Genomic DNA, 72,089 nt, shown 5'->3' with positions numbered 1-72,089 from the left:
CTTCCAGGAAAAACTCTGAGCTTATTTCACGTTGACTTTTATTCCCACTTGAATTAAGTTCCTTATGTTACACCAACTCATTTGAATTTTTTGAATTGGTTTTGCATAGTATCATTTACCGATGTACTATCTTTAATTACATAACACACATACACTCTCCAACTGCATTATTAATGAAAGTGTTTTTAATTAAATGGCTCTCAGCATAATATTCAGTCATTAATTTCACATGCTCAGGGTGTGGAGAGATTCTGTTCCGATGGTCTGGGGAAACTTTGTACTTTAGATGAGGGATACTTCCAAAGTGATAGTTTTAGAGTGAAGTTGGAAATCATTATGAGCACTGAATTACCCTCTCAGCAGCTGGTACCGCAGTTCTGCTCTGCTGGGTATTATCTATTCTCCAGCTCAAGTGCTCCTTTCGCTCTGCCGTGCTTCGCCACCGCTAATTTTCAAATGCCTCTCGCTGGATTCGCAGATATTCCACAGTGAATAATATCAGAGTTATCTTTTAGGAACACTTTATACTTAGACAACGGCACTAAGGCTGCACCCTCTACAATAAAAAGCTCCGCACCCTCCTTTCTAATCACGTATCGCCCACCTGCCTCCACTCTAAAGCCTTCAGTGCCCTCAGAAGCGACAAAGAGCATTTGTGCTCTCGGGGACTGGGCTTTTTTCTGCCCATCCGCCAGGCGGAGGCACAGACACACACCAGTACATCACGCAGGCTTTGCTGGACGCATCCCCAGTATTCACCAGCTGCAAAGATTGCCAATTATGGCCGAGAGACAGAAGAACAGCATTAAAACTTCCCCCCCCCACCGAAAAAAAAATAGCACAAACTTAACATCGCCTTACTCAAAGATGGCAGTAGAGCTCTCCTCCAGCCCAGCTTGGGAAAGAAGCCCGCCCAAGCAGTCCCATACGGGCTTTTCCCCTCCAGAAAGGATTCATTTTCACCTCAGTTTATGCCTTCTATTTACTGATTAAAAAAAACAAACAAACAAAAAAAAACACTACTTTTTTTTTTTAAAAAAAAAAAAGTTCTAGGACAGCATTTTCCAAGACAACTTTGGAAGTCTTGGGAAGTAATTTTTCTGTCTTTCCAGAAATGTCCAAAGGAACTTGAGAGGAACAAGACTGCACGCTACTGTATGTGTTTGACTCGTGAATTTTGTGGTAAATTTGTCCATCTTCCCCAAAGGCAACTGCATATAAAACAATATTGTGGTAGGACCGTTCCTGGGACTCTTATCACCTACTTAGTCTCTAGGCAATTAAGTCCTAGCAACTCATAGTCCTGAACCTTTGCTTTTGAGCAATTAAGTCCTTCCTGAAAAACTGTCCTCTAATTTCTTAGGCTGCAAAGCCTTTTCCCCAGTACCAGTAGAGGGGCGTCTTTCACCCATCCCATTCTCTGGAAAGGACAGCAGCCTGGCGTACATCTAACCTGCTGGTCCCTCTCTGCTTCAGCTCGATGTCCTGCTGTAAGGCTCACGCTCGTGGATTCCTCTCCCTGCTACGCTGCCCTACAGCCACTGTCCTCTTTGAGCACGAGGTTGGCCCTTCCAGCTCTGCTCCAGTACCCTAACTGCGGCGAGATACCTGCCACGAGCTCTCCTGGTTTCCACCTCACTTCAGCCGAACAAAGGAAACCTCCTGAAGAAGGAGAGTGGACAAACAGAGAGGGCATAAATTAGAATAAACGCTCAGAAACCTTCTGGAAGATGAAATAGATCCCTTACTTCCTCAGGAACCAAAAGGACTTTAGGTAGTCAGCTCAAACCCTTGCTAAAAATCATTGTAAGGCTCATCCCAGGGTCACCAGGTTTTCGTGTGCTGACTGGAGAAAAGCCGCGGGGGCAGAGCACAGCTGGCTGCCAGGGGCTAGCGGCAGCAGCACCTCTATTTACAAAGCCACACCATTAAAGACGGTTGCTTCGCAGGGTTTTTAATGGAAAGAAAAACAAAAAAACAAAAAAAATTAGTAAAAAAATCTAGTATGTCAAAAAGATACTATACATGGACCTCCAGTACATTTAAAATTGATTTTGGAGATGAGAAATAACTCTAGTATTCTTACATGACAAGACTAATAATAATACATGCCCACATTCCCAGCATTGCATGTCTACATAAAACATTGCACCATAATGAAGATAATTGAAAGTATGACTTTCATCAATATTTAATTAGTATTTGGTGCTAACTCATTATTTCGGTACAATTAATTTGACATCTTGCTGTACGGCCTGCAGAGTTTTCCTTCTAGAGGGCTGTTTTATTGGTGGGACATAAGTAACACTAGACACGCGCCCCTTCCCCGAGGCTTCTAGAGGACTATGAAATATGGAGAATATGACTGACATTTTAATCTACTGCAGGATACAAAAGCATAATACTGAAGCTCAAAATATGCGTGTGTATTTGGCTAATGCATTTTTGTAATAAGGGAGATATTCTACTATAGTAACATCTGCAGAAAACGAATTGTACCGTCGTCACGCCTGCCTCTTCCTCACTGAACCCCCTGGTTTATGTACCCAGTGACAATTCGGCAAACCGCACCAGCAGCGCCTTATGCTAGCAATTTAAAACCTTCATAACAAACAACTTTACGATAATTTTCCATCAGTGTGTAGAACCCTCTGTACAAAAAACGCAGATCTTCAGGTGATCACAGAATATGAGATGACTGGGATATGCAAGAGCAGGCAGATGAAGGATGCTTCACAGCCATTTTGTCAGTCCAGCTTGTAAAATTACTTTCGAGAGATGTTAGTAACAGATATAACGTGAAGTGCAGAGTTTTCTTTCTACATCCCTAGAGAAGCGCTCCCCAGCCAGAGGGCACTACAGTTAGGAAATGGGGCGTTGCCAGCACGAAGGAGGAGATGGAAGGAAGCAAGCCGGCTACCGCTCTCGCTGAAGGAAGCTGGAAACTGCGTCTGTTCCCAGGTGTTGGCAAAATGTACGACTGGACTTTCAAAACCGTTGCAGCGCGGTCACAATCGTCACTCATTGGAAATCTGACCAATTTGAAGCATCTTAACAGTTGGCCGCAGCCCCCAAACTTGCGATTGCGCTCTAATCGTTCTTTTCCTCCACTTCAGACATTTGAACGAAGTGTTTAACAAAGCTTCGACGAGTGTGACGAATTCTGAACCCGTGCTAACAGCTGTAAGCGTGAAGGTTTAAGATCTGCTGTAAGAGCTCCTTTCCTTCACTTTGCATATGCTCACTTTTTATATTAAACATAATCCCCTGAAGCTGATTGAGTTTTGGAATTTTCCTTACTTCTACATTTTCAAACATGTACTACTGGCACATGGTTTTTTTGGTTTTGTTTTTTTTTTTTTTTTAAAGGAAAAATGGTTCTTTTTTATTGATTTTTCCAAGCAAAGGCAAATCTAAGGAATAGATTCTGTAACTGTTAGTTTTGAAAACTAGTAAGACAGTAATAGTCACGCCTAACATGTTTCTCAGTCACTTTGGCAAGCGTCACTTTTAAGACGTGGGCTCTTGCATGTGTTTTTGTTCAAGTCCCTTTACGGGGCTCCAGAAGGACCCACATCACATCAGCGCGGTCCCTGGGCAAGGACCAAAGGAAGAGCCCGTTCCCCTCCCAGCTCCTCCTGCAGACCTCCCCGGGCACAGGGAGGGCAGCTCTGCCATACGCCTACTCAGAACCAGGCTATCGACCACAACGCTCACAACAGAGACGGGATCTATTTCTTACCATCATTTCTCTTCGCCTGCTCCCTCGGCAGCTGTTACCCAGGAGTGGAAGAAAAAAAAAAAATAAAATTGCAAGGTGCAAATGGGAGAGTGTTAGCTTACGACGTGAAGAAGGTGTCAAGTCCCTCCAGCTCAAATTCACTGGAAATAAAAGCACTCCTCACCTATGCGCACTCTTATTTATCAATTATTTGATGAACCCTCCGTTTCAAATATTTGCTTAAGACACAAATGAAAAATTCCACAACATGAGCAAGCTGCAATTGCCCCTTTCTTTTCCTGGCTTGCAGAAGACATTCCCACCTGTGGCGGCTCATACACAAGAATTAAGCGTGAACGAGCTCCTAACAAATCCTAGTGGACATCTTTGCTGGGTGTGCATGCACATGGACTCAGAGTTAAATGTGCTACAGGGAAATTAATCCTAAATGCATGGAGCTCGGAATCAAGCCAACAGGATGTTCAGCGTCAAATTCCAATGATGCAGCATGCTCAAGTGCCTTTGTATTACAGTCAGAGAACTGGTTAGAAAAAATCCAAGCATTTCTACTGGTGGGAAAAAAAGTACTGATTTGACAGCTGAAGACCAGATACAAGCTGTACCCTCACCGCGAAAATAACCAGCGTCACCGGGGCTCAACTGCTAGTTCCCACTGCCCTGCTGGAGATGGAGAGCACTGGTGTGGACAATGCCCTCCCCCTCCCTTCATCCTCAACTTCACTATTTAGGGTAAAATTGCAGAATCAATAGCTTTGACAGAGCCACATACAAGGATATTAACTGTTAGCAGATGAGCGGTGATGCCTCAGCCCTGCCCTTCGCTTCCCTCCCAGGCAGCACAGTTTCTCCGGGGGAACTGGCGTCTCCTTTATAGATGTTTAAACCCCATCTATCTGCAGGAATAGAAGCCAGTTCTGATACTCAAGGTTTAGCCTTATGAGAAGCAAGTAAAGATTACAAAACTACGCCCGCACTATTGATGGTTCTGCGATAGGAATCTCTACGTACAGCTAAATAAGCCTCTCATTTTTATTACTGATGTGGTCTCAGTGGCACTGAACACTGCTGAGACAGGCCTGGGGTTTGTGTTTGTTTTTAAAAGAATGAAATAAGAAAAACATTCATACCAGGAAAAACTTCTTTCCACCTTTGTAATTCATGCTAAAACACAAACAAAGATTATTGTTAAGGACAGTCTCAGTGCAACAGCACCTTCCTCTACACATCTTTATTTGGAGGAATCGGGAGCAAGTGTTCAGTCTGCTCACTGCAAACAAGCAAGGAGGGAAGATGATGGACTTGCTGATAGCACTGGCTTAACGTAAATACAATGACTGTTCACAGAATAACTCTGACCAGTGATAGCGAGATGATTATTTACACAAAGTCAACCCAACTCAGAAATGCTCTTTGTTTTATACATGAAGTACCCTCAGCAGCTGATTATTTTACAAACTTTAAGAAAAAAAAACAACGAAACAGACCTTTAGCATTCCTCAACATTAAACTGAAACCTCCTCTTAACATGAAGTAGTCATAAAATACCCCCACTTTTTACATCTTTGTTTCTTTTTCTAACTGCCCAAAGTATCACCTTATTGGAAAAGTGCAGCCACCTGCGAAGTGCTACTTTAGTTGCTCAGCCCCCATCTCAACACCCCCTGAACATCCAAACTAAAGCATTTTTTAATCAGGATAATTCTTCCAGAGAGCCAGTCTCAATATTCTGCTTAAGTACCTTTGATTAAAATTTGTACAGAATATCGCGAGGTGACTATAACCAGGGCACACTGCCCCAGTAAACACCATGTAATTAACTAAACAAGTGGCAAGACAACTGGAATGAAATATTTGTTGATTTTAAAAAAAAGCAGTTGAAATTGCAAGCACTCCATTTCTTTGATAACGTCTGAACAAGGGGAGTTTTTGCAGTTATCCAAAGAGATGCTGATTTCAGACACACAGACCCTGTAACACTTGCAGACTCCCAGAGCTCGGACAGACCGATTCTTACGCTTCTGCCCGTTCCTGCCGTCACCTTCCCCAGCACCACAGAAACACCACCACTTTGGGCGTCCTGAACCAGTTACGAGCAGAACCCATCCTGGGATACGCAATGTAGAACCAAATGGCAGCTTGGGCAAGATCAAAAGCTGAATATAAACATTAAAGGGGAAATTCTAACTGTAAGTGCTCAGCAGAAACACTCCTCCTCAGACCGTAGCACGCTGCCTCAACGCTCACAACTCAGCCAGGCTGACTTGTTTGTTTCTGCAAGGTCCCATCTTGCCTGGTGTTCGTTATAGCCTCAAGGTACTTTTCTGCTTTAGCAGCTTTAAAGTATCTCCTTTGCACAAAATCTGTTTCAGCCGATTATCCCGGCAAATATTAAGTGCTGTTTCTTCAAGTTGAATCTTTATTTCCTGCCAATCTATCACAAAGTTTTATCCTACTGCCCTTTTTTCTACTACTGAGAAAATACTTTTGTTTGATCTCGGTTCTTCCCTCTGGATGAGCATTTGTATCAGAAGGGGCAAGACTAATTAAGCAGAAACTAAAATTATTATTTTTTTTTAAAGTCAAAAGTTAGATACCTGCAGAGCAGCATGGAAATCTTGAGCTCCAACGCAGACAAAAACCCCCAATGGCTACCCAAAAACCCCTCACACTGCTGATTTTAAACACAAAATTCATATGATGATATATTTGGATAAATCCCTCCATGTCTGCATGTTAGGAGCAGAACAAAACAGAATGACAATATGAAGGAGGCATATAGATACTCTAAAAATTAAAAAAACCCAAAAACCACACAACAAACCCAAACCAAAACCGAGAGCAGATGCCCTACATCAGGATTTACCCAGTTTTGCCATCGAATGGTTTGGGTTGGAATGGACCTTCCAATTTGGATCATCTTGTTCCAACACCATCTTGCAGATCCAATGTTTTCCAAAGCTGATGCAAACTCGAGGATGAGTTACGGCTCCCAACGATACAGATTTGCATCCCTACGTTCCCTACCTACCTAATAAAGAATAGGTGGGAAGATGGTGCTTTACAGAGAAGATCCAAGACCTGGGTTATGCACAAATTGTTTCTTATGGAAGTGGCACATGGAACTGCCTAATGCATCCACCATATTCTCCTCGTTCAACTGAAAATACAAAACTGGAAATCGACAAAAGCCGCTCACCCACATACACAATTCTACACTTTTTTTTGGAAACACTGCAGCCTGAATATGCAAATTATAAGAATGTATTAATTATCATTAATCATTCCTTCAAAGACTAGAGCTAATTGGAGAAATAATTTGAGAAAATTGAAGTACATGACAAAGAATTAAGATTCATTAAGTTTCAATTCTCTGGTCTGTCAGCTTGTCAAAAGTAGATGCCTGCTATTCTAGCATTACCAGTAAAACACTTCATATTTTCCTAATCTAGAATACAATTTAACTCTTATTATAGTTTGTTCTGAGATTAACTACATCTGACATGGTACATTTTTTGTTAAAAGGCACTGTTACAAAGAAAAGTTCTACCTCCGTTTCTTTAAATTGGGAGAACTGAACTTGTTGAAATTCCATTATAAAGCATTTGCAGGTTCACTAGACACTTTGTATTTACTTATATTATTTGAGAGGTGGGATAATCCCTCCCAGTTACATCGAACTGGTATAGACTCTTTCAATCCAGCATAATAAACAGTCCTGTGGTAAGGGAGAAATGAACTCTTGGTAGTGCAAGAACTCCCACATGAATGTCTGAAAGGAAGGGCCCATCTGCAAGATCTGTCAGGGACAAGATGCAAAATTTAATAGACTTTTTTTTTTTTCCTTTTTAAAACATATGGTGTGGGCTTTATGGAGAACATCACAGTTCTTAATCTGGGGACAGCGCAACTACCCTAGCAAGATTTAGTCTTTGCTAACCACAGTAAATAAACATTTTAGTTGCATACTTGAGTAGCAAGTAGGTGGTTTGTTTCCAAATTTCAAGACTTTATAAACACAGCTGGGTTAGAAAATTATGTGTACATAATACATAATATTAATTTTAAAGCTTACAGAAAGTTACCAGCCTAAAAAAAAAATCAAAAAATTAAAGTTTGCTTGGCAATTAAGGTTAAGATAGGAGGTTAACCTGCAGTTAAAGCTTCTGTGCTTTAGGAAGTCACCCCATTACAGTTTTTTTGCATATGCTTCAGAATTTACCTTTATTAACTGAAATGCCTCAGTCACCTACCTAGCGAGAAATGGGGGAAGTCAAAAACCGTAACTGCTTAAAATGCAGCACAAATTGCCTCCGTTCTGATCAGCAGCGCAATGTTTGACATAGCACGATTTATTTTCTACATGACTATCACTACCAACACATGAAACATGCATAAGTTTGGCAAAGCACAGATTTTTCGCTCATTATATACATACCCTTGATTGAAATACAGTACCTGCACAAAAAGAGTGTTCTGCTCCAAACTCTACTCAGAATGCAAGACAAAACTGTTAGTGTCAGGTAATATCTTCAAAGGAAGTCAAATCCGCTCTCTGCTTTGCAGGATCATCACCGCATACAGCTACAGCTCTAAGTCTCCTTCAAAATACTTTAACCAAGAACTCAAAACACTCTTGGTAGTTTCTCTGTAAGCCAAGGCCAAACAAACTCTGCAAAATTATTTTTCCCCCCCCTCCAGAGTCTTGAATCACAGGCTCAATTCTGTTATTTATACTTCACTTATGAGAAACCCAATTTTACACTTAAAGCATCAATTTCACATACTGTTTAAAACGTAACTTATTTGACAACCAGCGGAATGCCAGCTCTATTCCAAAGCACTCATGAATTGTCAGAACTCAGTCTGGAGTTTTTTTCTGCCTAGATGCAGTGCTTGTAGTGGAAAAAGCACGTCCTTTCCATCATATACCTGAAATGTTTCATTCGACTTCTGCACTTGTATTTCTTCCAGCTTTCTCTAAGAGAACAAAGAGGGAATCTTCAAAACTGACGACAATAAAAACATGGTCCTCTTGTGGAAAATCACCAAGAAGTTTGCAGAAAAGTAAACTGTTCAAAACTACTCTAGTTTTAACAGCAATTAACAGCATTTTCTCTATTGCCATACTATCATAATGTTAAGCGCAAAGTTATTTGCGTATAATGGAAGCAGTTTGATCATTAATATAATTCACGTAAACATGGCAAGTAAAATTTGCAGTGGAATGGACAATACTCTCACTTAAATAGTAACTGTAACACAGTCATCTAAACCAGAAAAACATTAATACTAAAAGACTATATTCTTCCATGCAGAACATAGCTAAACTTACTGAATTCTTTATTAAATAAAACAGTAAGCTCGGTCAGATCCCAGAATAAATCAAGATTTCTCACGGTAAAGTGAAGATGCAAGTTGTCATGATTAGTCAGTAACAACTATGACGTGTGGGGAAGTGGCACAAAGACACGCTTTAACTGGCACTTCTCACTTGTGACTGCTCAGGCTGCACTTTGAAATACTTTTCTCTAGTGGCAGTAACGGGGACAGCTGAAGCTGGCACTACTCAGCAGGACACCCAACGGTGCCTTCCGCGTACGGCCGGGCTGGCAATTCTGCATAACGAGAGATGCTTTTCACTCCAATAGCATATCTTACCAACCGCGTTCATTAGGGGAGCTTTCCCCTTTTAAAGAAAGGGAAGGACACACATTGGACTTCCAACGAGAATCCTCGAAAAGCCACTAAAGAAAAAAGTTATACTAGTAATATTTTCGTTAAACCAAGATTCAGATAGATTGACACTGTATTTTACGTTTTTAACAGAAGCATTCAACTAAAATGAGGAAAAGTGAGGAAAAGCTTTATATGCCCAGTTTCCACACAAAAAAGGCTATTAGAATTCATTTTAGAAGGAAAATAGGTGCTTTTTTAACCAATGCTAATTGAACCTGTTTAGCTGAATAACAAAGACGACTTTTGTATGATGATGAGGTAAACTTCCCAGAAGAAAAATTACTTCAGAAAGACCAAGGATAAAAATATACCCTTCAAAAAAAAAAAAGAAATAGTGAAGTTTAATACTCTTTACCTAAAAATTGAAGCTCAGTTCAAAAATCAGGACTTGCACAAATAATTTTCATTACCATTCAGAGTGGTAACTAGTCACGTTTACCTTGGAGGTTACTGAAACCGCCTGCGCAGGTGTCAGTTATGCCAGGTGGTATAAGCCCCATGAGCAACTTTAAGGTGAATCACTGTGGTGTAACTTAAGGGATGTATGTTTTAAGCAAACATGGAGAATTTTGCACGTATAGACACAAAACAGTGATGTGCTACACTGAAACACCCAAGACAGCCCTGCGATGACAGCTCTGTATCCTCATTTGTCACCCAAGTCATCTTAGGAAGAACTGCAATGGTCGACTGTGCCACATCCTCCCCGTAGCCTAGATAACACAAGACAGGTAATTACAGTTGTTCAAAAGGCTTGTGTCACTTGTTATAAAGTAACTTACCTCGACGTCGTGGTTTTCTGGAGTTCAGTGCGTCCACAGTCAAATACATAGAGCAGCACATCAACAGTCCTACATATCTTTGCAAAATATCTATAAACATATTAAACCCCATGAACTACCTGTATATATTACTCTTACATACCGCTGCTCCCATAACACACACAAGCAACTTTCCTCTTGTATGTAGCCACTATAAGCCCATACTCCTTGATGAGAAAAAAAAGGATGGTTTTTGATGGTAGGTGGGAAAAGAAACCGAATCTCTTAGAAAACATGAAGCCCATCTTCATTACCACAGGATCAACTTTTCTTCCCACCAATTATCAGTTTTGACAGAGTCTGTGTGAAGGCAGTCATTTCTCAGGCAAGTTATATACTTGGAGCTCTAAGTTATTTGAAAATGTCAAAATCCAAAAATAACTAAGTTAGTACAAATCAGAGCAAGACTCATATGATCCTCCCAAAAAAAGGGTTTCCAGAAGGAGAGCAGTATATTTTACACTAGACTGATTGACAATGCTGGTAGAAAAAAACTATTCTCAAAGGACAGAAGCAAAGGCAGCTGTTGTGAACACATACATAAAAAAACAAATACAAGCCACACAGACACATTCTGTATAAGTAACAACTTTATTGTAACTTGATGTGCTGAAACGCAAAAATATTTTCAGCAACAAGGTACAAAAAGTATTTCACCATTAACATCAGCTGATAAAAAAAGGCTGGATGGTTTGATACAACTGTTTACATATCTGAATTCCTTAATCATTTCCACCCCAAAACAGGTCTAAGTCATTTCACTGGTCTGATTTCTAGAACAGGACTCATTGATCTCAAGCCTTCAAAAACCAGGTTACAAATACGGTGAAGTTCCTTGCAAAACCCTTGAAATAGTGAATTCCCTTTACAAACATAGTCCATTTACTGTAAGCAGAAGCCAAGTTATGAGACTAAGTCAGTGTCTCGCTAGCAAAGGAGCTAAACTCGGCACTAAATATGCTATCAACACTGGACAAAGAGGACAGTTAACATTCCATTTGTCAATTACAAAAAAAAATAATCAATTAAGCTTAGGAATTTTAACCAACTGTAAAATTCAGCAAAATTCAACAATGTTTCAGGTAGCAATACCTCACATTTGCAATTCACTGTCTTTTATGAAACACAGTTTCAAATACTGCACGTTATTTTATTCTCCCAAGGGAGAAACCTTTCCACGAGGATTTAAAAGGAACATAATCTCCATGTAGGTCTTCTACTGACTTTCTATGCAAAGGTGAATTTTATACTCAATGTTCAGAAAAACATCAGAACTAGAGCAACTGCTAAAACTAACTCTGTGTCCATGACTATCACATTTTAACATACACTTATCTTGTAACAGCAAATATTTTCACATTGTCACAAAAATATACCATTACTCAAATTGTACCTGTAATACTTATTCCACGCTTTTTGTGTTGTTTCTACCTCAGTGAAACTGAATTTAGGAAGCAAGAATCAACATGCAACAGAGCTCTAATGGGTAAATTTGTAACTTTTCCATCTCAAGCGTGTATCAAATAGCATTCTCCTTCACCTTCAAAAATACCTTTTAAAAAGATCTTGTATCCTGTTAAATCTTCCCTTCATTACGACAGTTTCCTAGAAAAGGCACAATGTGTTCGTACTTCTGCATGCAGTAAATGGACTAGGAAATAAGGATTATTTATTGAAGCATCTTCCACCCAAAGCATCTCCTTAGGAGAGGTTCAAATGGAGGAAAAAAAAAAATAATATATATAATACATAAAAGCATTTTGACAGCAAATTGAGTCCTTATTTTTAGAAAGTCATTCTTGACAAAAAACACCGCACAGTCATACACACACACGCACGCACACACAGGACACATGCAGGGTTCTCCCCAGAAAAGTATGGAAGCGGTGGTTCACATCTATCTGAGGGAGTAGTGTTGGCAAGCCAAAACATGGCACCTTCATACATTATATTCCTAATCTGTATAGAAAACTAAGAAAAAAAAAACAAAACTAAGATTTCAGCCTGAAAAAAAACCTGTCCGTTGTACTAGATAGTTTTATATCTGCTGCACTTAGAACTGACAATGAGGTTTTGAAGGGCAAGCTCTTGAGAGGTGGGCAATAAAAACAAGCCACTGAATTCAAAGGAGAAGGTTGTAATTACCAGCTATCCCGTTCCAGTGAGAACACTGCATGTAGTTAATTAAAGAATAGAAAAGGTGAATAATTAGTGCACTCACTTAAGAATACAGCAACTGTTTTACCTTTTTCTTAAGAGCTGACAAACCTTGAAAACATACATAATAAATAAAATCAAATCTAAACAGATCATTTATCGTGGTGGTATTTTTTTTTCCCCTCTTAGTGTAATGTACGGTATACACTGTCTGACTTGAGAAGTGGACACTCTACAATGTAGATAATATTATAGCACAGTGTCTGACATTTTTTGGTACAAAGTGTGCTATTAAGCTTCTAAAAAAAGAAAAAAGTTTTCCGAAAAGTCCTTAAGCTTTCCATTTGCTTACTGTATGTTGTTACTTTAGAACAGGCTGAACTGGACAATCATTACAGCATTAAATATTCAAGTCACTTTGTATGTTAGAGCTGCAAGTTTTACCAGTGATGAGGATGAGGATATATAGTCCTAACGCATTACGCAGTGCAGCAAAAACATCACTATTTTGGAGGGACCAATTACCTTTAAGTCCTATTGAGAAGAACGCTTATGAGACCTTATTTTAGATAAATATTTTAAAAATCACTAAAAGGATAAATCTCTGTAAATATATAATTTGATGCCTTACATACTATTAAAGTTTCTGATTTTACACTTTATCCATCATAAAGATTTAGTTAGAAGGTAAGATGAAAATGCAAGTTTAGACGTTATTTTATTCTTCAGAATCGGACTGGGCATTTTTTCCAATTTACCTTTGCTCATGGTTTACTAGACGCCAAAAACTATAAAACTATATACTCTTTCCTTTAAAAGTTTCGTTCAGAGCAATTCAGACGAATCGCAATGAAATGAGGATGGAGATAGATTTTAAGATAGTAAACAATCTGAAATTCTTCCTCTCTCCTCCCTGCAGAATTTTTTTTTTTTGTAATAGGCAAACTAAAACCCTTATGCAAACATGTTCATAAATTAGGTGAGATTTCCTCCCATTCCCCACTGCTAAACCCAAGTCTTCCCAAAAAAAGAAATATAGCATATTATCACTATTACAGTAAACTCAATGCAATACCTCAGGAAACATTTAAAGTGTGCACTACTGCAGACTTTTCCTCCCAATTGTAAACAAAGCTATCAAACACTGAGGATGTTGATATTAAAGCTAAGGTTCATATAATAAAGAACTGGCCCATGACAAGCAGGTTACAAATGTTTCATCCTTTTCACATTATGCAGAATTTCAATACCATCCACAATGCTAGTACAATAACTGAAATGCAAGACTGAGCAAGTCTCTGCTTGCAAATACCATCTGACATTTCAGGGAAATATTCCTCTTGATGTGTACATAACCTCCCTAGGTGTTACTGGAAGCTGTGCACATAAGTCAAGGTGGGAAAAATCCCTTCAAAGTTTTACCATTCACATGCCTTTTTTCAAATAAGCAAAAATATTCTGTTACTTAAATATGAAAGCTTGCAATAGCCACCTTCAATTGAGTCTTAAAAAGACATGCCTTTCTTTTCTAACAAAACTAAATCCCATGTGGCTGTGGGCATCTCAAAATGTATCTAAAAAGTTAAGCCACAATTACCTGTACCTCATTAATTCATCAAAAGCAAAATATATATGTACCACACAACATACAAAAGTTACACGTTAAAAGTGCATATTCGGAATCCATTTGGCCCATTTCTTCAATTTACATTTGGTCATTCTATGCATCCTTTACTCTTCTAGGTAACCATACATGCTGGATATATTTTTTCCATATACAATACTATTCTGTTTTCACATTGAAGGCTTTACCTCTCGTTCAGTTCTGCATTAAATGTAAACTAATGATGGACCATAAAGAAACACAAGCAAGAGGTTTATTCTGTGTTTCTTTTTACCGTTTGGACAGCTTTGACACACACACAATAAGCATTACAAACTGTAATGAAAATACATTTTTTTTGGGCCAAACCATTGCATATTTGCCCCCACAATGAAAAATAAATTATGTTCAAAGCAGTATATTGCCATAAATAGCCTGTAGGCATTTGCTGAAGGTAAACAGGCTCTCTCTATATTTAGCACTTGTCTAGGGTACATTGTGTGCCTCTGGTTCAAGCGCTTGTAATGAGAGGCTAGTTAAAACCTTCCAGTTAGCACAGGACCAAACTATAATCATTTTATTTTTTTTTCTTCTGAAAATAATGGAAGATCCCTTTCAAAAAATTAATCTTCAGTTATCAACTTTACTGCATTATGGAGCTAGTGCAATCCTGCAGAGCCTAGTCAAAAAGACAAGGCACATTAAAAAATAATAATAAAAAAATCAAGATACATTAGACTATATGGACTAGAGAGTCATTGAAGATAATTTAAGGCCTTTCAGTGAATTAGAGTAATCAGTCTAATTTAAAGCTGAGGATTAAACCATAAATTATCCATCTGAAAAGCAAACAATAGGCTTTTTCAGCTTCTGTTCTGTGGACAAGGATAACAAAAACTCTTGTTATGGTTTGTGAAAACACCTCTGGACATGGAGGAGTAGAGTCAATTCAATTTCTCTAAAGTTCATGGAAGATTTCATGACTGTTTTAGCCGTTTGCGTGGAATGCCAAACTGTGGACACTGTGCAGATGCTAGTGCGCGAAAGGCCTCTGCTACTAAGTGAGGGTGGGAGTGGATCATGGACTTCCAGCCTGCTGTTTCCATTATGTCTGTTGCTTGGCTGAAAACAGAAGTATTAAGAATAGTCACACAATTTTACAAACCAAATGCACAAATGCGCAGTGGAGAAGAGCAGGCAAGGCAGAACTACTGCAGAAGAGCAGTCGAGCATGATGAGACAACAGACTTCATGAATGCCAGTAAGGATGCCATTGGAAAGAAGCAGCAAATTGCAATTTGGGTATATTAATAACATCACATGTAGGATATAGGGTACTTATTCTGCTCTACTCAGTATCAGCAAGACCTCAGCTAGAGAACTGCATCCAATACTGGGCATCGTGTTAAATAACCGCCTTGAAATTGCTAGGAAAAACAATAAAAATGGTAAGAGGAAAACTAGAGGAAAATGAGGTCTAACGTAGAGAAGAAAAGCACGGGAAGACACGATAATCTCATTACATAGAAGGGCATGCTCAATTTGGGGAGAGAGAAGGATGACAAGATGAATCAACTGAAACTGCAGCAAAAAATGATGTAGTTCACGTATCAGAAAAAGCCATGAAGACAGATTAGCTGGCCGACTACAGAATTCTGCACTGGGAGCTCACAGTCTGAGTACCAGTGGAGCATACTTGAGAACATTCACTTTTTCTTCAGTACAAGACCATGGACTACATTCAGAATGGTTTTCTATAGCCACTGTTGATTTTTAACTAATAGAGAAGCAACAACAGATTTCAGCAAGTACCACACTGACATCCAGGAGATTAAAAACAATGTATTTACTCAATGTATATATTTACTCTTTTTGTGAAATAATATAAAACAAAAGCATAAAATTCACTCTGCACATGGAGAGTATTACACCAGTTGGGATGCAGGCCACATTGACACAGGATAAACCTGTAATTTGAAACCAACAGCTTATGCATCAACCTCAAGTTTGCGTTGCCTTGCATTTTCAAAAGCCTCTCATGAGCACCCTCTTACTGCTTCAGGAACGCTGTCAAGCTTAAAGTTAGCAGCTGACCTCTACACTACATGTTGTCTCAAAAACCTTTTGCAGGTTTCTAATGCAAGCCTTTAATCTTCTGCTGCAAGTCAGTAAAGGCAAGTGCCTTGAGAAACAATACCAAAGTTCAGACTCCTGGTGCCCAGAGTAGGTAAATTAAGCCGGGCCCTCTCACGTTATTTCCCTGACTTATCGTAGATGCTTTAGCTGCAGCAAAGATGACCAGCATCTTTACTAGCAATTATCCAAGCCAGAAGTCAGCTCAGTAAGTTCCAAATCACTTGAGAAGGAACACATCATCTAGTTTACATTGTTATGCATTCTGATGTCTTTTAGTTTTTCTACTGGCATTTTACTATTTCTCTTCTATCACCCCCTTCCTTTTCCACATTATGCGCAATCATTAGGCATGTGAAGACTTTTTTTTTTTTAAAGGAGAAACGCTTTAATTTTTAAGTAACTGGTACCACATAGCTTTTAACTTCTCAGGAGATTCTGATGGTAAGAAATAAACACTCTGCCGTCCTTTCCCTGTTTCAGCCTACCACTGGCTACTCTAAAGCTGGGTTCCGTGGTTCACTTGAGCTGCTCTAAGTATATGCTGTAATATGCTGAGCCACATTTTCTCAATCTACTTCCAGTGTTGGCGTGAGCATTTACAGACTCAGCCGGATCAAGAGGGACCTGACTGACTAGTTGTGTGGCCTCGACAATGCTAGTGCTGACATGTGGGAAGGTGCACAAACACATTGCCAAAGGCAAGAAGAGCAACTGCCCTCCTTTCTTTGGAAATACAGCAGGCTCAGATTGACCTAAGCAAGCCTTCAAACCACACTGGGGTTGCCACTCCTCCAGGCACAAATCTGGTTAGTCAAGAGAATGTTTTCCTTTCTCTTGTGGTGGCTGCTGCCACCATCTCATAGCACTGGCATCCCTAGGAGAGGAATGAAAACTAGCTGTTGTGATCTCAAACTGGAGGGCAGTTAACTCTCTCTATCATTGAAAGGGGAAGTCACAATCACAACTGCGGTAGCACCTGCTGAATCCTACTTTACTTACAGTCAGTGACTGGCTTCAGTAGTGTGGCAATGAAGCAACAGTTCTTAAGATCTGCAGTCTATTTAGCAGTGTTTGTACAGAACACCAGGAGGCAGGGAAACTTACTTGCTATTCCAGTTTTTCCCATCTTTACACCCAAGTTGTCTAAGAACACTGCACCTGTAAGAGAGAACTCTGCTAATATTGAAAAGGTACACAAACCATAAATACAAATATATTCAGAGTATCATAAATATTACTTGCCTGTTAATAAAGTCTATTGCTTGTGCTTTTAACTGTTCAGCGCTGTGCAAATCTGCGAGGATAAGAATGTCAGCAACATTTTCTACCGAGAGGTTACTACAGAGTGCTTCCTCACACATGACCTTCAGCCGTTCCAGTGCATACTGATAAAAGAAAAAAAACTACACTAATCGTTCTTCAAACTCATTCTTTCTACCAGCTCTCTACAGTTTTTAAGACAGTTTCAGTCATGCAAATGCCTGGTGCCTCCCAAGCTTAAGATCAAACCTCTTCCAAACAGGTAACTCAAAATTGATTATGCTGCATTGGAGAGTCCTCAAATGGTAAGACACACATTAGGTTTGACACAAACTGATCATGCTTTACTGGGAAAACTTTTATTAAAACAACAAAAATAACTCATTTAGAAGTTTTCTTTTTCTTTCAAGTTTGGTAAGGGAGGAAAAGCAAGGAACAGACATGGGCTCTTTATCCAAATCATCATTAGACAGGTTTACATCTCAAAGCGAGGGGCAAGAAATTATACAATGGAAAGTTTCATGAAATTGTCCAAGGTGAAATACATCAGCCTGTTTGAAACTAGGTTGTTCCAGGTTCACCCCCATCTCTGAATTTCTAAGTTTCTTACATACCTTTGACACAGCCTACCAGAAAACAGACGTAAAATAACTATATGCCCATATTATATTTTGCATGAATGAACTGAGCTGCTCTTTTGAAGGATGTCATAGTCTGAACAGGTTTCATTTGGCTGTATCCATTTCTACTGAGATCTTACCCATTCCATTTAGTTTAGCACCCTTCAGATACAGTTTTTGAGTTTGAAAATAATTTTAGATGTAGAAGTGGCATATATTCAAGGTGCCACTCATACATTTCTATTAACCGCTGTTCTATTCAACAAAAATGCCACTGCAGAAAAGTGAATTATTGGCTTAACTTCTATGTTTCAAGACCTATGTGTTTTTACTTCCATTTTATTACTATACTGCTCTCCGCAGAATACCTCTATTTAGGGTAAATAAGTATCAATTATAAGAAATCTGTACCTGCCAAGTAATACAGCAGTGTAAATGCCTTTGGTAATATGCAGAACACTCATTTTTAGATTATTTCACATTCACAAGGAACAGCAGAAAGTTTCTAGTAGTTTTTAACTGTTACAAAAAGCTACAGGGACGTCCTAGCTCACCATTTTTATTTCCTGCTATTGCAGACAATCATACAACTGCACCTCTACATTTATCAATTATGCCCGAACTAAAGGCCAGCATTCATAAAATAACACCTTTTCACCTTCCTGCCTGGGTGTACTGAAACTTGACAAAACGTCATCAGTTTTGGAAGATGAGATGCTGGCAATGAGCGGTGAAATGAATGAGAGGTAAGTCACCAAAGCCAGGGCAGTGCCAGGTCAAGAGACCTCAGAAAAACAGAACACATTCATCCGCCAGGAAAAAAATTATACTTGTTTCTTGAAATTAACTACTGAGATGACTTATCTTATAGAACTTATATTAGGATTGATCAGTGGTGAAAACTGCCTTCTCTCATTATGTTTTACAGATACGATTGCACAACCAATTCAGAAATTGCAAACTTTAAGAAGCTGCCATGCTCTCAGCTGAGAGTGAATAAGTCTCAGATTACACACACTGAAGTGACTATTTTCCGGATTCTGAACTACTTATGCCTCCTCAGGGAAAGACAACTGCATCTCCTGTGAGGATAGCTAACTAAAATTTCAAGCTGTAAAGCAGTGAAGAAAAAACAAGCTATTGGGTCAGGTTTTTAAGAAGTTAAGACAACTGTGAATTATGATGTGAAAGGGAATAATCTCACCTTAATTGCTGTGCTGATATAAATTCCCTCATCCCAAAAATCATAGAAGAAAAAGAGTATTTCACAGCGCAGCAATTTAAAGTGCAGACAAGATCCCGATATAGAAGAGATGAATGATTAGAACTATTAAATTTGTAGGGAAGACAAAAAGATTAAAGTTCTGAAGTAGTAGTTCCTTAAGGAGCACACTAAATTCAAAGACTTGTATAAATCCTCTTCAACAATACAAAGATCTAGGATACATTTTATTCAAGACCCATTTTCCAAATCATATTAATGGTCCCCACTTTCAAAATAATTTGGATAGTAAATATACTTAATATCTGAAACACTTCTGGTCAAGAAAGATTCATCAGCTTTCTGCTGATAAAAAACTTATTGTTTCCCATCTTTCTCCAGTTTTGATGAGATCTGTTTCTCATACTTAAAAAAAAGCAAAATGTATCAATCTGAAAAAAAAAAAAAATGTATTTTCTTTGTAGAAGAACATTCCACAAGCAAATATCAGCTCTGAGAACTTAGTGGTCAATTACTTACTTTGTCTGCAGCTGCCAACAAATTGTCAGCCATTTTTTCAAGGTTTGGTGCTTTTCCCGTGTAAATGAATCTCATCATTTCTTTAAAAACTTCAGGGTCTACATCATTTATTTCTACTCGATTCTGTTAAAGAAGAAGAATCAATAACAGCCTCTGGAATTTAGCTACAACATTAAAATGAACATTATCAAATACCATTTGCATGCATGCAACAAGTTTTTATTTGCCATCCATCACACAAAATCCTTACAAATTTAAGGTAACATTCAACAACATTACGCAGAAAGAAATCAAAATCAGTGGCTCCTAAAGTCAGCTGGAAATCATTGGAAAACCTTTGCCTATGAAAAGTAATTGCATCTTTTTCTAGGAATGTCTAAGTCCGGACTCTATGACACAGGCTCTACATAAAAATCAAGGCATAGTTTCAGGAATATTTAAAAATGTGCTGCTGAGTTTCCATCCTGGCAATGATGTGCTTGGAATATCAGAAGTCAGAGCAGCAAACAGAATGAAGTGAGCCACTTTTGGCTTAACTTAAATTGAGTTAACACAGCCTACGTTTTGTTCTCAGAATCCAAAAAGCAAACAAAGCAGCACGTCTAACTAACACCATGTAGCTAAAGGCCTTCCTAACAAATCTGTAGTATTGCATGCTTGACCCCATCCTCCGATAGTCTCCCCTATAAGCAATAAACAAAGTAGGAAATTATGTTAAAGATGTAGAAGCAAGCACCGGACTTTTGAATAGAGTACCAAAAAAAAATAAAAATCACAGGCTATCAAACACGCAAGATGTACATGTTCTGGTTTCCTATCCTCTGAACCACATACAGTATTTCAGAGGGCTGCACCGGAGATTTACTGCTAACATGAAGGCAAAGGTCCCCAGCACAGCACATTACTGAAGCCGGGACATCTCTGGGTTTCTTTCAGTCCAGAAATCCCAATAAAATGCTTCCAATATTCCAATTCTACCTGTGAAAGTTTCCAGATTGTAGAAGTACGGGGAAGAAAAATGCCATGGCTGTGAAACTCAATTGTACTACAGCACCATATTCATCTGATTTATTTGTTCACACAAGTGGCATCATTGCAGCCTCCAAGCCCAAGTGGTGATCATCTATTACAATCTTTTAGTGAGCTTATCAGTTCCTTGTCTTTTCATGGATTCTGCCTATAACCAAGCCATTTTAGATATTCTTCTTCATGAAAGACAGGAACAACTCCTCACTGAGGGAGATATCAAGTGCATAGAAGCAGCTCTCTGTGCTGATTAAGTAACTATCCATCCAAAACACTTTATAGGTCAAGTGCCTGCAGAAACTGTGAATGAAAAGGAGTGCTTCACTGCCTCAGAGCTTAATTTGAGTCATCATTCACCTGTTGTTTCGTTGTATCCCAGCTATCATATAAAATGTTTTAATACACCATAGCGAAGCCTTAATGAAGTCAATCAGCTTATGTGAGGGTATAAACTAAAGCGAAAAGGGGCAGAGGTTACTAGGCCAATTGCATCAGTAGCTAGTATTAAAAAAAAAAAAAACAAACAAAAAAAACAGAACACACACACACGCACCCCCCAATCTAGGGCAAAGGCAAGTACTTGAAAGTACAAATCCTCCAGAACCTTTCCCCATTTGTCCCTTTCTGCCCCGTCCGCACAAAGAAACTCCTGTAGAACTCACTGGGGAAGTGTCAGAAGTAGTACCTCCTCCAATTGTGCATCATCATGAAGTATTCATCTTCCTCAATTTGCAGCACTTCCAAGTTTTCTGCAACTTTTCTCTTTTTCACAATGTAAAAATATTGACATGTAAACTTTTCAGTAAGGCTTACCTTTTTGCTTTCCTCCATTTCGTGTTCAAACATTGCATTAAAAACTGGAGATCGTGCTGCAGCAAGAAAAGTAATATTAAATAAATATAATCAAATTTTAAACTTTTAGCAATTTTAATTACAAAATAATAGCAAAAGTAGAAAGTACCTGCAAGGACAGATTTATGAGCTTTGAATTCTTGTCCTCCTACATAAAAACTGCAATCTGTAAATCTTGTTGTTTCCCAGAGATTCCCTAAATCTTCTGCTAGTCGACATTCAGGTACCTTCAAAGTGTTTGTATTAGACTGTCCTGATATATTTACTGAGTCTTGGACCACGCTTACCTAACAGAAAATCACAGCAAGACAACTCCTTCATAACTGAATGCCAATAATAATTAAATTACAGTACCTATTGCTAGAATTTCAGCAATTCCAAAGCAAAGCAAAAAACAGTGGTATTTTTGGCATTAGGCTGGAACCATAAACCAATGCTTTACAGTTTACTTCTAAATAACATAAATAGGGCTTTACTTAGAGACTCTAACATTGTGTATTTATGCAACCCAAGAAAAAAAAAACAAAAAAAAAAAAAACAAAAAAGAGCATAATACCACATGCCACTTGACAGAAATGCCAAAGTAAATAAGTCAGGGACAGATACGGTTCTTGAGATGCTAGTGGGATTAAAATATGTTAATGCTACTTCAGAGAGAAATTAACAGTTCAATATTCCCCATACCTTTAAGTAAAATATAAAACATATACAATATAAAATTCTAAACAGATTATCGGCATCACAAGGCCACAGAAAAGTTTCATAAGAATAATCCATAAAAGTTTTGAATAGTATGATATTACTAATTTAATTACAGTAAATCCATACTTAACCTGCAATGTGATAACGCAAACTAAGTGCAAGTAACACAGCTCCTTCATTATTTCATTTTACTGTGCCCAGCCGAGGAGGGAATCACGAGTGATTGTCTTCCGAACAAGATTAAAAGCCATTATTTTAGAAATATAATTCAATACAGTATAAAATGTAGTAGGTAAGTAACTTCAGTAATTAAATGCATGCTCGCAGGATGTAATTTTTGTACAGAACTAGTTAAGAAAACTGTGAAATATGTGTATCTGAAGTGAATATATTGCCATTATTCACCATGTTTAAGTCTTCCACATAAGAAGTAAACAGGACAGTAACATTCTTACTTGCTTTTTTCAGATATCTTTACATACTAAGCCATTTTAATCAGTATGTTAGGAAAACAGAAGAGCTCAGCAGGTTTTACTTCTGTTGTCTGAGAGCACACGCCTGAGAATAAAACCTTCATAACGAGAGCCATGCTACAAGATCTTGATCACTGCATCTCCCAAATACAGAAAATGAGGATTTTGTATTAAGAGAAAACGCTGATACTGTTAAGATCAGTGCTTTGTTTGACTTCCAGAGGCACAGCATCTGGAATAAATCTGGCATAACGCAAAAATAGTACAGCTAAGCTTCACAGAAAGCGAGAGCACTGCAAACCAAACTCCAGATCAGAAGAGGAGGATGATCCAATTAAGACAGCAGCTTGGGGATTTGAATCATTGCCTAATTCCCTGTTTCATCCCATACCCTCTTGGGATTAGAAGAAATTCCTTTATATTCTTCCACCTTTTAAAAGGAAAAAAAATACCCCAGAGCACTGCAAAATTCCACTTTTGCAGTAAGACTATACATTCACAACACTGAAGTATCTATAGCGCTATTTGCGCTATATAGATTAGCATCAAAATTTAAATAATATTTCTCTCATGAAAATTCAGTATTTGTTAAATTATTCTTTTTTAAAAAAAAAAACAAACTTTGTCTCTAAAATTACATACTGACCTATTTCCAAACCAAAACACTATTTTTTAAGAGCTGTTCATTTACAAAGTATTCATTACAAGGAAAACTTAAAATGAGAAAACACTCAAAAGTATCTTTACAGAACCATAAAACACTTGTTACATCTGCTTTTATCACCCAAATAATTGTATTCATAACTAATTTATCATGCAGCTAATTTAACTTGTCTAAGTGAAAATAAGATGCGCTATATTTGCAATATCTAGTCTCAGGGGCCGTATTTCAATTATTCTTCCTACACAGCATAATGACATATAATTAAATTGTAATCTTGCCAAGACAATTTTACACATTTCCTGTAAATACACAGATCAAAGCAAACTTATTAGGAGTTAGAGCATCTATCATCCTCCTAAGCCACTAATCACTTTACAGTAGCAAAGATAACTGGCCAATGTATATTTAAGATACACTGTACTTACATTGCAACTTTCTCTATTTTCCATTTTTAACACTGAGTAAGCGTTTTACTCAATTTTAATATGACAATTTAGGTTACCAACATAACTGATATTATAAAAGTGACCCATAATACACCATGAAGTTAAATTTATACCACAACTGTCAATACTAATGCTCAGCATTAAGCAGCCCCACAGGATACATACATTTTGTTTTCTGAACAAGTGCAATAGTTACTATAAAAATAAAGTATTTCATTTACTTGAAAGACCCGTTCATTGGTTAAAGCCATCAATTACAATATTACAGGAATATAGATTCTGACCATTAGTTCACTTTTTGTATAATGCAAACCAGCATGCAGACATTTCCTTTTGCTTATCCAGAGAAAAACAATCCTATAACTCCTAAAACAACTTCTTTAAATAAAAGTGATCTTCATAAAATACTAATTCTACAGACAGCACGTATCAGGGACCTTTTGCATAAATAGTTCTATAGTCAATTCGACTGTCATCCTGGCAGATCCATGGAGAAGACCAACAGTTTCCAAGTGATCAACTCAGACTTATTCTACACTTCAGGATCCATGTAACAAAATACAATGCAGACAAAGCAAGTAAACGTGCATCTTACCATATTTATAGTTTACAGAAGACAACTTTTATAGCGTACAGCCATTTAAATCAACATAAACCTCTATTTATTAGAGCAGAAAACATTTTAAAAGCTAAGCACTTAAACTATACTCACCTCACAAAATAATGTAAGCTTGTCATCTGGTAGAAGACCATTAGCTTCATCTAGTAAAAAATCTCTTCGGATAAATTTCTTAAAACCCCAGTCCTTGCCTTGCACAAATCGATACGCTCTTTGGCTTTCTGATAAAAAACAGTTATGTACAAATAAAGCAAGTTAAATTAAAATATTAAGAAATAGTAAAAATTCTATATTAAGGCTAAGTGTTAATCCAAAAATGAACCAATTTAACACAATTGGATCACACGCGTCACATTTTTAGGAAACCCACAACTGATTAAAACTTTTTTTAATGTTGTAATAGCATTATTTTAGAAAACACTTGCTAGAACTTAGTAGAGCACAATTTGCAATTCAAACCATATCATCTCCTTAGATGTTATCTTAGGCACCAGTCAGCAAGAGAGGAGTTTTGCAGTTAATGTTTAACAATGCCGATGTGTCAAAACAGAAACTGTTCACAGGGAAGTACCATTACAATGAATTTGTCATCAACAAATGCATTCTGACAACGCTTCTGCAGTTGTCATAACAATCTGTTTTGACTTCTTCCTGAAATGAAAAATCTTGTTTCACAGGTTGAAATTATTTTGAAATACAGAAAAAGCATTAAAAAGGCAAAACAGAAATAAAAGCTTTCAAATAACAAACTATTTCTTTGGTCACAAGAAGATATTATTTCTATTTACCTTTTAGCCATAGCTATGAGTTATTTTTTTTAATCCATCAGATCTGCTAATTTTATATATATAGATAGCATTCTTCTACAACACCCAAAATAAAGACATCAGGAAAGTGACTTCTCTACACTACGGCTAACTTGGCACCTTTTAACTGTTATCAGCAAGAAACCGAGTTAACCCTCTGGAATTAAATGATCAGGAACAATTTAAAAGCAGTATAAAAGTATAAATGTATTTTTTTTCTTTCTAATAAAGTTAAAATGTTAGTTCATTACCTATTTTATGCACGGCTTCATCACTTGAAGCAGCAGTCTATGCATGAATTATCAATTTGCAAAGGACATCTACAGTCAGGCATCGTTATACTGTATAAATAAAAACAGAGCATCTCCAGAAGCAGATGGTAAATGGCTGGAAAGCCCAAGAAATAAGATTTCTGTTGGTAATTTTCCAAAATTAGAAGATGTTTATAATTCCTGTACTGCCAAATACAGGAAAGCTATTGCAGAAACTGAAGACACATGTACTCATAGGATTTTTGGGGTTTAGCACCCTGTGTTTATTGGCACTTACAGTACTGCTTGGCACATAATCTTCAGATTCTCAAAATCCTTCCATCCTACATTGCACGTCCCTCATTTAGGACAGCATTACCAAGAAAACTTTCTTACGTTTTCCGGGAAATCAGTACAACTGAGGCCCTCTCTGAAGCGCCTGTAAACTCATGTACCCAGCATGGGGAAGAAAGAGGAGGAATTAGGGGTCTGGGCTAAGATCTCCTTGGCCTCACAAGACACAGTGGGACAGCTCACACAACTGGAGTGGATGGGTACGGGATCTTTAGGGAGACCAAGCCAGGAAGGTGAGGCAAAAGAGCTACCCTTTACAGGAGAACTACAGGAACACGTGGAGCTCTGCCTTGCCATGGATGATGAGCCAGCTGAGAGTTCATGGGTCAGGATTAGAGGGCACGCCAATGTGAGCAATGTCGTGCTCAGAGCCTGCTACAAATCTACTGATCAGGAAGAAATAGCTGACTGGCGATAGGGGTCCTGGTGGACAACTAATGAACAAGAGCCAGCAATGAACCCCTAAGGCAAAAAAAGGACAAGCAACATCTAGTTAAACACTAGAACTGGTTGCCCAGGTAAGTTGTGAAGTCTCCATCCTTGGAGATATTCAAACCTCAACAGGTCCCAAGCAAACTGCTCTTAGTTGGCCCAGCTTTCAGGAGGAGGTTTGGACTAGACAACCTCCAGAGGCCCCTTGCAACCGCAAAAATTCTATGATCATCCAAAATATTTTTTGATGGTGTATCATACACTGCAGTTTAATTTAATTACACACACCAATCCACTACTGGTCTGGGAGATTGTCTAAAGCCAAAAGCCATGATCCACCAAATGTATAAAAGTATAGTTTTGTTCATACAAGCTCCAGAACCAGAAGGCTTGCAAGAGATTGAAGCAACCAGCTCCATCAGTGGAATAGGATAAACAGAGTGAAATATATATACTTACTTTCCTTCTAAAAAGTCTGACCATTTAATTTTTAGATTTGAACTCAGTTTTGCAGGTTTATTTTAAAGATTACAAGTGGGCCTAGTTACATAAGGAGAAAGTAGCATGAACTTTGGGTAGGAGTGCTGGAAAACTATAGATTTTTCCAAGAAATTCAGAACTTGCAACAGAACAGACCCAGCAAGATCTCTTAAGTCCCGCAGCAGGAGAAGGGAAGAAAAGTAGACAGATTCTTCATATACAGGATTAGCAACAGCAGAAACTCAGTGTAGACCAGCATTAAATTACACATTTTCATGAGAATTTCAGCTTTCCTAAAAAGTGTTTCCAATGAAGTTTGTGCTTATAAGTTTGAAACTAAGAGCCATGCATTTTTCATATCAAGAAGGCAATTAAATCAAATCACCAATTATTTCAAAGTCTTCTAATTCCTTGGGTACACAGCTCATGTTTTTAAACTGATTACAGTGTAAATCAGATGAAATAGACCAAAACATTGTAAAGGAGTTTCTGAAAGAACAACCATGCGTGTTTACCCTAATTAACTATGGAAATCAAACACCTCTTCCACTGTACCTAGAAACAAGCAAATACACCCTCACTAACAGGAAGCAAGAATAATCTGCTAGGAAACTTAAGTGACAAGAATCTGGAGTGACGGCAGTTAGTGACGCGCTGTGATTTATACTGCTCAAGATAGAATTAACACAGCTCAATGATCAGAAATGTAGGAAACATGAATAAGATTTTTAATTAAGGATATTAAAAAAAGATATTTTTAAAGTTTATCTCAGCGTGAAATTCTGTTCTCAACTGAAAAAAAAAAACAACAAAACTGACTTTCTTTGGTATGTTCTTGCAAATCCACATGCAGTACATTAAGAATCCCTTACCCATTGCTTTTGTTTCTTCTCTTTTAGCATTCAGCAGGGAAAATTTGAATTTTGCTCTGACTTCACTTTTTGGACAACTGACTAAAAGCAAATATAATGACAGGTAGTCTTTGCTTTCATCATCTAATCCCTTTGGATTCACTCTCAGGCACCTGAAAGAAACACAGAAACCATATGTTTTTAAATTGCACCCACAATAAATTCAAAAATATTTTTATAAGACACAATGATACATGCTACCAAAACAAAATGGTTCCCTCATGACTGTTGAAACTTTGAAATTAGAACAAATACGTACCTATAGCAAAATTTCAAGAGATGTCCGAGTTTTAATATTTATTTGCAATTTAAGTTTGCAACTTTTGTGAGTGGGGAAAAAAACAAAAAAACCCAAAGCAGTTGCTAGAATAAAGACCTTACCACTTCATTTTGTCATTTGGCCCTGACGAAAAGGTAGAACTCTTTAAGACTTCACCCATTTCTTCTCGGCAAAAACTGAAGTTATTAATGGTCCACATGTAGGAAAATTTTACTACTTTAACCTGAACAAAAGATGTAGAAAATTTCAATAAAATTTAACTTACATATCAAACATTAACTATGAGAACTAGTCAGACTGTCAGCACAACTCAATAGTTTTAGGTATTTTTTTAAAGGTTATGACTAGAAAATAAAGCCACTGGAATTCACGTAGATTACCTGTGTGTAACACCAGCTTTCAGCGACAGGTCCACTGGACATCTCCCCAGGAGGAGGTGGGGTGGGAACCCTTGACATTGCCACTTATTGCAGGTTTATAGTATCAAGATAGCAATTCAAACTTCAGTAATTCTCCTAAAAAAAGGAATTCATAGGTTTTGTTCACTCTAAGTGTGAAAAAAAATTCCATATTTTGACATCCATATTGCTGCATTTACTAAATGATGCATCTGAAAATTAAACTTGAGGACAACGGCTTTGCTAGTTAGACAAGCTAGGTGTCACACATTAATGACCCCTTGCGCTCAAAATCTACAGGCTGAATCCTCATGCAATACTATATAAAAGCTTGTGCATCATACAATACCACTAATGACATTATTTCAACATCACCTTTGCAAATTACTACCTTGATCACTCCAGTCATGTTAGAACTTTCTTCAGGATGTTTTCCTTTGATTTGGAGGGTAACTGGGGCCCTGTAAGCACTCAGTTATTAGCACCTATGTGTTAGCTGCCCACACAGGCATAATTCAGTTCTGAAAGAGCACCTCACCATCTGGGAGTAGAATAGGTTCTAACAACCCTGGGATTTCTCAAGGGAAGGTAAGAAATTAAAACTTCCATTTAAAAGTAGTATTTTCTTCACAACTTTCATGGTTGCCTTGTATCTTTAATACCAACAGATTTGAACAACCATGTGCTTGCTCCCCATGAAAGCACAAAGCTGAAGAACAGTTTAAGTCAACTCACCAATTCTGAAGAACTTTCTAATAGCAAATAAAGCAATTTTGTTATGGATTATCACCTAACAGAGCACTACAATTTCTCCTGCCTGAAATTGAGTCATATGCCCAGATTCATCACATCTAGCTTCAGACACGTAATTAGTCAGCCTACTTGCACTAGCCTTTGTGCATAGCTAATGAAAGAAGGCGGGTCTGGCAGAGGGTAGCTCTGGGTTACCGGGAGTTACTGGGCTGACTCTCCTTTAGATAGGGTTTGCTCTCATTTTGAGACAGATTCCTGCCAGAAGCACAGCTTCTCACTTAAGCAGCTCCATTAAGCTGCTAAAAAGAAGTGAAATGAACCCTGATCAAACCAGATGAAAGTCACACGGGTTTCTGCCACAAAACATTTCCTCTCTTCATACAGAAAGTTTCTTTAAACATATGCTGCTGTCGCTAAAGCAACATCAGAAGACTACAATCTTTCTGCAACATTTGAGCGCTTCACCATATAGGACTTTTTACTATATAAAACCGCGTTAATTGTCTTACTCAAAAGATGTGATTGCACATCACTAATGTTGGAACTCTTCTTTCAGGGGTGGGCAACGCTTAGAAACAAGGTTTTATGCAAGCATTGGTAAGACGACACTGCAAGACCGCATGGAATTCAGTCACAATGTGAACGAGTTTACTATTCCAACAGGAAGAAGAATTCTCTGCAAATCACTATGATCCTCGGTGGATGCTTTCCTTCCTGCCTTTCCAGCAGCTCTTCTCACTCATTTGTGATACAAATTAGCCCTTCCACATTAAAGCCTGCCGACATGGGAATCACTCTGAATCGCGAATATAAAACCTTGAAAACAAAACTAATTCTCAGGTTTTATCAGATGAGGAAGCAGATGCTATATAGTCAGATCCCCTAATGGATCTCTACTAAGAGATTTACTATGACAAGATGGAAAAAAAGAAATAATAATAATAAAAAAATCACTGAATAGCTCTCCTGCAAGATATGGATCACTGAGACCCTCCAGTGTAATCAAAAATACAACTCAGCTGCCTCTCATAAATGACTTTTCTTTCCAAATAAAACTTGTATTTATTTATGTCAATCTTAACTAGCACTTTCCATATTGACAAACAGCCACCATAAATTTAAAAATAATGGAACTTGTTTTCCCTGTGTTTTTTTTTTTAAGCAGGTACTGTGTTTCATGTACTGTGGAAGCTGTGTTTACGTAAGTTTTGTTTACAGGTTTACAGTTTGTTTTGTTTCTCTGTACAAAGCCACCCAGAGTAAAGTTCCTGGGAAGGACCCATGTGAACATACCTCTTTCATAAAGCAAATATTAGTACTTATATTACCATTATTTCAGGAAGTACATCCTATCCCATGGTAACAACCAAAGGTGTAACCCAAATGAATAATGGATTTTATACAGAACCATATCTTGAAAGTGTTGGAACAGCTTTCCTCACCCTTACTGAACCTGTTTGCTCTTCTTCAATTCTCCAAAACTAAAACCAAGAAGAAATACAGCCCGTTCCTTACTCTGTCATTTGCATGAGATGCACAGGACTGTCTCAGCTCTCATCTGTTCCTCAATTCTTCAGTCCATTAGACCAGTCAGCTCCTAGGAACCATGAAAGAGCAGCAGAACTGAGCCAAGTTTGCTCTGAAGGGGTCTCTCAATTGAAAAAGGCTGAAAACAACTGCTGGATAGTATCCTCTTTAGAAAGTGTTCAGTGACCTTATGCCAGCTACCAGTAGTTATCTGCCCCCTCCTGTCCCATGGCTAAATCAGCTTGATTCACTGAGAATTTAACTCTAAACTAAGGTGGTCATTTTCAGTTATTTTCAAGTCCATCTGTTGCCTTGTCTCTGTACCTGTTCTACCGCAGGCATCTGTACTTCAGAGGCTACTTCCACCTGCTGCGTGACTTTTATTATTTATTTCAGGTTCCGACAGAAGCCATGATTTTACATAAGTGCACTTTTCAGATCCTTCTGAATAGCTTCAGCTTTTTATAAAGTTTCCCATTACAGCATTAGGACCAAACAACGGATTTTCATGGGCTCCTGATACATCTTTGAGGAACAGATTTGCATGTCACTTTTTTTGATATGGATTTACTAAGCCAATCAAATTTTTAGATTGAAAAAATTGGGAGAAAGCAATAACTTTTAACAGTTTGATATCATACTGGGAGCCTGCGTTGAGGAGCAATCTTTTTCATTTTCTAATATGCCTGGGTGCACAAGTAAAAAAAAAAAATAAAGAAACCAACCCACAGCAAACTGAACCATGGAGAACAAACAGACCATCAGATGGTCTGTTAAGACATACCAAAAGACTGCCAGAGAACAGCAGGGGAACAGCTTAGCGGTACTGATCTGCCCCTCACTACTTAATCCATTAATCAGGATTTGGGTGGGGACATGGGGATATTTACCAAAACTACAAGGCAAAAGAGAATCAGAAGCTTCAGACATGTTATCGTGAAGTGTAGAGGTGTTTGGGGAAGGAAGGATTTTTCCAGTCCCCAGGCTGACATCAAGACAGAGTGGGCCACCACATGCCTCACCCTCCCTTACCTGGCCACTCATGGTTACCAGGGCGAAGCAGACCTTGCATGGGCAGACTGAAGGCAAGAAGAAAGATGTACCTACGCACTCATACTTTATGTACTGTATTCTGCTTGGGGAGAAGGCTAAATACTACTTTGAAGAAAGTGTTTATGAATAATTGATTAGGCACTGTCATCAGCTCCAACAAAAAGGTTTTTCAAGTACCAAACCCTCATCACAGCTTATTAGATCAAATGGTTGGGAACAGATGGAGCTTCAGTTCACAAAACCAGTCGGAGAATGACTGGGTGGAATTAAATCAATGAGGTGCAGGAAGACACGCCTGTTATCTGCAGGACAAAACAATTTAGAGGGACAATTTTCATGCTAGAACCTACATTTATTCCTCCCTGGGCTATCAAGAACAAAGCATCAGAGGTGACGGGGCATTATCAGGTAACACCCCTGAGAGTTTTGAGGCAGTTCCATGCCTGTCTGGACATGGCTTAACAAGCCAGTCAGTGTGGCCCTTCCACAGAGGCAGAAGTCTCTGACCGTCAGAGGAAACATGCACTGGGAACACCAAGTTTTAATGGGTGAGGGCAAAAGAAGTTTCTGGCTTCCAAAATGGAAATTAGAGATGTATTTTTAGAAAGCGTCAAGTACCTTTGTTATTTGTTTGGATTTTCTAACGAAGTGATAAAACCATGCTGAATGCAGTGCTGCGGATGTTGATGATTCTACACTGAGAGTTTATTTCATTGTCTTACTTCAAAAGAGGAAAGAAAAGCTCAAAAGTACTTTACTCAACCTGAATTCCCAGACCCCAAACATGATGGGCTTATCACTTCTACTCATCTCTTACGGTAGGCATTGGTTTCACCTGCTAATCACTCTGCCAAATAGATCAGTCTCTGTTAAATCAGGATCATCACGAAGACAAGTACTACTCCCAGAGCAGCAGGGCACAAGTGGGTAGAGAGAACATGAAAAAGTGATTTCTCAAAGCACATTTTATTCAGGAATTGACAGAAGTGCTTTCCCATTCAAACAAAAACTTGCGTTAAACTTCAAGCCTTCTGAAGCTGATTATCTCTAATTGATTACCTGCACATAGAGTGCAAAGAAAGCATGGGCTACCCTCCATAAAACATATTTACACTAAATTTCATCAAAAGCTGTATCAGCTATTTTCCTAACTTAAGAGATCTGAAGATTCAAAGCTACCTCATATACCAATATAACATTAATTTCAGACAAACACATTGTCTTGTTTCCCTTCCCAGAAACTGAATATTTGTCAATATTATTCTGGAAAAGGTTACTTTTCAACCTCTTAGAGCTAGACAAGAACACATTCCCAGTCTCTTACATCTTGCATTGGAATGATCTCAACAACTTTTTCACTGAAAAAATAACTAGCTCATTAAGTACCACATGCATATAAACACAAAGAGGAATTTCCTACTCATCCAATAATAAGCTTGCAAAACACTTTATAAACCTATTTGAAGAATTGCCTTAAGTGTTAACATGATCTTTTGCCAGCTCTCACATCCAAGAGCAGAAGCTCAGTATAACAACTATATCCTAACAGCTCTTCCATAGTAATAATGGTGTAACAGGTGCCTACACGCAGGTGTCCATGTTAACCAGTGACTATAGCAATGTTTTATCTTTGTATTCCAATAAGGTATTACAGTCAACAAGCTACTGGCAGGAACAGCTAGATAAACTGCCTTCTGCAGGGTATCCAACGCACCCCGAAAGTCAAACCCAGCCCGCCAGAGCCTAACCCGCAGATCAATTCAAGCAAATCAGTGACCTTGCCCTGCGACCTCTACAGCAAGGAGGAAAGCATCATGTGAAACGGATGATGACCTGCTGCTGACCCTCGTCTCTCTGCTCTCCTTTCTTTTTCCAGGGCTTCGGCCTCCAGGATCACTGTGCTTCCCTCCTGGGCTGGCATATTTTGGCACATCACAGGATTTCCAACATCTCATCACATGATATAACTGCACATGAGCGAGTCAGGCACAGTGTGCCCTAATGCTCAAGTCCTGTCCAGAAACTGAGTAACAAAGCAGCATTTAACAGCAATGTCATGGTGCACTTCCAAACCGCAATGGCACAGAATCTCCACAATCCCCCGGAGAGGCTATGGAGCCTGTCCTCACTCAAACATCTCTATCCAACAAACTACTGCAAGCATTTAACAGCCAATGTAAAAGTTAAAATAACTTACTGTCAAAGTGTGACCGGTATCAATACCATTTAGCAGTCTCTGATGGAAAGCCTAATAAATGACCATACCAACAAATCCCACATGCATGTATTGCATATTCCGTTTCAACGGTGACAGTCTTTTCCTGAACAGGGCTGAACATTTCAAGAAATACAAAGTTGTGGGGTTTTTTTTCCTTTGCTTTTTCATCACTGGCTGAAATAGATCGCCTTCTGAAGGTTAACTGGCAAACAACATCCTGTTCCTCCAACTTTTTATTCCTAGTAAATCCCTAATTCAGAAACTAAATACAATTTGTTTAATTGTACAGACAAAACTTTGGATTTTTAAAAAAAATCTAAAGTAATAATGGTTCAATAAAATCAGTTTCCAAAAACCCATTCAAAATAAACATGCTGTAGCTACACAGATACTGATTTCATTTCCTTTCATTAAACAACCACCATTGAATAAAGTATTAAATAGTATTATATATTACAAGTAATATCTAAGCATTATATTCTATATACAATACCATCTATCAGTATTTGTTATTCAAGATGTCAGCTTTGTTTTTTTAAACTACTGAGGAGGCAAATTATTGGGAAAAAATATGGAATTGTTTTGAAGTTCACTATCTTATCAGTTCTTGGGTGAGAGAAAATACATATATGCAGCTAAAGACAGAGGAAACAAACCAACCAGATTAAAATGGTTAAGTCTGCAGTGAAAGACATTTTCAGGCCCAAGGCTCAGTTACTTTTGCACTCCCCCCATCTGAAGCAATGCTCCAGTTGACTCACACAGTTCTAGGTAGCACCAGCTTACAAAGGGCAAACTGTTCAAAGCTGAGAAAGCCCTTTTTTCTCCTTGGTCTCAAGAAAGACTTGCGTAACAGCCACCCATCACCTGGGTCACACTTATCCAGTAGCATGAAACTCCTGTGGCTGATTTAACTGTCTTGAATGCTGCTCCAATCCACACAAGAGACATTATCTTTCTCACCAAATCTCAGAGACTTAAAAAAAATATCCAGTTGAAGAGAGAAATTTACCATTTTTTTCTGTTTATGAGTTTGTCTTGTAAGCTGATTATGCTTACAAAAATTCATAAGACATTACTAGTAGAAAAACAATCTGAACTTTGTAAAAGATAGGATTGTTTCTTAATTAGCAGGATTTGCATCTCTTCACAATTGATCTTTTTGAAAGAATTGCTGCGCATTTCCTATATAGCTAACTATTAAACTAAATTTTCTGCTGGATGATACACAACACAATAACAGACATTTGAAAGGTCTATTAAGCACAGGCAGTTTTCCAATTTGTTCAGTATCATCATTTGCTTCTCTGAAAACAGACTCAAGACATACCTAGAAAATTTAAGTACAGTGTTTAGTATTTATTGAATTTAAGCCCTATCTGTCACTGCAACATTTGGGTGAACAGTTATTATTAATACTTAAGCAGTTGCAGTTATATATATCCACCCCACTAAGCTAGAAAAGCTGTAAGTTGAGGATATACTACATTTTACATTATGTATAGTACTTCTAATATAAAAGAATGTTTCCTTTTCAGGGCAAGCGGAAGGGAATAGCAGTTGGGCTATGCACAGGAAAACCCTATGACACTTAATGAAGTGAGAGGTCTACAATAGCTAAAAGGTGGGGTTTTGGTGTTGGGTTTTTTTTAATGTAATATTAAAATTGCTTATTTAAGTATATGTTTGCTTTGGAACCACACAATAGCAACCAAGTTTACAGAAACCTAACCCAGGTTTGGGGCTTAGATCATAAGCTTTGGCTGCTCCTACGTGCTTCAAGCTTAAGATCTTACCCTTGCCATCCATCAGCTCTGCTGGAAGCTACTGCCCAGCCAGGAGAAGCACATACACCTCAGGATCCACACCACAAGCCAATTCAGAACCCTTTCTACAGTTCTCCAGCGAGAAAAGAAAAAATACTGCCCCTGGGCTGGACCATGACAGCTGAGAAACTATGTATACATCCCTTGTCACCCCTGCTCCAGAGACAGTAAACTCCAGTGGAGACAGGGCAGGCAGCTGGGGTCAGAAACATCTTAAAATAGCACCAACTAAGACTCCAGAATTTAAAAGCACATCCTCAAGGTGCTTCCAGCAGGAGAGCCCCAGCAAGGCAAAACCCAGCACATGGGAAGTGCCCAACTTTTCAGGAGGATGGTGGTGTAGCTATAACTGATAACACTGAAGTCAGCAGCTCAAAATTAGCAAGATTATACTATTAGTTGTAAAAACTGTACATTTGAATACATGTAGTTTTCAAGCTTTTTCTTTTCTATCTTAACCCTTTGAAAAATAAAGTTGAATTTTACCTCAGCTGAGAGAAGACCCTGTGCCCAGCAGAGCTTGAACCATAACTGTCTAGTTTACATAAACCAAGCTTATTAATAAAAATCCCTCAGCATTAGGCTTGCATTAATGTTCTGTAATACTAGAAACCCATTGCACTCCTTTATTAGACAATCTAGATCGTTCCCTACAGGAGTCATCTATGCACTTCCCTGGAGAAGAAATGCAAGCTTATTTCTTAGAGCATATTTCAATTTCATTGCCCAGTCTAGTTTTATGGGACTCAAAAGATGGGCACATCCACCAGGACTCCTCTTAGGAAGCTATTGTATTCAAATAATCTATTGCTATTGGGTTTTTTCCCGGTATACAGCCAGAGTGGTCTTTTCCCGGTATACAGCCAGAGTGGTCTTTTCCCCTCCTCAGTTTCACTCCATTACTCTTGCTCAAACAAGTCATTGGCATGTGAAAGTACATTAAATGAAGATATTTTTTCCCTAAATACTTCAGTTACACACAATCAAGAGTTAATCAAATGGAAAACGCTAATCTTGACTTTCATTTCTGCACATGAAAAAAATATCTGTATTAGCCAAAAGGGAGTTGACTTCAATTGTACCAAAAAAATATCTTTCTCCAGCAGATTCACACTTTGGGGTGTTTTCGTTTTCTTCTATTTTTAAATTTGTAAGATTTGTGAAAAGCACTGGACTATACTCTCTGGAGACAGGTGCTTTCATTTGCTGCAGAGAAGTTATACAGAGCAACAGCAGCATAATGCTCTCCTCATTAACCTCTGCAGATTGTTATCACCTGGAAAGTTCACATTGAAATGGTACAACTGCTTTCAGCAGCCAGAAGTTCATACTCACAGATGTTATCAGGAGAGGTTTTCATTCATTTGCTGTCTTATTACCTATCACAGCAAACAGTCGACAAATTTGGGCACACAGCTGCACCTTCATGGAAACATCGAGAGGTATAGCTCATCTCTGGCGTGTTCTATGTCTCTTACCAAACAAGTCACAGAGCATTACACTTTGTGCAAAAAAAACCCCAACTGATACTTATATGCTAGGAAACAGAAGAAAACCTACACATAATTTCCAAACCCCAAAACTCAATTCTGCCAGAGGACCAAACCACACTTGATGCTACTTCTCACAAACAGCCTTAAAACCGAACTAATTTCAATGGACTGGGTATTAAGTTTCACCCACAACAGTTGATTAGGCAGCATTCTAGAAAAGATGGGTAGGTCAAGAGGCAGAGATGCACGCTCACTGCTTTGGTGAATATAAAGTAGGAATCTCTGAATGCATAGCTATATGAAGACTTGGCAGAAGCCATCAAGACTAGCAAAACTTGACATCTCAGTCTTGGACTGCAACTAAACAGGTTCACACACATGCAGAAGTAAAAAAGAAAATCCTAGAAGTTCAGTCAAGTAGAGACTGGTTTATAGAAGCATACAAGTATAGAAACATTTAGGTTGGGAAAGACCTTTAAGATCATCAAGTCCAACTTCTGAAGTTCGAAGACAAGTACACAATTTCTCCCGCTCTATTGTTTCAAACACATCCAAATATTAGTTGTTTTGCTTATAATTTTGGATTTAAGAACAATTCAAAAATAATCTGCTTAAACTCCATTTTTCCACATCAGAAGTGATTCAAACCTCTACAGTTTCCTACAACTTTTCCCACTTAAAGCACAGTCCTACTTGCTCAAGACAGAACAAAATTTTCTAAGTATCTCTTAACTGTCTAGACAGACAAGTTGAGCAAACTCTGCAGCCATAAACTTTTAAATTATGGATTAGAAAGAGTAAATCCAAAGACCAAAAGTAGGATTCAATTTTTTTTTCTCACAAAGGTTATTTCTTCAAAATTAGTTTGAGCATTAAAGAATTTCTGCAGCTTTCAATTTCCATGGAACCATTTGATGCCTCATAAGAAAAGGCTACTGTGCAATAACCACTTCTTGCTTTGTGACACCAAGCCCTGCTGCTTCGCCAGCACCTGAGACTGAAGAACTCACAGTTCTGATTTGCAACCTTGGGTTGCTTAGCCGGGGCAAGAAAGAAAGGGAGCAGGGAATGGTGCAGTTCACTCCACATCAGGCTCCTCCGCTACAGGCCTTTCTCCAAACGGCTAACACGTCACCTGCTCACTTGACAAAACCCATGCAAACTCTTTGAGCATTACATTTAAATTTAAAAAAAATTTAAAATTAAATACGATTCTAAATTGAGGCCTAAGACAATACTCAAAACTATAGGAAAAATGCTGTCTTACAAAAAGCTCTAGCTTTTTGCACACCTAGCCAAGGTGTGAATGTGTAAAATCCTACTCACACCTTGGTGAACAGGATGTTTGCTCACTTCCCCTCCCTCGCCCCCCTGAGTACAGTCTCCTTATGCCATCAGTTTGTTTCACTAAAGTTTAACAGCAGCAGCAAGGTAAACACAACACAAACAGGCTGGTATTGGGGTGGCCCAGCTAATCAGGCACAGTTAAGCAGATTTCAGTTTGACAAAAGCAACAGCATTGAGAAAAGGCAGTAAATTCTACCAGACCAAACTCTCTTTTCATAAGCTGCTTCAGCTGCCTCTGAGAGGTTCTTGCTGGCAAGATACTCCACAAACCATCATGCTGTGAACTATGACTGCAACCAGCTGTCCTTTTACCAGAAGCCGTGCCTCCAGGAAGCGTGTTGCATGGGCTGCAGACCGCTCAGAAAATAGCCCACCACCATCTAGACTTGAATAAGCCAAATATCCCTCCTTGCTTTGCTGATATCCTACCACAGTTGGGCTTGCAAAGTCCTCCACTGGCTCTGGCAAGGAAATAGATTTGGTTTCCTCTTTGGTGCTGTCAAATACGGCAGACCAGAAGCAGATGCAAGTTTGATCCCTTTTCCCTCGGTCCACGTGAGACAGAGCCCCGCTGTGAATCGTCCTGACGAGGCTGCCTCGTTAAACACAGTGCAGTGCAATGCCTGCGGTACAGCCACAGAAAATTGCTTTCACAAAGAAAAACAAACAGAAAGAAAAAAATGCAATTTAATATCAGGAAATCAAGAAGTAGGCTAACACCAAGTGATGAGCCCATCTTTACAAGTGTCTCTGAAAGCCTCTGTGAAGACTTAGACACTGTAATTTATTAGTTACCCAGACTAACATTTGGTGATGCTACTGCCATGTATTTTTGCTCTCACCACTCAGAGAGAAGAGTCCCACAACTGCTGGAGAGGAAGGCACATTTCCAAACACAATTGGTATATAAGTTATTAAAAATGATGCCTAGCCTGTAAAACAGTATTCAGAACTACTGACTACAGAATAAAGGTTGATTTTGCTTGATAATCTTATTAATATAACTAATCATAGCAACTAACTCTGGATACAAAGGTTACCACATCCAATTTTTCAGTGGACTACTGCCTATGTAAGCTTTCCTTCCACTTCTACTTATATCATGCTTCCCCCCCCTTTTTTTATTTTAATGAGAATGACCACACTTTAGGAGAACATGATTGGTAAGACATCTTTTGCCATAAGCAAGACAGGAAACTCCCCTAATCAGAAGCCGCTCAAGGGATGTAATAGTATTAATTCAAGACTTTCAGATGTGTTTACTGCATTTTTTTTGCCTCAGATCAACCGTATGTCCACTGTATTTTGCAAAACTTGCCAAAATGTATTTATGCACACTTCTTCAGTATAAGAGGTTTCAGTTTCTTATAAACTGTATCACCCATTGCAACACAAATATTCTTCTGCTGCCATTTTTAATTTTAAAAGCTTGTTTGCTATATGCAGATAAGTAACAAGCAAAATCTACTTTGGCATGTTCTGCAGGGAGATAAAAAAAAATTGAAACTAGATTTCATACATTCTATTCCACCGAAACCACCATATGCCAAACATAGTACCAGACCTAAGAGTAAAATCGCACCGACTTTGGCAGTCAGTGCAGAAACGTATTCTATTAACCTACGATTATCCAAAGAAGCTAGAGATTTCAGACAACTTGGTTTCTCATACATTTCCAGAACTGAAGTAGTATGACTCAAGTCTTTAAATGAGTTCATACGGACTGTCAGCAGAACTTTCTGAATGCACAAAAAAACACCTAAAAATAGGTGTAAATCCAGATGTATGCAAATAATTGCTGCAATTAACTTCACACACACCACAGACACAACACATTAGTTGAAATTACTGTATTTTGTCTCTGTTACAAGAACAGTTATTCAATTTGATATGTAAATATCAGTGTGACCATTGGTACAAATGATGCTCATAAAAAGGAATTAAAGTTTAATATTTTCATTATATATTGCTCCATCCCAGAAGCTGAAGCAAACTATATTAAGCACTTGTTATCTAAATTCATTACAAAAGAGTTTGATTTTATCTTCAAGAGTTTCAATTACAAACAAGTGACTCTGAAACTAAGCTCAGTTAACAAGGAATTAATCTGTTTTAAAACTTAAGAAAAATCGCCAAAGAGTGCTGTTTTGTTGCTGAGATAGTGTCTAAAGATTAAGTACTTCAGAGTCCTATCGTATCAAACACTGCAGACAGTAAACAAGTGCCACCTCTAAAGGATTTTAAGAAAGTAGTATCTAACTAATCTGAATCATTAGATTAATACACCAAGTGCTCAAAGCAACAAATGACTTGTATTTAGATTTTATTTCAACTTAAACCAGTGATTTTTTTTTACTTAAACTCCATATATTGAAAACGGCTGTCCTTCACAGGCTACAGGCCATGCTGATGGAGAAAACAGATCCGTCAATTAGAAACTGAATATGAATAAAGCAAGCCAGGAAAATTAAAACTTTTGGGGAAAGTAGTTTTCCAAAGAAAAAGCCTGCATGGAACAGAGAACTAGAAAGTATGACACCAGAGGAGAAAGTTATACCAGCTATTCCTCAGGCCAGAATGAGTTCTGCACCTACATGTAATTTCAGTTATTCAGGAAGCAACAGCTGATGCAATGAACCCCAAACCCTTTTAGAGACACACAAGTCTAATTAATTTTCCAAACATAAAATACACAAGAAAACAAGCTATTTGAAAGAAGTCAAGTGCAAGTCATCGCTCACCACCATTCCCTTCATCCCCATTCGTAACCCTACTTATGAATGGATTTTGCAAGTGACTTGACCAACTGGTAAGTGAGCTCCTGGGAGGGGAAAAACATTAAAGGCACAATCAGGAAGGAGGTCAAGAGAAAAAGCTTGCTCCCAAGTTTCACCCAGTGATCCTCTCCGCTGCACAACAGAGGCAGGTACCACAATAAGAGGTTCCCACCCCATGAACTTTGGAATTTCCCAACTGCTGGAGGCATTTACTCCATCCATGAGCAGCAGCACTGCCTACATCAAGAGCTACCCTGTTGCATTCTCCCTGGCACTTAATTGCTTTTTCTTTCTATAAGGCAGCCAGTTAAATTACACATCAAATCACAGAATCAGTTATGGTAATACACCTTTGAACTACTTCAGAAGTCAAGACACAATACTGTGCAAAGAGCAAACATCACCCAAACGAAGGTGGATGGAACTGATACAGACTGTTCAGTACTCAATTGATAAAGTACCACTAATTAAAGGCTAAGCAGCTGTCTATTCTAAAGCAATCCTACAGCAAGAGTACAAACTAGAGCTTCAAATAATGCTTATCAGCTAAGTGAGCCGAGATCTAAAGTTGGGGTGTTTAGAGACTTTTTTTAATTAAACATTCACAGACACACAAGTAAACTACCATCTTGCAAGTGCTCACAAAATCCAGCAACTTCATTCCATATATTTAGCAAACAAAATCAAGGGAGAGCACACTAGACATTTCTAATGCTTAAAAAAAACAAAGGTTACAAGTACATACATCAGCCTTTTCACAGATGTGAGAACTCAACATAGAAATTCTTCTCCTCATTCACCTTGCATTCAATTTTACGTGGAGTCCACTCTGAAATCACTTAGTCCATCTTCAATGTCTGAACAAACTCCATGGAAAAGAAACTAGCTTTTTTCACTAAAGCAACTGTCAAATTCTGGAAATAACACATTACATTTGTTTTACGTCACTCAGTTTTGATGATTTCCATGGAAAGAAAGAGACAAGTAACCAAAGAAAGTGTAATATTTTTCACAAAAGTCAAATGATAAATGGCTTTTGGAAGATACCAGGCAGTATCAAGGATAAGTAATCTAATTCAGGGAATTTGTACAGTGAGCTCTCTAGATTATTCCACGCCAGTGAGCTTCTGAATCAGCTAAAAGAGTGTCTCACTTTCCACTACATTTCCTAGATGCTATTTGCAAACACTGATCACAAAAATGTTGACAGATACATGCATGCTTGCAAAGCGATTCCTTGTAAAGAACATCAAAAACCTTTATAGCTGACAAAGAATAATTTTAAACCAGGTTACCAAAAAACCACACCGGAAAGCTATTAAACTCAGGTGAAATGGGCTCATGAAAGTTGAGGTTCTTTCTGTTTAAGCTTGCTCCAATACTGAACACATACTCCTGCCAAAATTCAGCCCCACCACACAAATTGAACAATGAAAACATTACTAAAGAAATGAAACATTTACACAAAACAATAAACACTTTGTAACATAGTATACACACTACTTAAGAAACCTACTGAACTAGGGCAAGCGACCATCTTCTTTCAGTAACAGCTACTACATCATCTAAATTGCCACTATGAAAACACCTTCACCCCTAACACAGTTGCAACAATTCTCCCCTAAGTACTGAGCACAAACTGAAGGAGAGGTTTCCTACTTCCATATGAAGGGACAATTCCAATACGAGTCCTTTTGATAGGGGTGGCACAAGAATATATAGAAACAAAGTGCCATAGGGACATAAACTGGGAAGTTTCTCAAGGAATCAAAGCAAGGAAGAAGTTTCTTGTGAGCACGCACGCATTTTGCGGAGGGAGGAATGGGAGCTAAGATATGAAAGCCTCTTGGAGAGGACATCTCTGACACAATGGGGCAGGTATTAGATGATCACTGAGGCAAGGGCCTTCTATTCCGTCCTAAAAATGCAGTGCCCAAGACACACACAAGACACAGAGCCTGTTTGGCTACCCAACTGCTCTTCCTCCTCAGGCTGATGACCTTTGTGGATCCAGGAGACGGCTGGGTGTCCCTCCGACTTCACTATGCTAATAGACTTCGGAAACCACGCAATTCGCACAAGTTAATGTATCATCAGTACATCACTTTGCTGCCCTATCATTAGGTGACTGTGTGGCATATTAGCAGATTTGATGGAGATAGTTAAGGAAGCACTAACTGTGACTCCTAAGAAGTCAAAATGTTTTAACATAAGTAGTGAGGGAGAACCTAAAAAAAAGTGGGAAGGAAATGACACTGACACTTTTCAAAGTCCTTTTGTTTTGATCCAGGGCACAGTATTTTGAGGATCACAGGCCTTTATGGTTACAAGTATCAGGTTACTGCTTTTAATGAGTATAACAATCTCATTTAGATTTCCTTACTCTTAACCATGTTTTGCCAAATACACAGGAAGCAGAAAGGTCAGCATGTTGTAGACTGCTTTTCACAAAGAGAAAGAAATGCCTGTAAGTAGCATATAAGCCTTTCACAAAAAAAGGGTGAGAAAAAAAATACCACAAATATCCACTTGTGATCAACAGGGGAGAAAAAAAACCAACAAAAACCGATGGGGTAGTTTTGTAATGCAAAATATACAGACGCCTGCTTCTCAGCATACCTCATAACCTGAAAACAAATGCAACAGGACAAATTTCTAACTAGAATCATTCCTATGAGGGTATAAAATGTAAAGAGAAAAAAGGGAACAGATAAGGTAGAGATGTGAAGAGACTGTATGTGAAGACTGTATGTGAAAGAGTGGGAAAACCACAAATGCAGACAGAAAACCAAGGAAAAAAGAATAAAAAGAGAAGTCAATGAGATCTATGTGCAAGTCTGAACTACACTACCCATTACCGTCCTCAGCTATTTCCTTTCCACTTTAACTCGTGCTGTTAATGACAAATGGTTTCATTCTCTCTCCTGTATATTTATGTTTAGGTGCCTTCAAAGGCACAGAAATTAACAGATAAATACAACACAGAGGGGAAAAAAAAAAGATAAAAAAGTAGTTTTATAATATGTGATTTCAGCTGACCATTCAAGAACTGTAAACAGTATGCACTGACAGTTGAAATCAGTGATTAGGCCAGAAAAAAACTTGGTGGCTTTTCAATTTCATTTTGTATTTGTCCATAGCATATACAAGTTTTTAATAGCAACAAGTAGTTCACAACACCTATGCAAGTTCAGAGTGTAATTCTTTATTTTTGCTGACACTTTAAAAGCAGACTGCAAAGTACTGAAGTTAAGACTTTGGCAGAAAGCTATTTCAAGGCAATATAACACCAAGGATATTTCTGGATATTTAAAATCTCAGGTTTCCAGAAGAGAGTTAAAAGTAGTTTCTGGTGATGTACCAAACCCTGCCATGTTTGCAGCTTCATATTCAAAAGGCATGTTGTTTAAAAATTATCTTCCCTTTCCCTGAGCAAATATCCACTTAAAGAGCGGTGGGGAAAATATTACGCAGTAGACACACTGGAAATCCTTCACAAACATTTATGTTTGTCCTAGTCACACAACCCAGGAGGCCCAGATAGAGAAGCCAGGTAAAATACTTTCAGAAGGGACTGTGACTGCTAAGCATCCCTATAAAAACGGATTTTTACTTCCAGAAATAATAAAGTTTTTAGTAAAAACAGAAAAAGGAACAAAAACTTTTTTTTTTTTTTAGCAGTTAAACAAAATGCCTTGGCAGTCATACAAATGGCTCAGCTTCAGCACCACTGTGGTACAAATTCCTCTAACCATATGGGATATCTATCAAAATAATGCATTCTGCAGAACTGATAAGAATAAGGAGTGACCCAGCTTGACTCTCACAGATTGTTCTTCCTGGCAGGAGGTTTGAAACAATTCCTTTTGTTCAAATACTATTTTTATAACTCTTAACACCATTTTAGAAAACCAGAATATCTTCACAAATCAAAGCTGCATTTTTTTAAATAAACTGTTGCTTTTAGTATATTGCAGTTAAAAAAAAATATTGCAAACTCATCAGTAGCGCTCATGTTGCTTTGTTTTCTGGTGTTTTTTTTCCCCCCCCGGTTCTTTATGCGTCTTCTCAACTAGACCGCTCTCAAAGCATCCTAATATGATACAAATTTCACCGGACTCCAGCGAATTTCAGTCGATGACATCATCAGGTGAAAACCCGTGTTAGTCAACTCCACTTCCTGACCACGTATAAAATGGTGCACGCAGCACGGATGAATCAAGCCTCAGCCTTTAAACATTATTCACTTGCTGCTCCAGCGTCCCCGAAAGTTTGCCACAGCCCAAAGACGGGAGCCAAAACCCCCTTTATATTTTTCTTTCCCCTTACAAGATGAGAACTTCCCAGAACAAACTGTCACAGGGCGGTTTAGGATCACCCGAGCGAACAAGCCGCCGGGGACTGCCGTGCAGGAATGCCTTCAGCTGCGAGCGCTCATGCCAGGGCCTGCACCGGCCCATTGCAAAGCGCGTCCTGCCCAAGGTATGGATTATATAGGTCCAAACAACGCCAGCCACAAGCCTCTGCCGGGCCGGCCCCCAGGACGAAGAGGCTTCGCCGGGACACAGGCTGAGCAGGCGCGGGAGCGGCCCTCACGGCAGCACCGGGGCCCAGCGCTCCCGGGCAGGGCCCGCGGGGCGACGGGCCGGGGAGAGGACAACAAAGGCCTCCCTCCCCCCCACCCCCGCCCCCACCGCCACCACCACCCCGCCGCCGCCCCCCCTCACCCCGGCGCGGGGCGGTACGTACCGGAGCACGGCGCTGGCTGGGCGGCACGGCGGGTCTCATACTGCCGGGGTGGGGAGGGAGGGGGGGAAAGGTGTGGCGGTCACCGGTGCCCGGCGGCAGGCGGAAGCGGAGAGGCCGGGGGGTGGCGGAGCCGCATCGCTGCTGCCAGCGCCGAGACCCGCTGCCGCCGCCCTCACCCGCGCTCGGCCCCTCACAGTTCCCGTACGGCCCTACTGCTGCCGCCGCTCCTGCCGCCGCACTTCCGGGCAGGGAGGGGTCACGCCGCCTCGCGCCCCGCCGCTTCCATCCGGGCCCTGGTGGGAGGCCCCGCCCCCTCCCCCGCGCCGGCCGGGGCGGGGCGCGAGGCCGGCCGTTGGGCGGAGGCGGGGCGCGAGAGGGGCGGTTGGGCGTGGGGCGAGGCCGGCCATTGGGTGGAGGCGGGGCGCGAGGCCGGCCGTTGGGCGGGCCGCCTGAGGGCATGAGGCGACGGCCGGGGCGGCGGGGCGTTTGCCAGTACCTCCCCGCTCTGTTTGGGGACCGGGAGCAGGGCGGGTGGCGGCGGGCTCCGCAGGAGGCGGTGGAGCGCCTCCGGGAAGGCTCTGGGTGAGGAAGAGGCCGGGTGGGGCCGGGGCGGGGGAGCCGCAGGGGTTTTCTGTGGGGTCGGGAGTGCTCCCCTGAAGCAAGTGCCCGGTCATCACCCCCAGTGTACCGACTGGCTCAGCTGCGGGGCCGACTTCGGGCTTCTGAGGACTCCGTTTTGTTTTGTTTCGTTTTGTTTTCAGGTGAAGTTAACCTGAAACGGACATTCGTGAGCTCCATCTGCCACCAGGTATTAGGAGCTGAGGAGAACCATCGCTGTAACTGTTGGGTTCTCAGCACCTTGCCCGTTGCAGAGATCCGCTCCTCGCTGGCACAGGTGTGGGCTTGCAGTCCTTCACTGAACATCTCCCTGAGCAGGAGCTTCTGTTCCCTCCCACATACGTTCACCAGCCAACAGTTCTGAGAGTTGTCAGTCAGATCTATTTCCTTTAGCCCAGGTGGAATGAATTTCTCTAACTCATTGACATATCTTCCTAGTTGCTTCTAAAAATAAACTAACTTATAATTAATTTTAAATTCCTTAGTCAGTACTGCAAACTTCTTTGTGGAGGGTTAGAAATAAAGCTTAAGCAAATTGTTTTGTTTTGTTTTGTTTTGTTTTTCTAAGGGCAGGGCTTTAAGGAAAATATCGTCTATGGAGGCAATTAAGACTCTGTGACACCTTAATTGCCTTCCTTGAGAATAAGCGCTGAAAATACATATACACAGCATTGGGCTGTGTAAGGATAACCAAGCTAGCAAGGTCTCACAATCAATACAACTGCATTAGCGAGGCACAGTGCCCTGGATAATTCATCCTGCAGAGAAAAACTGCACTGACAGGGCCATGCTGCTTTTGGTACTACTAGTTCACTCAGAACCGTTTCGGGAACCTGTCCAACATCGCACTGTATTTTCAGATGGCTCAGCTTTTTCTTTTTTTTTTTTTTTTTTTGTAGTCTTTTTCATACCAGTCCTTGCAGGAAATAGCTTTACAGCCACAGCCAAGACTTACTCCATTTAGCTAAACAGGGTGCTTGGAGGAGGACCAGGCAGTTACCTTTTATGTGGCCCATTACTTAGAAGAAAACACAGTTGTTTTTGTTGGTTGTTTGAGACTCAAGTAAAACACATTATCAGGATTCTTGGTATTGTTAGCTGAATAGTTCAGTGCTTGGAGACACTGTTGCAAATGAGAATACACACTTTTTCACAAGACAGTGTTCAGCCTCTGCCACTGGAAATCGGAGGTGCATTCTTAGTTCTAACTGAAGAGTCTACAAGGGGAATCTTATGATTTAAATACAGTAATTTAGCACATAAGAAAAGCAGTGAGCCAAGTTAATCTTTGTATATAGTAACTAACTGCCATTTCCCTTAAATCCCGCTCTAGAGAAAGTCTGCAAAGGTGGATCTTTAGCAGAAGTTGTGAAAAACACGTGCATTTGTCAGCAGACAAAAGGTGAGATTACAGTTTATGCATCCCTTGGGCTGAAAAGTTCTTTTGCTCACCCTCAGATATATAATATTCTTGTATGTGTGGGCAAATGCCACAGAAGGGCATTGCCAAGCAAAGCAACTAGATCTGGACTCTCCAGTTGGTTTTAACAGAAGTTTAATTTGTTTTCCTGTATTGTTCATCCACAGCCGATTCCTATTCCTTGCTATTCCCCGTTAGATTCCCCCTTCCATACCCTGACTTTGTTTCTTCTCTCAGCACTAAATTAAAGTGCACCATATTGTACCAGCCGCTTGTATCACATTAAGGTGAGATACTGTCACACGATGCACCAGTATCGTTTGCATTATGGCAGCACTTAGTGGGTCAATTGAGATAAGTGGCCCTTTAAGCCAGACATTTTACAAAACATATGACATAAACAGACAGTTCATAATCTAATTAGTCGGGACAGAAAATGGTCGAGAAAACTGGACAGGGTCAAATGATTAAGCACACTTACAGAACAAAGATTCTGGCAGAGACCAGAGGGAGGACCAAACTTTGCTGCGTCGAGTGAATGCCCTAGATCATACTTTCTCAAACCAGGCAGGAGGCCCCACAGGAATATGCGCTTACAATATACACTACTTTCTGGCAGAAACTTGGGGGTATTTATACTTTTCAAAGCTTTTCAGGGCAAGATGCTATGTTACTTTATTGTCTTAAAAGCGATTAAAGCTAAAAGAAGAAAATCACTGTTGTAGATGTTCTCTCCTCCCAGCTTCCACTGGGACAGAGCAATGTTTCCACTGCACTGTGGTGGTGCCATCCTTCACTTGAAAATCGTCATGAATAGGATAGGATAGGATAGGAGTAATTTCAGTTGGAAGGGACCTACAACGATCATCTAGTCCAACTGATGATATTCCTCTACTACAGTCAATCTGGATCTCTTTTTGAGGGCTGACTTTTTCAAACACATTACCTAACAATTCTTACATGTTTCTTTATAGAACATTTTCACTTAGGAATGTTCCTAGAAAGAATATATACATATAGTTATAAAATGATTAGTTATAAATACAGTTTATAAAGTTATGCAGTTATAAAAGGATAAGTATTTGAAGATTTTAAGTGCTCTAGTCTGAGCAGGCAACAGAGCCTCCTCTTTCCAGGGTAATCAAGTTTCAGGCTGTTGGGACTTTCACCTTAGATAAACCCTTCAAAATACAAATTCTGTCTGCTGTATATTAAACATCAGATTTCCTGTGCTTCTATTTGAAAGAGAGAATATATTCTAGGTTATTGACCAGATTTCTTCACCCTTGTTTTGTAGTATGAGGTGAACTGTCTGAATTCAGCTGCTGTACATGATGATGTTAACTCTCAGAGTATGTAAAATAGATTGTTTTCAGTATTAGGCATATGAGCAGTCCCATAGATTTAAGGGAAGTAGTTGCATATGTAAACATGCATTTAAATGATTTGCAAGATGAAGGTACAATTGGAAGTCGTTCTCTACCCAATAGGTAGGTACATTTCAATGCTGAAATTATACATCCTCGTCACAGATTCATTATAAACCTATTTGAGATCTTTTTGGTGAAAGGAAGCATTATACACACATACACATGCACGTACGCACATTGCTGCAATATGTTTTCAAGATTCACAACAGGATTATATTACTAAAATAAGCATTTTGAAAGAAATTCATGAAAAGAATATTAATTTAACCTCATTTTTAATCAAGTTAATTATTTTTATTAACTTATGCTTGAAAAATCAATGGCAAGCAACCCAAGATAGTGTTACTGTCACATGTTTTCTGTTTTCCTTTTCTGTCTGTTGTCCAAACGAGAGCACTTTCTGGAGGAATCATGATAAATTGGTAATAGCTTATTCAAAAGAGCAAGCAGACAACATTGCAAATGTACTGCTAAGATGTATGGGTGATTTTGCATTAAGTAAATGCAAAGCCTGATCTAGCTGATATGAGTCACAATTTTATGGATGGTTTTAAAAGTGTATAAAATTTCAGCAGGGGAGTTTTTAGTCTTTTTATAATAGAGTATTTCCCAATTTTGAATTGCTTTTTGGAATTTGAAATTCCAGGGTATTAAGGCATTACCCAATTTAGATTGACTTTTCCACCTTAGCCTCTTTTTATATTTTCCTTCTCAATTTTCTTCATCAAAAGGAAAATAATAAAACCTGTTAAGCTGCAACAAACAACTCAAGTTAGTGATGCAGCTCTAAAATTATTCACTAATGTTTCAACAGAATGGGTCTTCAATTGAAAAGGTCAATGTTTTGAAACCAACTGTAAAATATGTGCTAGTTTTGGTAGAAAGGTTTTAGCAAAAATGCAATTTTTTCTAAGGGAGGAGGGTGAGATTGTATGAACAAACAGTGTTCCAGTGTCTACAGCAAAGAGTCTACCAGTGTTGGGTGAGTCAGATTCAAGTCTCTGTTTTTCCTGATTCAGTGAGAGTTTTGATCTCCTGTCTTTCACATCACAGGTAAAACCTTAACCACCAAGCTACTGGCTGATATGCAATTAGAATCTTCGCTATTCTTCCCTATTTATACTTTGTGTAAACATTAATTTTAGCAGAGACTTGAACTTGGGACTTCCAATCTTTGCCTGAGCTCAGCAGCTGTTCCGTGTGAGCTTCCCTTTCTTCTTTCATTAAAAACAAATAAATAAACACTTAAAAGATTTTAATGTGAAATGTGAAAATATTTGAGTTTTCTAACTTTCACAAGACGGGCAAATGTTTCCTGCACGGTTTTAGTCAGCTTTGCAATACATTTTAGTTCAAGAGAAGCTTATATGTTAATAGCATTAAAAAAGAAATATTAAATAGAATTTGCTTTGTATTGTCATGTTCCTTTCCCTCAGTTTTTCTTTCTGTGTTTGCTCTACCCACTGTTACGTCTCCAAATAGATAGTAAGGACTTCAAAGCAGGTATCATGTCTTTCTATGGATATTTCTTTAATGCATAATGGCAAAAAACTCACTGGAGACTGTTTGCAGCACTATGTGACATTAATTTTTCTGCAGAATGTCAGGCTGCAAATTGCTGACCGTCTATGATTACTTCCTCCTCAGTGTTCTCTAACATGTTCTTGCCAGTTTCTTGTACAAAAAAATGCCTTTTGGTCATCCACCCCTACAAATCTTCCACTTCTTTCCTTATTTTTCCTTCATGCATGTATAAGTTGTGGAATTCATTCCTATTTGCTAGAACTCTACAACGATGACCGTATAACTGCGTGCTGCGTCCCAGGTTCTTTCTACTTTAGTCTCTCTTCACTGCCATTGCAGTGTCATTGAGGATCACAAATCAGATGGCAAACCAGTGGTATTATTTGATATGCTCAATAAGACACATACCTGACAGCTACTACTGCTTCAGCTTCATGTTCCCTGCTGCAATCATGACATGTTTACAGGTCTTTCAAATTAAACAACCCTTTCCCCCCCATGCATATGTGTACAATGAGATTTTTTTTCATAATGAGAAGTGATAGGCAGTCTGAATAGAGGAATCAGTACTGCTGGCTGTGTATACAATTAAGAACAAGAACTACAACAGCCATTGTGCTTTGTTCATATCTCTTTAGAAATATAATTTCCCAGGCTGTAACTTGGAAACTAAATACATTCCTGGATGTCGTAAAATTTTTATAATAGTGTCTATTGGGAAAGATGAGTTTTTTTGAGGGTGAATTTAATAGATTTTTTTTCAGATCTTGCTAAAGGATGAGAAAGCCTCTTTTAAGTTCTTTGCAAATCAGCATTCCTCTCCTCTCCCAAATAAAAGTAAAATCAAACCCTATATTTTTAAACGTAATGCTTAATCTTTCCTTCTCTTCTCCCTTCTGCTCTCCAGAAAGCAATGAAACACAAAGGGGCATACCTTTCTACAGACTTTTTGTTGCAGAGAGTGTGGAAACTTCTTTTTATACCAGAAAGCAACAATAAAGAGCAAATTTTTCTTTGTGGCTTATACTCATAAATTTGATAATGAAGCCAAATGCATAGTCTTTTCCTCATTTCAATACCAAGTAACTTTTAAAATGCCTTTAAAAGTCACTTTTATAGAGGGAAGAACAAGCATGAAGTTCTGAATTTTATGTGGGCCCCAAACATCATAATTTATAAATTCAGATAAAACCAGCATCTGAACATAATTCAGTTGGCTCAGAGAGAATACAAATAGATTCACAGAAGAATCAAAAGATTCTTCACTGACTGAAGATCAAGTTGCTAAGGCACATTTAGAAGGGAAAACCCACACCTCAATTCAGAATGTAATAATGACAACTTTTTTTGAACTTTATTACTCTTTTTGTTTTTGAGATTTCTGTGGTGTTGCCTCTTGAAATGGGCTCCTGCTTCGTAGTAGATAAACAAAATCCTTAATTATACTACTCACAGGAGTAATTTTCAACACCAGTATTCCCTAAATTCTCTTGAGTTTCATGACAGGACTTGGCTCAGTTTTCTCTACCCATAATAAAAGCCAAATATTCCTTTTAACTTAGCATTTTATAGGACTGAGCTCTTCTGTCGTACTTTGCAAACCTAACATTTTTAGCATGGAGCACTAAATATATAACTTTTAATAATGACTAAAATAAACCAGCACTGTCTGTGGTGTTTTTTCTAATTTTTCGTCATCCCCCCCAAATCATAATTAGCTATAATTGATCTGGTCTTTATAATGTTTGTGTAGTTAAAATGTAAGAGTGCAGCTTTCCTCCAAATAAGGTAACTTAAAAGTGTGCTGGACCATGTATACTAGATAATAAACAATACTTACATATATATGTATGTAATAATACATGTGTATAATAGTAGTCAAAATAATGTAATCTGTGCAATAAGTATGAGTTTCTATTGGAAAATCTTCTAAGCAGAATGCTTCCTGATTTTGATGAGAAGATAGGGGCTCACTGAATTTCATCTCTAAGAAATATTGGAGATTTGAATAAGTAGTGATTCACTGTTCATTATGAATAAAAGTAAGGACATATAACATAATCTGAATACCAGAAAAAAAGAAAAAATATCAAACACCTTTCAGAATTGTTGGGAGGATACCAATACAAATGCTAAATACCAAGCTGAGAACACAGAACAGCGCCATGATGATTTCTAATGGAGTTATGCTTGATATTTGAAATTTTGATGTAGACAACTTTTTCATTTTGAGAAAATACAGGGTTTTCTTACCTATTTTTATTTATTTTGGCATCTATTTAGATTTAACACCTTTTTACATATCAGTGTGTGTTTTAAATACTGTAGTTCTCATTAGCACAGATTTTGCACTGTTGATATTTTCATCTGGTTCATTTCTTCTTGCTGGCAAGCATTTTATGTCTCAAGACATATTATGATTCATAAGCTGAAAGCTTCGTTTTGCTCTGGGATTCAAGAGACCAGCATGGAAGTATCCTATTCCTAGAGCAAAAGCTCAGATGAATAATGTAGTATGACTAGAGTGTATCACTCAGTGATGGAGATATTCTGCCTGTGTAGATACCTTAAAACTGCAGGTCAGGAAAAGGTAGATTAAAGGAGATGATGGTCTTCTGAGTCAGGTTTTCTCTGGCATAAGAAATGATAAAACAGTGTTAGAATCATTTTGCTATACTATAATTGGATGCAAACTTCATTTGAGATTTTAGCTTCCAACTGCTTTACCAAATTCACATAACACAAATGCTAATTGGTGAAGAAAATTATACAGTAAACTCTCATGCACATTACGCTTAGACAAGGTCAAAATCCCACTTTTATCAAAAGGTGAAAGTAGCTTCTTTTTTAAAAAAAAAAGTCTATTGACACCATTGATTTGGAAAGATGAGAGTTTTTCTGTAATTATACATCATTATACAGCATATTTGCATGCAGTTTTCATTCTGTATCTATTCATTAAAGAAGAATTTTCCATAGTTTTCCTATACATATATTAAAAGCCCAATTTTCTTGCAACTCAGAGTTGAGTTGCTTAATTTCTTTTGACTCTTCCTTCTTTTATATTTTGACTACTTTACTTGAATACTTGAAGTTTAGAATCTGATCTTTTTATGTGGCTGTTTTCTGCCTGAATATCTTTGTTGATTTCAAGAGAATTATCCATAGTGGTATAGAAGTCAGTTCAGTAATGGTCATATCCAAAAAGCAGGAATTCACTGTGGAACAATTGCAACATATTGTATTTAAATTCAGAAAATGTAAAGAATATTTCCCTAGTGAATCCTGCTGATAAAGCTACCAGACCGGAGAGATATCTTGCACTTCAGTTGTTGCATAATTAAGAACCGGAATGTTATACATCCTTTGAATTTTAGTATTTCAAGGTGTTTTTACAAGTATATAAGGCAGTTAATTGAAAAGAAAAATGTTAAATACGTTCATCCCGGATAACTACCTTGAATTGCCTTTGAGTGCCAACAAAAACTTGAAGATGAAATGTGTTATCTCAAAGTCATTGGCAATCATGGCTGAAGCTCTAAAAAATGTCTTCTAAGAACACTAGTCAAAGATGAGATTTGTCATCTAAAACATCTGTTTGGTCCTGCAAGTTTTAAGATAACAGAAGACAACAGCAGCATCTCCTCAAAATGAAGAGATTCAAAGGAAGCCGTGATCTCATAAACACAGAATAGCTTGAGGCTGTCCAAGGTTCTCTGAATCATATCTCCCTAATGATAATTTTAAGGTCACTGCTGAATACGGTCAGTTTATTTTGAGAGGCAAGAAACAATACCTGTCAAGAAAGAAACAGAGATCAATTGGCAGAATACATAACTCTAGTTCAGTTAATCAAAGTGCCTTTGAAATACTTTTGATTTGTAGCTTTGGTATTCTGTTTTTCTAGAAATCTGTTCTAATTTTTCATCCAGTACTCCTTGAAGGAGTCTATGAATACCACGACGTCTGGATAGAAAATGATTTAGGTTTAGTACTTTGATCAGTCTTTGTTAACAAAGCTTCATCAACCATTAATGAGATTAATTTTTTCTACATCATGTCATCAGTGTGGCTTCTCTGAGGCATCTTTTGAGCACTTGCATGCAAGTGGTTAGTTTGCATTAACAGGGGCGGTGGGGGAAGCAAAACAAAAAGCTCAAAACCTACTGGAGGAAAACCTCCCATCTACAATTTAAAAGAGAACAGGTCTGTCACCTACGGTCAAAACAGTTTATGGTGGCATGTTTTGATTAATATAGAGAAACCTATAAAAGCAGGTGCTTTCCAAAGTGTTATTTCTGGTCCTGAGAAAAGAAATTGTGTATCCCAAAATAAGACACCAATAGGATTAACCTGCAGAATGCAGGCTCCAGAATTTCATTAGATAATTCTCATGTCAAGCCTAGAAATACTTCACCAAAATCATGTATTGCTAATAAGTACGTCAGTTTGTATTTCAAAGATTTTATGCAAAGAAAAGAACTTTCACATACGTTAATACCTTGGAGTTACAGGCTAACTCAAAACCTAGAAGAGTGGGGGAAGTTTTGTGTTGGTATGACATCTTTGTCAGAACAGCTGCATGGAAAGTGAGGGAAAATAAATCTTTGTCTATAGAGAAAGCAGAAAGCCTAAATAAAACCTAAAGCTAATGACAAGACTTTTTCACCAGGTGTACTATACATGTGCACACATGCAAATAAAGATCATTTTTAGGCAGTGAAGGCAAACCATTGATATAGGAGAAAGTTCAATATCAGGAGAAATTTTAACTGGGGCCAGAATGAATACTGTAATGGTTTTCAATATGTTTTAAATAAAGGTTTGCCCACGCTGTTTTAAGAAATGTGTACATATCCATCTGCAAAAAGCCAGCTCTCTGGGAAGCAGTGCTATTGTAACAAATCTACTCCTGCTTTTAATGGAAATATGTAAGCTCTCACCTTCTAATGTGGAACAGAAGGATCCACACCCTCTGAATACTTCCAACTACTAGATTTCTAGACATGTGGTCCTGTCTAAACTCACTGCATGACATCCCCTTGTGAGCTCAGAACTGCCTTCCTTCAGTCCAAGGAAGAACCGAGCCCTGAAGTTAACCAAGAACTAACTGTGCTTTTACTCCACCAATACTATCTGTTTCAAGTAAATTGACTTTCAAAATGTCTGACATGAAAGCTTATTCTGCACAAACTTTAATTAATCATCCAAGATATGATGAAGACAATTTCCAAGACTTGTTTTCATTAGTGAATCCCCACTATTAACAGCATGATCCCTTTTCCAGTGAAGGGAAACAATTCCCTTGTACTTGCCAACTGTTTATCTCAGTTCATATTACCTTTCCCTTACTTCTAGTTTCTTGACTACTCATGTGCACAGAAGTGGATAGGTCTTATCTCATAACCCTGTCTCAAACGCTTTTACCCAAGCTTGGGAATTTGGCTCTTTTCTACCTAAATGAACAATCACAAGAGGAACTTAAAAAACAATTAGTTCATGAGGGTTCCATATCAGTGACAAATATATTTACTTACGAAAAATGTGGATGGTGACATTGTATTTCTGTTGGCTTATTTAAAAAGATAAGTCTGTCAATATTTTTCTTTGAAATAAATAGAAAACAGTGTTTTACATTGTTAGACTCTTTATCAGAGTATTTCAGTTACTGAATGGTCAATGTTACTTGTTCTCTCTGTGCACTGTGCACTGAATAGTAGAGTACAGATATGCAACAGGACTTTCAGAAAAAGTATACAAGAAGAGTGGAGGTTTGTGCAAACACATTTGTACAGATAAGGGATGCCTCTGAGGGCTTGAACTCAGGACTTCGGTGTATAGAACTGCTAGAAGCGTTCCTGGTAGCAGTTAGGGACAATGCGGAAAGAGAAAAATCTGTGCTCCCGCTAGTACAACATTTTAGTTCATAGTAAAGTTGCAGTTATATAGTATGGCATGCTGGTAATAAAGCCTTAATTAACTCTTTTTAGACCCAGGCAATCTTAGAAGTGGAGGGCCTGTTTCTACGCTATTGCTGACCGTTGTGTTTTACCCAAAAGAAAGCAAATTAAGAACGGTGTTAGTACTAGCCATGAGGATAAGACTTAAGCTGAGCAGCAATAACAACTTAAAACCTGCAGCATTTGAAGCTTTTCCAATTCATATGCTATAAGTAGTCTTTCATGCAAGTAATAAATTGCATGGCACTTAGATGAGAAGTACAAGTTGCAAGAGATGAGTGTAGATGAGACAGCAAAAATCTATATCCACGACTCAGACACTTGCCACAGTTCTAAGATTTCTGTAAGTAGTAGATAAAGAACAATTTGATTCTAAAGCTTGAGCTGTTACTATCCAGCACACCCTAGATGGTATGTGATGTCATTGAGCAGATTCATGACACCCACAACATGGCACACAATTAACAAGATAAAAAAAGCAACACCCACAGATCTGGTCACCTGGATATCCAGACCAGAAAGAACAAGAACTAATCATACCATAAACTGACCTGACCATGAAAATGATGATGAAAAAATTAAAACTCAATTGGGGGTTACTTGGTTTCTTTTTTTGTTTCTTTTTTTGTTTCTTTTTTTTTCCTTTTTTCTTTTTTCTTTCTGTACTTTCCCATTGAGAAGCAAGGGCATAAAAAGATTGACGCTGTTACTAGGAATAACTCCTGAAATACTGGAATGGGTAACAAGTGTCTGATGAGAACTGTGACCTGAGACAGAATGAGGCTGGAGAGTGAAAAGGATCAAAACATTAATAGCCATTAGTGCAGAACAAATACAAAAGTTCAAGGTAAAGGAACTGGGAAGCAGAATAGGCAAACACTGTCTGAGAAAGCAGACATTGCGGTTCAATGTAGAGAAAACAGACAAAAGGCAGGAAGTAAAATGCTTAGCCTAAAATATTACAGAGAATGGTGTGGGCAAAGAAAGTATCCCAGTGTTTGTTCCCTAAAGGAAATGAAAGTGGAAGTTTGTGTGAGCACGTGTAGAGACTACCAAGAAACAACACAAGTTCTGTAACAAGATTGTCTCTAAGGTTCTCTATTTTCACACTTATTTTCCAGAAAAAGGTGACTGAATTTTTGCCGCCCTGCTGTAAGACCAGTAACAACTTGGGTTCTGGCTGACTGGCAGAGCTGCAATCTCATTCTAGCAACGCTGATAAGCAACTGACCATGAGAAGAGAACTTCAGCATTGTGAGACCAGTGGACTGGCTATCAAAAAAATTCCTCACAAGATGATATATTGTTGCCTGAATTTTTAACAACTGGCACAGAAATACCCTACCTTCCAAGTAAACTGCCTCCCAAAAGAGCTGGGTAAATCTCAGATGAGCCATCAGCTTGACCCACCATAGAAATGTTTCACTTTTTTTCTAAAATGAAGTTACATTTCATCTTTTTTTTTGACTTTTTTATTTTAAAGTGGCTTCTAAAATGTTTGTAACGAAAAGCCAAAATTAAACAATTGTGTAACATAGACGCAGAATGTTTCTACTATTTCAAAACATGTTGACTTCTCTCCTTACCTGTTGTTTTTTAGACATACTTAGACAAAATTTGACTTGAGATCACAAATAACTTTGGTTCTGTTCAGTATTTTGGCAAAGAAGTAAGTATTTGGCCACGGGAATCAAGGAACATGTGCCACAATAATGAAAAAATGTGCCTTGATAGTGAATAGCAGGCAGAATTCCCTGCTCTGGAGTAAGGAACTGATTCCACTTTCCACATGAGAGACAGGACAAAGCCTGAGTTTATAAAGCTGTCTAGAAGAACCAGAGAGTTTGCAAGTCCTGTGTTTTGGAATGTTTATGAAAACAAAGCTCTCTGTGAATTACTGTGTTACTTTCACACCTCGCTGTTTTACAAACCCCAGACTCTGTTCTAACAAAATCTCACAAGTGACACAATTATAAAAGTAGACTGACAAACATTAAAGCTGACAGGATATAAAATGTTCTCAGTTCAGTAGCTTGGATATAAACTAAAAGCTAAGAAGACAGAACATGTTTCTGCACTTGAAAAACTTCCCTCAGAATCTTCTTTCGGGGACAGCTTGAAAAGACAAATTGTACTGGAGTTTTTCAATCTGTCACAGTAGAGGACAGCTTCTGAGCTGTAGAGAGATACCTTCAAATGAATCATATATCATTTTATCTGAGAATTTATAAACCTTTCTAGTTCAGTTGTTTTTTTTCTCTCTCTTCAAATATCAGAAATACACCATCCGACTCTAATCCAGTACATACTACCAAAACAACTATATTAATCCAAACCCACTGTTGAAGTATCTCATTAGTTGAACTTTATATATTCTTTTATGCTAGTTCTCTCTTCAAAATTAAAGTGTCAATGTAGAGCAAAGTGAGGAAGCATCCATGCTTTAATGGCAACTCCAGGCTGAAGATGGTAGCCCATACTGTATGAAGCTGGAGCCCAGGCTCAGTGGAAACTATTACAAAAAAAATAAAGTACAGTTGAGAGATTATTCTCTCTCATGAGAAGAGAGAATATGTCTAAGATCCTACATAGCAGATTAGTTTTAAGGCTAATGAAAAGCTCTACCAACCTCTGACTTAAAATATGTGGATTTAATCTAGGACTTTTTCCTGTTTATGAGAAATCTGCATCAGTGCACAAGAACTGATAGAATCTCATCATGCTCTGACATGATACACATAAAATTGAAAAATAATACAGTGTTTTCTGATCAAATGATTCAGTATAAAATAACTTCCTTGGTGGCTGCCTATTCAGTACTCATCTATGATCATCTGTAGGGTTGTACTTTCATATGAACTCTGTTCTAACATGCTGTCGTGGGTGGTAGCCTTTATGGTTCGGTAAATTTCTTAAAAACAACCATTTTACAACTCATTTTCTTCTTGTTGTGATTCCTTTTGTCAAGAACTATGCTAACTGCAGGTTTTGTTTTCTTTTCCTTGAGGAAGGTTCATATATATAAGTTTTCAGTTAAGCATTTTGATTAACTTAATCACTTCTGTGAAGTAAGTGAATAATGATATTCATGTTTTATAAATGGCGAAGCTGAAGAACAGAGAAGGAAAGTGACTTTCATGGTGAGTGGTGCTGTCAGTGGCAAGGCTGGGAATAGAAACCAGAGATCTTTACTGCCAGTTCCACTCTAATCGATGGAGACCACTGTTCCACGGGTGACACCCTCACATCCCCACACAGAGCTACATAATAACAACTTCAGCAGAGCAAAATCAACCATTAACGAAACATGAAATGACAAGCTAAGGACACTTACGTAACTTCCAGTTCCTGTCTATAGGCGCCTGTTCTAGTCTGTATCCTTCCTACCACCCTGTTTTTTCCCCTACTCCAGTCAATGTTGAGCATCATCTTTTTCCACAGATACTGAGTACTATATCATTGCCTGATTCCAGTTCAGCTGCATGAGCCTATCCTATCCCAGAGCACCACAGCCCATTCAGACTAGCTGTAATAAGAAAGTCCAAATAGATTTGTTTAAAAGCATTGCCTGATGCAGGGTCTCATCATAACCCTTCCTTACTATTCCTTATTTTTCAGTAACTTTTATTCTTAAGGTCACTATCCTTGTGGTTTTGCACAGATAGGCAATGCATTAAATCACCTTTAGTTGTTCGATGCGATTTTATTGAAAAATAGTAGGAGATGATACTTTTTTCAGTGTATTGGAGAAAATAAAAAAATGCAGATCTTAATTCTGTTTCTTTTGAATTTTCAAAAATTAGAAGAGGGTTCAAGAAATGGACACACATAGAATTCAGCAAATTATCAAAACTATTCAAAGAAATTGTTATTAACGTGAGAGAGGAGAAAGCCTGTAATGCCTTAAGGGAAAGGAAACGTGTAGTAGAGTTGTTGTGATGGTATGTAACACAACACCCTTCCTTTGGGATGATGATTTGATGGTGTAGTAAATTAGGATTTTGAACTGATAAAGCCAGATCAGAAAGTCTTGTGTTCCAGCTGCAAACCACCATCTTGCATAAACTGCATTTGCTAGTTAAAGTGCTGTGTATCTTCATGTTGTAGTAGAAAACATTATCATTGGTCTGGATGATTCAACAGAAGTGCAGTTTGCATCCATGGCTGATGTGGATTAGATTTATATGGCAAAGTGATTTGATACTCTACAGATCTGGTGTTAGTGTTTGTGGAGTCATGGCTTGCGTCAGAACAAACAGTTATGGACAACCTGGAAAGAATCCCAATGCCGTCATCTCTTTTACCATGCTAAAAGTTTCATCCAGACACGATTCTGCTTCCATTGCCTTTCTGGCTTATTTCTTTGACCCGTCCCTGGATGGTTTTTTTATTATGGTTATCTCTTAGGCCATCTAAGTGGCTGGCACTCTGCCTGTTCCCAGTTGTTGGTCTGTTCTTGCTGCTCTGTTCTGTCATGTTCTCAATGGACGTACTATGCTTGTTTGTTCTTCCTCCTGTATAAGACCATTCCCTCTCAAAAGCCTGTATGCAAATAGGATCCTTATTAAAGGTGACAGGAAGATTAAAATTCTGTATGTTGATGATAGGCAATTAAGAAATCAATAAATTGCTATGAGCATTCTCCGATTGTATTTAAAGGTTTAGTTAGAAGAGCTGATTCCTGAGTTCTTACCCCATCTGCTCTTGGACAGACCTAGGTGTTTCTTTTAAAAATATACTCTTGCAAACTTTATACCAGACGGAAAGCAGAGCTTGCTGACCCCTTACCAGCATGTCAGGTTGAGGAACCCCATGTAGCAGCTTCTGCTACTGTTTGGGAGCGGGAGGTGAGCTGGGTTTTGCAGAAAAGCTGCATGAAATGAGCTAAGACATTAAGTAGCTGAAGAGTAATATTTTTATGCCTGAATTATAAACCTCCTGTAATCGAAACTGTAAGGGTAATTCAAACAGGCTATTAATTGTAGCAATGCCAATATATTAAGGTGAATAAGATTTTCTAAAGGTATATACTAAGCAATTTCAGTTCCTTTTACTTGCTTCATTGGAACTGAATTCTTCGTAAGTACATTTTCAATAAACGTGTGTACTGATTTAAGAGCTCCTGTGTTGGAGTGAATCACCTCTGCCAAGGCTCAGAAAGCACTACGTTCCTAATACCGCCAGGGTTATACTGCTGTTACATGCTCCACTATGCCTTTGGCTTTCTATAATCTTCATCTGACCTGTGGTAAATCCATGCTGACTGTTCTCTCCCTCAAGGAAATGAAGTGAGATTAAGGCTTCCAAGGGTACAAACTTTTGAAAATGAATCTCATAGTCCTGAAGCCTCTTGGCTGTTTTAGAAAATGGTACAAGTCTGCTGGTCATGATATTTTGTTCAGTTGACAAAACTGTTTTGAGGAAATGCCGAAACTTCTCCTTTGAGAAGGGCAATTTCACTTGTTCTTGGTCAAGGAAGCGTTACCTGAAATTATGCCTGAAATTTGAAACACGATGAGAGAGAATCAATCCAGTGTCATCCATGGCATGGTGGCTCTGTCACACAGTGAGGGAAGAAAGCTCGTTTAAGTTCCTCCTCTGCTTGGTTCAGATCAAGGATTTGAGCCTCAGCTGAGACTCTTTTGTCATAGCACTCACTTCAACTGGTCCAAATTTTGAATTATTTATGTGAACTAGAACAGCTCTTAGAAAAGACACTGAAAAAAGGAAATGAGGAAGGACATTACATTCTGAAAAATTCTTTGAGTGGGAACTCTTTTACCCAGACCTCTTTCTGCAGGAATACTGCTCACAATACGCACTGCTGATGTGCATAAATATGTTAGCCAGAAACCAAGGCAAAAAACAGAGAAGATTTAACCTAAAGTGATGTCCTAGAAACATTAACAAATGACTCACAACAGAATTCTAGACTGAATTAAGAACTGTGTCTGTGAAAATGATTCTTTTCATTGGAAGAAAAGAACATGAGTGTTCATGTTTCCACGAAGAATCATCCGGATTGGGTTCTTTCTAGTTGCGCATGAGGTAATAAGGTTGTTTCCTTCCATTACTGGTTCTCCTGTGTTCTTACTATGCCAAGCCTCTGCATGTGCTACTCTAAACAGAAATTTTTGTTACATCACTGTAGAAGTGCTTGCCCTTGTGTATCTGTCTGCTTAGGTATATTTGGGGAAAAGGCACCTCTGCCAGAAACAACACAGTAAAAAAATATGTACCAGCATAAATGGTTCCCTATTTTTTCTGAATATTCATATTCTCATGGGAAGTTTTTCCACAGACTTCCTTTAAAGGAAAGAAGTGCTTGGAAAGGCTAGAGGGACAAAAAGCATTTCCTCTGACGAAGCATCCCTAAATCGTTAAACATAACTTTCAGAATACACAAAAATATCAGCTACTTCATTTGACTTGTTCCATAAAGTATAGTTTTTTCTGCCAACCTGTTCTTTCCTTAGCTTTTCTTAAAAAGATATTTCCATTCTGAGGTCAGTTGCAGAAAAATTAAGGAACCACATCAATGGAATAAAAAGAAATATCAACTTTATAACAGATGAAATTAGACTATCACAAAAGAAAGGAAAACATTTCTCTCGTCAGTGTTTCATTGTATATTGTTATTAAGGTGAATCCAGAACAGTGCTTATTTCTGTCTCTCCAAGAGCATATGCAAGACAGTAACTTCTCACTATTTCCAGATACTAGGTACCTACCACACCACATTTAGCACTTTGAGTTCCAGGTGGTTTTTCTCAAGAAATCCAAAGACCGAAAATAAAAGCTCTGCATTATAGCTACCAGCCTACCAGACTCAGTGAAGCCATTCCAATATATACACAAGATAAGGATCTGGTGTAAGATGCAGTGGTGTCCATCAGTACAGGAGCACTGTTAGGAGGATTTATACTGGCACCAGATATGCTCCCTCTGCTTTGTTTCTTGTTCATTTTCTGTGCACTGAAATCATGGAGCATTTTTCTTAACTGCTTCATTACAGTTCTCTTCTGGAAAAATACCAGTAATTTAAAGGTTAATAGAATGCTGATGTCACTGTAATTAAAGCAGAGGAAAAACATTTCTGTAATTACTGTTAATGCTTTCTTGCTTTTCAACCAATAAGATATGGCCCCCAGTTTGAGATGGAAGGTGGGTGTAGAGATCTGTATGAGCAAGAACTTGTGACAGGGTGATCAGACTGGTGCAGAGATGATGCCTGAGTCACTTTGGAACATGTTGGAAATTGGTCGTTAAGCAACCCACCTAGGAAAAATAGAAGCCAAAATGTCAAGGATGAGCACGTCATAAAAATGTAGTTTATGGAACTGGCTAGCCTGAAAAAATTCAAGACATACGGTTAATCAAAATTCATTTTTTGATTTTCACTACACTGCATTACAAATAAACCCGTTACTTTAGCGGTTTAAATTTTCAAAAATAGATAGTGATACTGCAGAGGTGTCCATACAAATGAGCCTGTGATAGAGATCTCTGGGACAGGTCTGGAAGTCAGTTGCACCCTAATCATTATTCCTAAAGTGGTTAGTGGGTGCTGTGCCTGGACATGTGCACCAGCAGCTTCCCATGGAGTGAATTAGTGCCTTGAAGTGCACAGTGAAGTCTCCGTTCTGCCTCACTAGGTGGGAAGTGATGTTTCAGAGCTCAGTGGATTAGCTGTGAGCAAATGGAGTTGCCGTGCTTGGGAGGTTTTCTGTTCTCCTGATGGGAGACCTCTGCTTGAATGGCTGGAAAAGACCCTTAGCTGCACTACCCCGGGATACCCCAGGGTGGAAAATAAAAATCTCTCTCACTGATGAATATTACATATAGGTAATGGGTCCAACTATCTTTATGTGACCTGGCCAATAGCAGTTTATCAATAAGAATGATCCTTATTACCTAGCAGGGTGCCCTTATTGAATGAAGGGACACAAGGCCGTAGCCTGGCTGCTCTGTGCTCTGCAGGTTGTTGGCCTCCCTGGCAGTGCTGAGGGAGCACAGTCTGTGTCAGACCTTTCTGTGAGAGGAGAGTGCAGTTGTGTGATAAAGTGTCCCAGCCACAACTATAGATATATGAACACATCTCAAATCTCATATTACCCGTAATGACTATATCCTTCTCAGCTGCACTGTTAGTTCAGCATGTTTTCATTTATGTTTTTGAAAGAAGGAAAGCTTTACTTCTGAAATCTGTTAAGTTATAAATCTTGCCATTTTGACCTCAGATTCTTAGATTTCTGAACTCCCATTTTACGTTTCACTATCTGTAGTTTGTCCTGTATGGCTGACTTGATCATGGGGGAGATTTCTATATTTTGAAGAACTCATGGTTTTGGACAATTTTTTATACAGATCTTACTAGTCAGTCACACTTTTTTAGTCTAGCCCGCTTGTTTTCTTTCTGGATTATAGATGCTTCTAATTAGTCAATTATAGTATGCTTAAGCAGTCTATAAGCTGGGCCTAAACACTTTATTTCACATGCATTTGCCATTTGGAAACTTTTAATGGCTGCCTTCACCTTGTAAGTTTATTTCTTCTATTTTGCTAATTTCTAACACAGTTTTCTTGAGAATCATTGTCTTAATTATAGATTGTGGTCAGCAAGACTTACTAGCTGAGGCCTGTGCTCCGTGAGCGGCTTCCTTTGCTGTCTGTTATATTTGTACAAATCCATAATATGAACCTTTGTTATTAGTGTATAGCAACATTTTCACAGGGCAGAATAATCTTGCAATGTACAGAAATACTTTTTTGCAATTTTTTTAATGTAGATGGAAATTATAGAATTGTAGAATCATTTAGGTTGGAAAAGATCCTTAAGATCATCAAGTCCAACCATTAACCTAACACTGCAAAGTCCACCACTAAACCATGTCCCTGACCACCACGTCTGTCTGTCTTTTAAATACCTCCAGGGTGGTGACTCCACCACTTCCCTGGGCAGCCTGTTCCGATGTTCGACAACCCTTTCAGTGAAGAATTTTTTTCCTAATATCCAATCTAAACCTTCCCTGATGCAACTTGAGGCCGTTTCCTCTTGTCCTATCACTTGTTACTTGGGAGAAGAGACCAACCTCCACCTCGCTACAACCTCCTTTCAGGTAGCTTTAGAGAGCGATAAAGTCTCCCCTCAGCCTCCTTTTCTGCAGGAGAAACAACCCCAGTTCTCTCAACTGCTCCTCATAAGACTTGTGCTTTAGACCCTTCACTAGCTTCGTTGCCCTTCTTTGGACAGACTCCAGCACTGGTAATGTTGAAAGAACATAGAAAGAGAATAATTTCTGTATTGTAGAAGTTGTTTCAAGATATGTGAAGAAATGCTTTCCATGTCTTCCAAATGGCTGCTTTACGTGCACGCATCTGAAATCAGCCACTTCCACGTAACTGATCCCCTTGATTTCTTTCAGAATTCAATTTTTTTTTTCACACTCAAACAAACCATTTATTTTTGATGTTAGTGTGTATTTAATGGATGGAAGTTCAAAATTGGTGGGGTTTTACACACAGCAAAGACCTTAAGAAAAAAACTATCTATCTACACATCAGTCATCATATGAGTTTTGCTAACTTTCATGGAGTTGCATTTGCAAAATTGCTAATGAAATTCTACACTCTGATGGATCCAGAAACCATCAGGCTACCACTGAGCAAGCTTGTGCAGTGATAGGGCAGAGTGCACTATTGTGAAGACATACTAACTTCCTTCTTTAAAGACGTGTAACACTGCTAACATGGCACTGTGCTTAGGCTAATTATCTCTGTCCTGCAGAGCTGGCTCATTCAGTAGTAGTTTCTGTGTCCTGCAGTATTGTACAGTGCAGACATGCCCTAAGAAACTAATCAATGAAAAGTAGAAAAGAAGAATACATTTTGCTATTGCTATTTTTACTATCAAATGTTTCCCAGATTCCCTTTGGTAGACCAGTTGTTAGTCACCTCATAGCTTGCATGTGTCACAGTAGATGTGGATTTTTAAAAAAGAGTTTGCGAAAAAATAGCTATGTGTTTCAGTTCAGAGCTGGCATCCCCTGGAGGAGCTTGGAATGAGAAAAGCAGCAAGTGCAGGTGAAGGTCAGAAACACTGGAGAGAAGTTGGATGATGTGATAATAGACAGGAGCAGATAACAGTAAAAGTTTCATTGCAAAGGGAACAAGCATGCTAGATTAGGAGGAAGATAAATAGGCCTTTGAAACTTCAAATCTTCTCCTTTCCAATTTAACATATGAAAGTGAACTATATCTGAATGCTTATGGGGATCTAAAACTGAAAAATAGCCAAGGTTCTTTTTTGACTTTTTTCAGTGTTCCAGTAGCTCAATTTTCACTTTGAAACACAAGTGGCAAGCAAAATTCTCATAATGTGATCTGTGCCTCTTATAAAGGCATGTCCTCCAGAGATGATTATTACACAGCAAGTTTTCCTTTCTTGTATCATCACTGCAGTGATCATGACTCTTGTACGGACTCAGAATGTTGTGCCAAATTGCTCCTAAGTGATTTTAATGATTTGGAATTGCAAATAAGTTACAGTTTAGCTGTCCTAAGTAAAATGTAATACTGAAACTGCATCCTTGAATATATATTTCTGTACTACTTTTAAGTAGACTAAACTGTTTTATTTTTACCTTGTGTTGTGTCTGTAATCTGCATTAATTTGTGATTGTGGTTAAAAATCTGAGAGACCTGAGATCTTCATGGTCTCAGGTTTATTACATGCCTTTTTCATATAGGCCAAACTGATTAAGAAGGATTGTAACATCTAAAGACTTAGAGTAAGTTTATTATCTCTAGTTGTTTTTAATCTGTTTTGAGTGAGTGTGACATGGAGTATGGACCAAATAGGTTAGACATTTCAAACAAAAACAGAAATTGGAGGAGTTGTACCTCTTTTATAGATCCAAGAGTTCTTGGCAATTCAGGTAATAAATGCATGGGAGAATGAAGCATATCCTTTATATCTGGACAAAACTTGTATTTTCAGAAACCAGGAATCCTGCCCTGGAGTTAACTGTAATTGCTGTAATTCAGTGCAAATATTAGATTAATCACTTTAGTACAGTGGGAAGATCACTGTTCAAAAGGTGGTTCATCCCCTCACTTTTAGGTTCAGTTTCGAGCTCCCGCTTTTTCTAGCTGTCACTTCTGTTTAGACTACATCAGACTAAATTGAAACTAATCATAGGCTTGCAGTGTGGCAAATCTGCTTGACCAGAAATTACTCTTCACTCCGTCTTCTTATAGGACTAGGTCCTAACACTGTGCTCATTCAGCCAGACTTTTCCTCTGGTCAACAGGGTGCCTAACGGTCCCAACCTTAGTTTTTTTGTCTGTCTCAAGGGCAAGGGACAACATGGCAGCCAGGTGAGTCAAATATGGCTATATCAGAAACTGAAACTTCCATGTTAGACAATCAGCAGTATTTGCATTGCTATAAAAATTAAGGAAGCTGCAGCCACGTAGAGATCCTCCTGGCAATGAGCATTTTCAGAGGACCTGTGGTTTGCTCAGACTCATGGAAAGGGGGCGGCTTCTTCAAGCTCCAGGTGAGCAATCCTGGGACATGGAGAATGCTTATTTAGATTGTGAATGGATCTCCAGAGAAAGATTATGGTCTTTGTGAAGGCCATCTCTCTACAAATAAGAATGGCAGCAAGCTGCCTGACCAACAGTAGTAGATATCAAGAGAATAAATTCCCAGCCTTCTCCAGGAGTACTCATGTATCCTTTTGAGGGATAGTTTACCAGTGAGCTGGAAGCTATGGTATTCGTTTTTATGAACTCTTATGCCCTGTTGAATTTTTCTTTAACATGCATTTTTCCTCCTCTTCTTATTTCTGTTGTCCTCCGCTTCTTGCTCCCCTTAAAGTCCAGATTTGTGAAGGCACCGTGACAATATGCAGCTAATGTTTCTTTGTCAAGTCCTTGAAAACAACGTGTAAATATCTTGTTCTCTTTATGAGATGTTTCATTTTAATTTGGTACATCATGGAAAACAGTGGGTGAGGTACAGAACCCTTATTGACTGACATAAACGTCTTAAAGGAAAATCTGATATGGATTTAATGCATATGTTGATGAAAAACAGCATTTCATTTTCTCAAATTCACAGCTAATGGCATGGAACTCTGAAGGTCAATGAGATAGTTTTGTAAAAGAAATTGCACAAGTTAAATCACCAAATACCTTTAAAACCAATAAGTGTTCATTATTGCTTCTCATCTGAACCTGTGAATAACATTTTTACTTCATTTTTAAACGCCCATACTGTAAGATTATCTCAGCATCTTCATGTTCAGGTTTTATCTAGCAGCAAGAGGGATAATTTGCCCACACAAGCTTTGCCGTTTCATGGTAAGTAAGGATAGTAATAAGATAATAGTTTTGCTACCGCAACTAAAGGTGAAAGTTATTTCTTTTAAATTTGCAAATATTTTCAATAGATACTGGGCATAAACTTACAGACAGCTATATAATCACTTCCAAATTCTACACTAATTTTCAAAGGTCAAAGTACTAGCATAAAGAGGGAAAATGAGATGTAACGTACTTTGTTTCTGTAATACATACTTTCATAAGAGTGCTATCAACAGCTCTGGTATTGTAATGAGAATTGTCAAAATAGGCAAAATGATTCTGTACCTTTTATTGTAATCTTAAATTTATCTTCGTAAATATTCTTACGTGCACATTTGTTAAATACAAGAGACACTCCAGCTGAAATGATTTTCTCCTTTACCCATATGTCTAAGCACCTAAGGAAAAATACGTTTTCATTTGTTTCTGTCTTAGCACTATAGTTACACAATATTTTTTATGCCAGAAACTCACAAAGCTCTTAGTAATTTGTTAAAAAAAAACAACCCAAGAACACAATACAAAGGAGAAGAAAATTTAGCAAAAAACATGGGATAGAAACCTGTTAATAACGTTTCTGCTATGAAGTGATGCCTTCTGTGCCTTTAGACTCGCACTATTTCTTTTGCCAAATGACTGCTCTGTTTTCATGTTCTGGCTTTTGCCTCTTTAGGTAGAAAGCACTGCTGTGGTAGTATTAATAGTGCAGCCAAATGGTTTTATCGCAGGAAGGGACAAGAAGGTTTCTTGTAATTAGATAAGAGTATCTTCCCCTGACTGGAAGTTTAGCTTGTGGCCATTTATAACCCTTCTATTTTCAGCTGAAACCTGAATCCTTGCTCTTTACGTGGAGAATGCTGCTTTCTGTAAATATTCCCCTATAATTGAGAAGAGCCATTGATTGTTGAGTGTGCAATTATGGATCAATATTAGCCTGCTCAATTTCTCAGGGATACACTAACTTCTATCAAATTCTTTACTGAAAATACCGAGTACGTTCAGTAGCTCTATAGATCCCTTGTCATGACTTAGCTGGTTAACAGTGATCCACAGACCACGCTTTGTGAACCACTACCCAAAAACATAAAACTATATGAAATGCAAACATTAGTAGGAATTTCTATTACAGCTATATTATGTTGTTCACTACTGCAGTATCACGCTGATTCTTGATCCCAGTTTAAGAGATAGTAGAAATGGTAACCACTGCACATGGAATAAGTATTTCACTACACAGTATGACTGTTACACTGAGAAAAAAAGTAAAGAGCTATTTCATATTTTTCTGGGCACCAGTGGATGTTTGCTTCCACACTTTTCACTGCAGGGAAACAGTTCGTTCTTACTGTATATGAGCTTGTATCTGATTATAACGAAATATTTTTGAATTTATATTCCTAGTGTACTTAATTAATATATAACCAAGGTTTAGTATTTGTCTTGAAATCAGACTCTTTCTCTTCTCAGTTTGGTGCAGCTAACAAGGGGCAATTAAGCTAAGTAAATAAACGTGTATTTCACAAGAAACTGCAGCAGCCTGAAATGCCCTCTGCTCACAATCTCATCGTTGAAATATGTTTTTATTCAGTGAGGTTGTATTAGGTGCACAGCATGAGTCTATATCATACTGAAGACTCCTTGTTGGTAGAGATAGCTGTTGTGTAAATATTATTCAGTTTTAAGACAGGGAGAAAAGTATAAACCCAGGATCAAATCCTGTTATATGGCTTCATGTTGTTACTTAAGGCGTGAGGACTATAGCTAGTTACAGATTTTGATGGATGCAGTGCATAATTTGTATTTTGACTATGGCACAACATGAAGTAAGAGAGCTTATTGCAGGACCCAAGTATTGTACACATGAAACTGGCTGGTCCTTTATTTTAGTAGCAATTCTGTCATTACCTTTCCTATGCAAAATTCTGCCGTTTCCCCCAAATTAGTTTTAACTTGAATTGAAACAGGTTCTCAGGTACAGATTTGCTTTAACCATCACTTTCATTCTCTTCTTGTCTATGTGGTGGGCTGTGGGGTTTTTTTAATGACACTTGGCTACCTCTGTCACTAAGCATTTAACCTTTTTTTGAAAATAGATGTGTGGAAGGCCTTTTCGTGAGCTAGCAGAGCTTGCTTTCAAAACTCAGTGAGTTCCTAGTCGTACAAGCTCTCTGCAAGATTAATTCAAGTCAATAGGGGATTTAAAAGTGAAAGGGGACAAAAATCGGGTCAGCAAGAAATATGAATAGAATGATTAAATCAGTAGGAAATGCTGTGGTAAAAGACAGAGGATTCCAATTCCAGTTATTATAGATTGGGGGGCTGAGATGCTTAATAGCAAGGAAGAAGAGTATTGCTTGAGAATTGGATTGAATTGGCAGAGTACATCCAATCAGTCTCCTTCTAATAGCATGGTTGAATATGCAATATAACGTGATAAAAGTGTTTGGTCTCTCTGCTTTTTAATAGGACTACCGTGAACATATCTCCAGAGGAACAGGTCATTTGTGTTGCT

The 72,089-nt window shown here is 38.5% G+C and overlaps 1 protein-coding gene across 1 annotated transcript; it reads right to left on the bottom strand.

Annotated features, from left to right (window-relative positions):
* Positions 1–13,389: 13,389 nt before the first annotated feature.
* Positions 13,390–46,541, bottom strand: SPOPL (speckle type BTB/POZ protein like). The gene is made up of 11 exons (XM_074596207.1): positions 46,254–46,541; positions 28,493–28,627; positions 28,214–28,335; positions 27,794–27,945; positions 24,692–24,819; positions 21,804–21,981; positions 21,656–21,711; positions 19,817–19,939; positions 17,438–17,580; positions 17,300–17,353; positions 13,390–15,181 (listed from the first exon to the last, which is right to left on the bottom strand). Exons 2-11 carry the CDS (start codon positions 28,568–28,570, stop codon positions 15,037–15,039), a joined length of 1,179 nt encoding a protein of 392 aa, XP_074452308.1. The 5' UTR covers positions 28,571–28,627; positions 46,254–46,541; the 3' UTR covers positions 13,390–15,036.
* Positions 46,542–72,089: the final 25,548 nt, after the last annotated feature.

This window comes from Larus michahellis, chromosome 7 (genome assembly GCF_964199755.1).
Source record: "Larus michahellis chromosome 7, bLarMic1.1, whole genome shotgun sequence".
Classification (NCBI taxonomy): Eukaryota; Metazoa; Chordata; class Aves; order Charadriiformes; family Laridae; genus Larus; species Larus michahellis.
This window is presented reverse-complemented; position numbering and strand designations above follow the sequence as displayed.

Excerpts from the sequence above, each read along its gene's own strand:
- SPOPL (XM_074596207.1), bottom strand. The coding sequence starts at position 28,570 with ATGTCAAGGGTTCCCACCCCACCTCCTCCTGGGGAGATGTCCAGTGGA. Across the intron at positions 27,946-28,213 it reads CCAAATGACAAAATGAAGTG|GTGCCTGAGAGTGAATCCAA; the intron begins GTAAGGTCTTTA and ends TGTTTCTTTCAG. Across the intron at positions 21,982-24,691 it reads AGCTTACATTATTTTGTGAG|GTAAGCGTGGTCCAAGACTC; the intron begins GTGAGTATAGTT and ends ATTTTCTGTTAG.